Source organism: Diprion similis, chromosome 2, assembly GCF_021155765.1.
Source record: "Diprion similis isolate iyDipSimi1 chromosome 2, iyDipSimi1.1, whole genome shotgun sequence".
Taxonomy (NCBI): Eukaryota; Metazoa; Arthropoda; class Insecta; order Hymenoptera; family Diprionidae; genus Diprion; species Diprion similis.
Genome location: NC_060106.1, coordinates 607,211 through 679,299, shown reverse-complemented (window position 1 = coordinate 679,299; position 72,089 = coordinate 607,211). Strand labels below are relative to the sequence as shown.

General features: G+C 42.1%; 1 long non-coding RNA gene and 2 pseudogenes across 1 annotated transcript; 1 reads left to right on the top strand and 2 right to left on the bottom strand.

Annotated features, from left to right (window-relative positions):
* Positions 1–10,458: 10,458 nt before the first annotated feature.
* LOC124416170 lies at positions 10,459–13,426 on the bottom strand (annotated as a pseudogene).
* Positions 13,427–16,078: 2,652 nt separating this feature from the next.
* Positions 16,079–19,951, top strand: LOC124416168 (annotated as a pseudogene).
* Positions 19,952–24,394: 4,443 nt separating this feature from the next.
* On the bottom strand, positions 24,395–48,636 carry LOC124416413. Its single transcript, XR_006930767.1, has 3 exons — positions 48,627–48,636; positions 43,829–43,838; positions 24,395–24,718 (listed from the first exon to the last, which is right to left on the bottom strand). It is a non-coding gene; the product is annotated as an uncharacterized LOC124416413 (long non-coding RNA).
* Positions 48,637–72,089: the final 23,453 nt, after the last annotated feature.

Here is a 72,089-nt window from a genome sequence, read left to right as displayed (position 1 = left end):
TTCCACCAGTAAAACAGCACTAGGCGAAATAGGTAAACTTTTTGCTGAAAAAGGATACTTAAGAAACATTAAGCCAGTAAAAGAATATCGAATTGGACATACAATTATATTAGAAACATCGTAGAAAAGAATAATCTCATTAGTTACTTGAGAACATCAACAAGATATACCTGTAGAAAAGAACTTTTACGTTGCATTTGTAAATTTGAAACAAAACATAGAAGATTTAAAAATTGAAATAGCAACCATATCCCAAGGGAAAAGTGATATAAATAACCTTGTCTGGATTAAGATAAGGAACATCATTAGACAAGTATTTGCAGGAACACAAACTGTCATACAAATCTGCAAAAAGAAAATTATCATTCCAACTCCAGATATCGGACTCAGTATAATACAAGAAAATCACGAATGTCCGATCGTAGAACACAAAGGTATTACGAAAACATACAACAGAATTCGACAGCAATGTTTTTGGGATAACGTGAAAAAATAAATGAAAGATTTCATCAAGAATTGCATCAGCTATCAAAAGATAAAACTCACGTGCTTTAAAATCGAACAACCTATGGTTATATCAGAGACATCCGCAGCCGTATTTGACAAAGTAGCGCTAGATATAGTCGAACCCTTCGAGACATCTCAGAACGGTTATAAGTACGTGTTGACCATGCGAGACAATCTTTCCAAATTCAGTTTAGCATTACCGTTAGTATATGCAACTGCTGAAGATATCACAGATGAATTCGTAAAAAATTTTATATGTAAATACTGATCTTGGAAAACAATTTTAACAGACCAAGGAGCAGCATTCGTTGGTCAAGTAATGAGACGAGTTGCGAAAGCATTTAAAATCACGCAATTCAAAATAACAGCATTCCATCCTCAATCAAATGGTTCATTGGAAAAAAGTCATCAAGTACTCGTAGATTACCTGAAGCATTTCTTAACAAAGAAAGATTAGGATGAATGGTTGTCTCACGCGACATTTTCTTTTAATACGAGCAAGTATCTATATACAAGTATCTAATACGCCCGTATCCCTTTAGAATTCCCACCCTGTCAGAAGTCCTGACCTATGTTGACTATGTAAAGAACCTTATGCTTAAAACTATAATAATTTGGAAAACAGCGCGTTGAAATTTAGAAAAAGCTAGAACATGATCATAACATCATTATGATAAGAAAATGAATCCAGCCAATTTCAAAGTAGGACTAAAACATTCATCTGGTGAAAAATCAAAAGATAGGAAAATTAGACGTCAGTTACAAAGGACCGTATAGAATCACACAAATATTTCAAGAAACGAATGATATAGAAATAGAGTTGGAGAAAAATAAACGTAAAATTGTTCACTGCGATAGAGTGAGAATAGCTTACTAATATAATTCAATATTTTTATCGTTCGGATTGCTGCTGACGCATACAAATTTTTCAGATTATCATGGACGCGCCCTCACGCAGATTGATTGTGATCGGAACACTTCATACTTTCCGCGGAGCCATAGCTTTATAGCTTATGACTGTGGATCACTTCCGATGAATATAACGACACTATCATTAATCAATATTAAGAAATGCAATATGGCAATTTCAAATCCAACTCCAACAGACACGAGTATACAATTACTCCAAGTAGCCGAATTTCCAAGCGTTGAAGTTATCCAATGTAAAGTAGAAATCCATAGATCGGTATTCTTTTGCGAAATGCACTCACACATATCGGTAGTTTTAAATGGCGATATCGAATGTATAGACGAAATATAACGAGATGCATGCAGAGACCTACACTACGCACGCACATACCAAACTCGCAGACAGCTATTCACACAGATAAAACTGAATGCCACGACATCGAGACCCCTAATTTTAGCCGGAGACGTAGACAGCTCAGGGAATCGCAAAAAAGAACACTTTTCTGACCATTGCGGAAGCTGGAGTGACGTAGTAGCATATGGACAAATTTTTATTACATTATAAGATTATGAAGCTACAGTGGATCTACAGAAAAATGAAATACTTCTTAGGTCCGGAGTACGATATGAATACTCATCAGGAAATTGTATTGACGTAGAAGTCGGTAACATTTATTGGTATGTAGTTCAAGACAAATGTAATTTCGATAAATATTCAGTTTTATATCAACGCACAGCACCGAAAATTGAAGATAATTCAGTTGGAAAATATGGTCAAGAAATTTACTTTACTGAACTTAGTTTTTGTTATTTTGGGGTAATTTTTCCATATCTGGTCTCTCAAGTACATCAACCGATTTAGATTCCAAGTTGCTAAGAATGGTTTTTTTTACTCGGCAGCAGCTCTATATCGCTTTCGAAAGGGAAATCACGAAGTAAAGTGTATATGTATGATACCAGAGCATAAAAACAGGCACGGATATTAAACAATGAAGGTACGGTAGTTATATAATTATCATTACGCTGTATTAAACTCCCGATTTCTTTCAACGGATTTTGCTTACTTCGATTGCCAGAGGACCTTCACTCGAACAACACGACCCAAGGTAAGGTGGGAACAATAAAATAATCAATATACGATTATACGTAGTTATAATGGGAAAGGACTTCTCGACAAGTTCATTCCTACTAGTGGTGATCCTACGAGTTCGTTTCTCCCGATTTGCTACAAAAGGTTCGGTTCTACAAGTTGCGATCCGACAAGTTCATTTCTACAAGCGGTGGTCAAATAATTTAAATCAAATTAAATTAGATTAAATTGAATCAAAATATACAAAATTGACAATTAACTATGTGAGAAACGAACCTGTACTTGTAGAAACAAACGTGTACGATCGTTACTTGTGGAAACGAACTTATCGTATCGCAACTTATACTCTGTATCCTCTTTCTATCATGACCTCGTTGCCTCGGTTTCCATACCGCATCAGCAGAATGCTCCCTCTACTCCTAAACTGTAACTAGCCAGTCCATTACAGCCTTCCCTTATTGTATTCACTCTCAAGGCATCTTTCATCTGGCCTACATCTAAGTTCACCTCTCTTCCCTTATACCTCCCCCACGACCCAATTCAAGTTCATCTCATTTCCTCTTACCTTTCGTACGTTGCGCATAGTCCACGGGTTACGAACCTGGAAGAGGCCGTAATGACATCATCAAGGCTGGGTGTGGATGTGGTCATCGATAGCTGACTCGTAATGATCGCAATCATCTACCCCGTAACACAAAATAAAAATTGAAGAATGAAACAAAATTATCAACTTGAAATGGTTTTTACATAATGAATGAAGAGACGGGTCCATGTTTCCACCACCCTCCCCATCGTTAATCCTGGGTAATGCTAATCGGAAGAAAAATTACTGTACATAACATGATACTTTATCCTCGTTCATAGAATATATGTGTTTGTCGAGGTTCTAGTTATTTGAACATGAAAATATCATAAATTTAAAAGTTGAATCTGTCAAAGTACTTTCCAAAATATGTTTGGAACATTGTATCATAAATGTAATCATTAAAATCTCTATATTCGAAGAAGTTGAGAGTTTTGGCGGGCTGAAATCGATTTGGCAATACTGTGTGCGCCCCCTCAAATATCGTAGGCGCAATATTGAAGCAGTAAGTATCATTACCTGCACGACTTGCTTAATGTTCGCGACTCTTCAGATCGTATCCAACTCTCAATTGGTCGCTCTGGATGAATTTCACCCCATACATTTTTTGAACTCCTCGTAAGGTTCAGGAATAGACTTTTATAATTTTTTTTGCTCGAAATCAATTCTGCAGAAAAAAAAGAAAGTTCCATAGAGTTTTCTATAAAAATTTTTTTTTTGTATTTTACCTCAACTTTGCGATGTTTTACAATATGTAGAAAATCAATTCTCGTTAGAAAAATTGACAATGCTTTTTCTGTGACCTTTGAACAATACCTAGATGATTTTTTTTAGATTCTTAGAACTCGTTGAAGTATCACGTTTTGTGGAGCCGGGGTGAATTTCACCTAGAGTGACCGATGTGCGATTCTACTGTGGTGTAACCAATTAGGGTCAAGTATCTGATATCCATATCTCTTATACGCTTCGCTCTGTGAATAGTTCTTGTTTCGCTTCAAAAAACCTGGAGGAATCGAAGAAATACATATAGTCGAGTCACTATGACCTAAAGATCTACCTGAAATAAAAGTACTTCTGTTGGCACGCATTTTCAATTGATGAATGGGGGGCAGCACTGGTAATCTGAATTCAAAATGTTGATCAAATCCCGCTGTTGCTTATATCAGCCTTACGAACAATCGTAAAGTGTGAAGCATTATAAAAAAGAGAATGGAAAAGAAAATTAAAATACATCGCTTGGATCTTTCACGCTTGCAAGAAAATCATGAAATTCTCATCTTAAAATCTTGTGAGGCAGAGCATGTCGAAAAACTAAACAAAGTTTCAAGTGATGATACGTGGATTAAGCCTAATTCGGATACCACGTCAGGAAAAAAAACGTGCCTAAAACTCTACCCCTGTGGTGGTGTGAAGCAGCGTTTTTCAATGAAAATAATTTGAATTTTATTTCACGAGATTTTCAGTTGTGGAATGGTTCGCGACAAAATATTTTGACGGTTCTCTTTTTCTTTGCCGTTGGCATACTGAGGTTGGAACCAAAATTTAATTATAAAATAAATTGGACCAGTTTGTTCTTGACAATTTTTTGTTGAAATCAAAAATGGCCGAGTTATGCAAGAAAAACCATTTTGTATTAAATTCAAAATGGTGGACCCGAACATATCGGGATTTGCTTACGGTTTTGAATTTAGACTACCAGTGACCCTCGAACTGTAAAACAAAACGGAACGACAACGGAATTACTGCAAAGTGAAGTACATGTGACTGCGCTAATGAAATTATATTGCGCGTAGGTGCGTCATTAAAATGCTGTGCATAGAAAGAAAGAAACAGTTTCTTATAGTGTGACGAGAGGTGAATCTCGCACTTATTTGGGGGGGGAAGAGGAGGGAGACGAGAGACGGGGAAGAGTAACTTCACGTGCCGGCGTTGTGGAAAATCAAGTGTATCTTGTATTTAATATGTGACGAATCTTAAGAGCTAATTGACAAAAGGGGTCGGTCCCGCGTGGCGGCTGGTCACGCCCCAGCCGGTTAGCGTGTTTCTTAAATCTAAATCCTTAAAAACTAGTGAATTAGTGCTAATGAACGTGTGAGTGAAAGGGGTGGGTGTGTGTGTGAGTGTGTGGATGTGTATGGGGAGTGGGGGGGGCGTGTGTGAGGGGATCTGAGGGATATGCAGTGTGTGGATGCAGTGATTGGCAGTGGCGGTGCGGAGCGTGGTTGGTGCACGGTAAAATGGATCTAGATCAGCTGACCTTTTCGTAGCGCTGTTAGGCAGTCTCCAAGGCGTCCGGCGGCGTTGGTAGCTGGCACAAGAGTGTCTTCTCCGGCCGGCCCGGCGCGTCTTCGGGTGCGCCCGGGCCGGTTCGGTATTGTTCGGCCCCGCTCCGCGGGTTTGGGGCTTATTGTGACGTGCACGCGGGGTGCAACGTCACAATAGTTATTTCCAGTGGCTTGTAGTGTGACGTGGTATTTTATACCCCGTCACATGGTTTAAATATCGCTCTCCTTACTTTCAGAATGTCGTAAAAAATAACGAAAACACGTCTGAGGCCAATACTCCAAAAAGAACAACTAATTCATTTCTAAGTGAGACTTTATTATTAAGCTAATTCCTGTCTTCTTTTTTTATCTTTGTATCGCACTACGAGAACTATCTTCAACGACACCGCTTCGAGGGAACTGAATATCGCGAAGCAGAGGTCACGTACCGGGTCAACAGCCAACTATCGTCAACTGCAACAGATCTGATACCGCAAAGTCAACTTCAGATGGATGCCTACCTAGGTTGCGTACAGGGTCGTGCGTGAAGCACAACGAAGACCTCCGATCATTTAGACTTATCGGCCAGGAGTCGAACCATCGCTACAACGCCACTGCCGCATGGATGCATCGTAGACGGCGTACAGGGCTGTGCGTCAAAAACACAATCAAGCCTCCCGTCGCGGTACCTATCAGCCTGGAGCTGAACCGGCATAATACCTACTGTTCCGCCTACTATACCGCAGAATCGTAGCTGTCTATAAACCTACGATTATCGAAGGACTGCATCGTGAGTACAAGCCCGAGAAACAGAGGTGGACCACGCCGGACTGATGGTCTTAAGGATGGGAACCCTGCGTGTAAAAATCATCACCATCAGGAAGGCTCGGTGCAACAGTGCCGTAGGGCCCGCACCGAGTTGCAGTAGCGGAAGTACAGTCAGCGCAGGGAGTACTAGCACTGCATAAGTTGACGACGCACCAATCCCGAATTCTGCAAAGTATCGATACCGCAACAGTGTGAGTAGGATCATTCCTCTCGTCGTCGTTCCTAGATCTTCTCGCACACATCGATACCGCAATACCGTGAGGGGTAGACCTTCCCCTCTTACGAGTATCGCAAGCAGCTGACCATAGCCCTCCCACATATCGCTCGACGGATCGATATTTCCGTATATGTCATCGTGGGAGGAGAAGACACCCAGGAATGGACTATCGCCCATCTACACCTGTTGACCCGTACCACGTAACCCTCTGGCCCAATTATCGATCACCGAACACCGGAAAAGGATCACGTGACGAAATCTCGCCGAAAATCGACCGGGATCGTCGGGATCGCCGCTCGTCTCTTCACACTCTACGTCCAGCTATCGCTAATTACAGACGTGCTTTCGCTACACTCAGTGTTACTTTACTATCGCTAATTTCTGCTCACGTATTCTAACGATTCAGTGCTTTCTACTTTCCGCTTTTCGACTACCTGCTTCTCCGCCTATCTCTGTTCCCGTCTTCTATCTTCGTAAGTGAGGTTTTTCTTCTATCTATTTTGTGAAGCCACGAATTTACTTGCTTTATATCTTTTTCTCTCTTTTCTTACCTATTATCGGTATTCTCTCTTTTATCTCGCAGTTTGCTCTGCGTGAGCCACGTGGGCTCGTACCGTATTCTCTTCTTATCTCTCATCTTATTCTCTCCCTTATTATCGAATATTGCAAGTAATTTCGCGACTGGTTAGTTTACTATTATTTGTAGTGACTATTATCTATTTCCTTGATTTATCTTGTTTGAATGATTTTCCTGATATCGCTGAATAGCAGCGCCTTACTTATGCTTTCGTAGAATATCTCTGAATACCGTATCTTGTTCGAATCTCTGATTTGTTGTTCTCAGTAGTGATTGTTAAATCAATTAGCTTATAAAGTCTCTAATTTTGTCTCTTATTTCGTTTCCTGCTATCTAATATCTATTTTCTCTCTGTATCTCTTTTACAATTTCTCAAATATCAATTCTTTGATTTCTTAATATTTTGCTGATTTAAATATTATCGAATATTTTTCTGATTCAATTATTATCGAATATCTTGGAGGAATTATATCGTAAGCGTACCGCGTGCGCGATCTTATATCGCTGCGCGGTATAGCCGTTGTTCGCTTTTGACATTGGAGTATTGTGCTGTACCGAATAACACCTTTTTCACCGCTTTCTTTGCTAATACCGCTGTTACGTAGTTTGTCCGTAGATCTGTAGTTTGTAATATATCGCATTATAATATTTTGCTCTCTATAATACCTGTTTTTGACACCTCAAGATATCTATTTCTTGTTTATCGTAATGATAATATTTCGTCGTATCGCATACATCGCAAGCTAGAACCTACGTATTCCTCTAATTTCTCTTGTTATTGCTATTGTAATTTCTATCGTAATTTCTCTTGTAATTTCTATCGTAATTTTTCTTGTTATTTCTTTCATACCTGCTCTGTAATATTTCGCTATACTTGATTATTTGTAACTTCGCTTCAATTATCGAATTATCTAACTGACTTGTAATCCTTGCCTTCTCGATTATTTGCAATATCTTTTGTTTCTCGATTAACTATAATATCTTTTGCTTTTCGACTAACTATAATATCTCTTGCCCTCTTTTGCCAATTGCATTCTCGTATCTTCTATCTATTATCGTGCCTCATTATTGTTACACATTGCTGCGATTATTCTGTATTTCTATGTGATCATATTTTTCTCGCCATACTATGCTATTTGATTTGAATTGTAACCATTAGTTTAAGAACCTTAGATTGTGCATTGCATGCTAGCCTATTTCTCATCTGCTTTGTAAACTTGCTGATTGTTATACCGAGTAATAGTATCGCGATCACCTGCTTCATACCGCTAAATTACTTGAATAATTGTATTGCTACCGTGTTATCCTTGAATTTAACTTTCTCTCTGGCTGTACCTGAATTTCTCTGCTTGTCTTTTCAATACAATTGATACTATCACCATTTTCTTTGATATTGTGTTTTATCGAATTGGATACGACCCATCCCCTCTACCATTATCTTTACCTGCTGAGTGAGCTGTGCAAAACCCTCGTAAAATCTGATCTATTTCGTTTATATCGTATTCTCTAATTATCGTATCTCTGACGCTACTGCGTCTGGCGCCCAACACTTATCTCTTTTCCTAATTATCGTTTTATTTAGTGATCAGGTCAGTAACTGCGCCGTAGGGTAGCGTTATTATTCCTCCCTCAGAATCATCTCTATTCTCCCTTTTGAATGATGATCACGTTGCAGTAGATACTTGGCTATACTTTTCTCATGAAAATTAGAATTTTGTTAGAAGCCTAATACACGTAGAAGAAATTCTTCCACAGCTCGTAGAGTTGACAAAAAATTCATTAAAAAACCACATGTATAAGAGATTTCGAATAAATAATATTATTGATAGAGGGGAAAATATGAATTTGTGTAATCAAAATGAGAAAACAAAAATTGAAGATATCGAAGTATATTTTTATAAAGTGAGCTCTTCTGAAGGCATAGATTAATCGTTGACCATGAGAACCACACTTAAGTCATTCGAAATTCCAATTCAAAAGTGATTCAAGTTTTATTCTGAGCATGAAATCTTGTGAAAAAAAAAAACATTTGGCATTTCGGCACCCAGCGATCACCAGATCACCAACTTGTGGAGATGGGATAAGATTACAGTGTCCGAAAGGCAGAAAACGGAGTCTGACGGGGGGAAGTAGAATAGCAGGCCTATCTTTACCCGCTATCTCTTTACTGCGAAACAATTCCAACGATGAACGGATAGTTTGTCGGATCCCTCTTAATTCAGGTTCAATCGTTAGTAAGATACTTCAGTGTAAAAGCACAAATGAAATCGAGTCTTGATCAGAAATCTACGTAGTTATGTTCGGTAAATTTCACTTATATGACATTTAAAATTGTGTAAAAGAACATAGTTATGAATAGTTTTGTTAACGTTTACCGGTATATTTCAATACTGGAATTTTCAGAAATCTCTGCATCTGCAAGGACAGCATACTTCACATCCGTTGATCCATCGTCAGGATGATAATTAGCCAATAAACACTCTATCAGTTCATGGCAGTATTCTTCAGCTCTGTTCTTCGCCAAAATCTGAAATAAATTCTTTGGATGTACAATGTGAATTAATAGGACTATGATCTCAAAAAAATCAAAACGGGGAGAAATCGGAATATTTCTAAAATGACCCATCTACCATAGTACAGTACATTGCTTAATGAAGAGGCCATTTCGGCCTTTTCAGACCGAGCTACGCTATGCAAAAAGACTGTTGTCTCCTTATTGCGAACGATTTTTTATGTAACAAGAGTATGTCATGCGTTTTTTTGCAAAGCATGAAATCACGGTTAGGGTCGCATAATGTCTCTGGAACAACCACTTTCGAGTCCAAGGAGTAAAAAGTTGTATTTTCAGTACTCCGTGCGTGCGCATTTGCAGACTCACTCGACCGTCATAAAAACGGGTACTTTGTGTACGGAAAACACGCATAGAAAACCGCGTGAAACAGCCACGTTATATGAATATCTTTGAAATGGTATTTACAGTTTCGTGAGTTGTGAAATTGGATTGGATCAGTATTGATTGAATGTAATGATATAAACGTATTCTGATGCAAATGAACTGGATCACATAGGTCTGTGTTTAAAAAGGTTTTTTCAATTGATCCGGAATCGTCAAAGATTATTACACAGAAATACCCAAAGCTTAGTTTTTGTCACGAGACTGTTATTAATATTTGTAAAGTCTCATACAAAGAAAGTCTGTAAACCTAACATAACTGATTCCATGTATTTTCATCGCATGTATAGGTCATGACTAGGACTTTAACCCTTATAGTTTATAAGGCAGATTTTCAGATGATTCCGAGAAAATCGAGTCCTGAAAAGTCAGACATGTTCATATACTTTGTGTGTTCCAGCAGTAATAATACAAGGGGCATTCTGCGCACAGATTCCTGTTACCGGCACTTACCGACATCTTCCCTCGACTCAAACCCTTCTCCGCGATGACGTCACAGTCCGCTGTACCGACCGAAGATCAAAATGACGCTACCTATTGATCGACCGAAGGTTCAACCTTATCGCCAGTGTTATCAGCCGAAGGTCAAAGATATTAAATTGATACTTGCCTCCATATCCGTGAGTACATGCATAAATTATCCAAGCAGTGGCAGTCGATCAACACGGGCGTAAAGTGAGTGCGAGTACAACTTCCAATACACGGTCGTAGGAAAAATCCTTGTTGTAGTTGTAATGGTTAGCACACGTACACAATAGGAGAAGAACAGAGGCTATAACCCAGTTGATTGATACGTTCACCTCACGATTAGAAAATATTTCGATATTAGAGAATCAACTGCCCATCGGAATGGGATAGAAATTTGACATGCGGAAACTTTTCATAAAATACCTTCGTAAACTGCCCCTTCTTAGTCGTTATGTCATAAACCAAGAAGATTCGCAGAAAGTAGGAGCTGGCTCGATTGTAAGTCGGCATGTAGAAGGTAAGAAAGTCATCAAAGATCACTTTTTTAGTGTGAAAATAACCATTATGAGCATGTTTTTTCGGGTAAGAGATGTATTTTGGTGATATTCACTTACCCCAAATCCAAGCGCAAAGTCAACATTCTGTTAGAGTAACCATTGATAGCTAGAACAATGGGTGGTGTAAAAATCGAGGCGACGAGGAAAAAACCAAGTATTCGGATTCCATGTTTTGGCCAACGGTAAAGTGGATGCATGACAATTGGAGATATCCAAAAGAGTTGCATATCAGCAGCCAAGTACCAGATGTGGGGTAAACACTGCAATTTTCGACATCTCGTGAGCATGAAGTAATCAGATTTACCAGGATAATAAATATCGAACTGACGGCTAATACTATTTCTGATTTGTACCAACAACAAAGAAACTCCATGGAAATACCCAAAAACATTCAAGATACTCTAGGAAATCCACGATTTCATCAGTATCTCATAGACGCTTTATAGATGCGGGTGTTGTAAAGTTTATCAACGTTCTTACGTTTCATGAAACCTCTGAACCGAACAAAATCAACGGTACGTTTTGATTTAGCAAAGGCGTGGACCAATACTTACAATTTTTTGCGAATTCACCAAATTCTGAAGGTACAATGAATTGACCCACCAATTTTCTTGTCAACTTTCTATGCCTCTAACGAACAAAGTATTCCAGAGGGGGCCATTTCCAAAGCTATCTGCAAACAACGAAACGGACAACAGAACGATGCCTAAGGATGGCATGAGTCTACAAGTAAACTACAAATACTGACACAAGTGAAAAAGAGTTATGTCTCATCTGTCTCTTCTGATTATACGCAGAATGATACATTACACCCCGAATGGATTGTGGAACAAAAGCGTGCATTGCACATCCTTAGCGTAAGCAGAGGTCGATCATTTTGACTCAAAGTTTTCACAATACACCTGAGATAACGATAAAGGTAGAGTAGTGGCCAATTGATTTGTCTTCCCGATTTCATGGCTTTAAAACGCAGGTAAGCCTTGAGAAATCCGCTTATTACAAAGAAGGTCTCGACAGCAAATGGAGCGGGCTCAATGTACAAAGATGCCCATGAATTTAACCACTGAGGATCAATTGTGACAATATTATTGTCTCACTTGGAGTGACGGTAGATATGAATAATACTATCCTCTAGTGTTAAAAATCATTTCTGCTGAAATGTAAATCACATACTCCGAAGAGTATTCAACATTATAGCAGTGTCCTGTATTCGGCTGAAAGCATTTTTGTCGTATTACTTCGATGACAAAGCAGCCGTCGAATGTTGGAGCAAGTATGATCACTACTGCATATTAGGTGTACCGTTCAACTTACTTCGTTAAATTCAAGTCCATTCACAACTGGCCTGATAAACAGCAGAATACAACCATGAGCCAGTATAACCCAGCACATTCTCAGAACTCTAGATACCTTGGATCGATTGCAGCGTGTCCGGTTCTACTTTTGTGCTTAACACATCGAGTGCGTTGGTGTACAGCGAGAATTTCGCCAATGTATTCATTGACGTCGATGCCTCTGTCGGCTTGTATCTTCTCGCTAAGTCGCGAATGGTGCAACCGATCATGAATACGGCAACGGCCGAGAACAAAATTCTAAAAGCAATTCACTGGTTTCTTTAATGGGTTAAACGAGATTGTTCTCTGAAACCATATGTAATACCAACTTACAGTATAGAAAGTTCTCCAGCACTCAAGTCAACAGATTCCACTTGCGCACAGGACGCTTCACTAGCTGCTAATTCTAGGTCACTGAAGCCTTGTGTTTTCGCGATGGTGGCATTGATGATTTGCTCGACACGGGTCTCATTGCACGACAATGGAACACAAAGTGATGACAAAATGCAAAGTACTTCCACACTATTGAGCACAGCTGACGTAGGAGACATCGAACCCAGAGAAACCATGCAGTGCTTACCCCGGATACTGACGTGGTTATATTTCTCATTGACGCACTCGTCGTTCGTTCAGACGTCTCTAAAGTTTCCTTTCATAAGCCCTGATGGAAAACTCGACGATGCATCCAACACTATCATAGAGAACAGAATCACTACTAACTGCATAATTACACAGGGGTTTATACATTTTGTATGAGGCGAACTTTAGCATATGGAGTCACTCCTTTACTTCGGAGATAACAGAGCATTCTTCATGCTTGAAATTTGAAAAAGTTGTTTCTTGAAATGCCCCTGAAAATTATTAGTTTGCTTCTTACTTTGAAAAGCCCATTCTTGACCAGACTCGATGGCTTCTATCAATCCTTCGACTTCATCCGCACAGGAAGATTCAGTGGTATGGCGAATCGATTTCAAACCTTCTATCGATGGCCCTCGTGAAGATCTCATAATCCGTTTGACCCACATCCTGCTTTTGTCCGAACCATGGATGGATGTAACCGTATTCATAGACGCGAAGGTCAAACTTTGTGTCGACGTCACGAACAGTACGGCCACAAGTATGTTAAGATGCGAAAACATCTCGCCTTCGCAGTTGGTTGATTTCGAGAAGAATGATCGAACCCAGGATTTTCTCCAGACTGTACAGTCAATGATTGCAGAAAATAAAGCAACTGGACGGGAGAAACAACTTTGGGAAGAACCTGAATACAGTATAGTTGAAACATTAGAATGAATTCAACACGAAGAAACGCATTAATAGCGTGCGTGTGTTGCGTCAGCACCAACATCTCAGATGTAAATGTGACAGGTCAAACCGAAGGTCACTACACATTATCATATATCAAGTACCATCTGACTGAATTAATGCATCCGTTATTATATCGGCATACTGTTTCTTGATAATCTGGTCGTCTTCCGAGTTTTCATAATTCTTGTCAAGTTCGAATGATGTTGCTGTAAATTCAAGTTACTTTGAATTACAGTTGCAGCGTGTTAGTCCGTGAATAAGACATTGAAGGTCATATTACCTCGTAGTACTTGGTACCTGGTGGGTTCCGTCCTACTGGAGTTGAATCGCAGTTGCACCCAGATTTCGCGGTGTAGTTACGAAGTTTCGATACCGTTTTTTTTGATACTGTATTTTTGCCATCATTGCATGTTTCAAATAATATCAACATACCACCGAAAACTCACTGGAATAAAAGTTTGCTCTGTTCAATGAAAACAATACTTTAATTTTCAATTACTTTGTATCCATAACCCAAAATAAAAGTAAAAACAAAAGAGGGGCAAGACTTGAGCCCAGATCGCCAGTGTGCTAGTCACCGATCTGACGAACTGCAACACGCTCGCTTGCTCGCCTGCTGTCAAATGTCAGAGGTATGTTTGGTGCGAAAGGGTGGCTCCGGGATATTTTTTCCGAAACTAAGGCTTAATGAACAAAGTAGTGTCATACTACAAAGCTCATTTTCCGCTCACTGTAGCTTCGAGCGATCGCTCAAAAACCACTTCTTATATGCTTTACTCAATGAATTATTGTTTCACTCTGACGCATTTTGTACGGATTGTAGATTGTGCTTGATGAGGGCCGTGTGACTCGATGCCCTCACTTAACAGAGTCACGAGTGTTTGTACTCTTTGGTTTATCAATTCACATATTAATTTGGAATTGAAAGTATACGTTCACATCAGAAAATAGACGTCAAGTTGATTGAGTGGGTATACATTCCGGCCTTATCGTGTGAGATTTTCTTCGAATTTCGCACACATGTTATACATAGGGTTGAATATCTTGATGTGGAGTGAATCATACTTTTTAGAATAGGCTGAGTAGCCAGACGGCGTCGTACAATCTTAGATTGTAAAAATTCCAGGGGGAGGAGGGCGAACGTGAACTTGGTATTTTTTTTTCTATCAAACAGCGAATTTTTCCATCGGCATCCGAAAAGGCATCAAATTTCACGTCGAAATTAGAGTACTCATCTACGCATCACCTCAACTGGTGAGGAAATACGATCCGGTCAAGTTGATACAGAGTGAGGTACCAGTAAATCATGAATAAACATTCATGAATAATATACGATGGAAACAAACTAAGCGCCCTTCATCTAAGTTATAGATGTCACGTAGAAATCTATTCCTACAACTTTCGATATTAGAATACTTGCGTCCTCGAATATTTTCATGGAACGAATAATCCGCGAGTTACCGCTTTACCTGACCTTGATGGCTCCACTTACAAAAAATTGGATACCTGAGCATCTTATATTGGCCGAGAAAGAAGCTTGTATTTTTGAAACCGTTGGAAACTTTTGTATTGTGTAAAACGTAAATCAAAAAGCAAGCCCGTAGTGTTTGTTGATCCAAAAAATTTCTTCGGCACTAGGTATGAATTGAGTATGCAATTTTACTGTGAAAGCAGTGCGCGGGGGGCTTTGACATGTGATATCACGTGCTTGGTGACAGAAGATCGTAAGCGCTGAAAATACGATTCTACTGGCAAAATGTCGCAATTAATTTTTTTTTTTTGCATTTATTCCGGAGACGTCGAAAATACATAGATCCATCCAAATGAGCAAGCAAAAAACGTAAGTACAAACTGTCGTATGTTACGACACGATCTTTTATCTTTCTTACTATCATTCTCTTAATCATACTTATTGATAACAGAGAGACAAATCAACCGAGAATTGTGCATTTTTATCCTCACAGTTTGTAATGAATAATTTTTATTCATCTATAGATTTTCACCACTCCTGAATAGAAAACAGAGTTGAAAAAAAACACACTCGACCTTTCGTCTTCAGCAAACTCATCGGAACGACAGAAATTCTTTCTCTCTCCATTGAATCGCGTGAAAAACATTCTAAATGCGAGGATCTGATGAAATTTCCGAATTTGAGACGTAAAAACGGAAGGTCATACGTACGCATGTGCAACGAATCAAATTTCCGACCAAAGAATCTTCCACACAATGTGATAAAATTGCATAATTTTACGTGATCACCTACTCTAGGCATCGTTCATCGAGACGACGTCCGGAATTTGGAATTGAATACGAATGGAAAAAAAAGACTTTTCAATGTTATTTCTATGAAACTGTATTCAGGTTCTTCCCAAAGTTGTTTCTCCCGTCCAGTTGCTTTATTTTCTGCAATCATTGACTGTACAGTCTGGAGAAAATCCTGGGTTCGATCATTCTTCTCGAAATCAACCAACTGCGAAGGCGAGATGTTTTCGCATCTTAACATACTTGTGGCCGTACTGTTCGTGACGTCGACACAAAGTTTGACCTTCGCGTCTATGAATACGGTTACATCCATCCATGGTTCGGACAAAAGCAGGATGTGGGTCAAACGGATTATGAGATCTTCACGAGGGCCATCGATAGAAGGTTTGAAATCGATTCGCCATACCACTGAATCTTCCTGTGCGGATGAAGTCGAAGGATTGATAGAAGCCATCGAGTCTGGTCAAGAATGGGCTTTTCAAAGTAAGAAGCAAACTAATAATTTTCAGGGGCATTTCAAGAAACAACTTTTTCAAATTTCAAGCATGAAGAATGCTCTGTTATCTCCGAAGTAAAGGAGTGACTCCATATGCTAAAGTTCGCCTCATACAAAATGTATAAACCCCTGTGTAATTATGCAGTTAGTAGTGATTCTGTTCTCTATGATAGTGTTGGATGCATCGTCGAGTTTTCCATCAGGGCTTATGAAAGGAAACTTTAGAGACGTCTGAACGAACGACGAGTGCGTCAATGAGAAATATAACCACGTCAGTATCCGGGGTAAGCACTGCATGGTTTCTCTGGGTTCGATGTCTCCTACGTCAGCTGTGCTCAATAGTGTGGAAGTACTTTGCATTTTGTCATCACTTTGTGTTCCATTGTCGTGCAATGAGACCCGTGTCGAGCAAATCATCAATGCCACCATCGCGAAAACACAAGGCTTCAGTGACCTAGAATTAGCAGCTAGTGAAGCGTCCTGTGCGCAAGTGGAATCTGTTGACTTGAGTGCTGGAGAACTTTCTATACTGTAAGTTGGTATTACATATGGTTTCAGAGAACAATCTCGTTTAACCCATTAAAGAAACCAGTGAATTGCTTTTAGAATTTTGTTCTCGGCCGTTGCCGTATTCATGATCGGTTGCACCATTCGCGACTTAGCGAGAAGATACAAGCCGACAGAGGCATCGACGTCAATGAATACATTGGCGAAATTCTCGCTGTACACCAACGCACTCGATGTGTTAAGCACAAAAGTAGAACCGGACACGCTGCAATCGATCCAAGGTATCTAGAGTTCTGAGAATGTGCTGGGTTATACTGGCTCATGGTTGTATTCTGCTGTTTATCAGGCCAGTTGTGAATGGACTTGAATTTAACGAAGTAAGTTGAACGGTACACCTAATATGCAGTAGTGATCATACTTGCTCCAACATTCGACGGCTGCTTTGTCATCGAAGTAATACGACAAAAATGCTTTCAGCCGAATACAGGACACTGCTATAATGTTGAATACTCTTCGGAGTATGTGATTTACATTTCAGCAGAAATGATTTTTAACACTAGAGGATAGTATTATTCATATCTACCGTCACTCCAAGTGAGACAATAATATTGTCACAATTGATCCTCAGTGGTTAAATTCATGGGCATCTTTGTACATTGAGCCCGCTCCATTTGCTGTCGAGACCTTCTTTGTAATAAGCGGATTTCTCAAGGCTTACCTGCGTTTTAAAGCCATGAAATCGGGAAGACAAATCAATTGGCCACTACTCTACCTTTATCGTTATCTCAGGTGTATTGTGAAAACTTTGAGTCAAAATGATCGACCTCTGCTTACGCTAAGGATGTGCAATGCACGCTTTTGTTCCACAATCCATTCGGGGTGTAATGTATCATTCTGCGTATAATCAGAAGAGACAGATGAGACATAACTCTTTTTCACTTGTGTCAGTATTTGTAGTTTACTTGTAGACTCATGCCATCCTTAGGCATCGTTCTGTTGTCCGTTTCGTTGTTTGCAGATAGCTTTGGAAATGGCCCCCTCTGGAATACTTTGTTCGTTAGAGGCATAGAAAGTTGACAAGAAAATTGGTGGGTCAATTCATTGTACCTTCAGAATTTGGTGAATTCGCAAAAAATTGTAAGTATTGGTCCACGCCTTTGCTAAATCAAAACGTACCGTTGATTTTGTTCGGTTCAGAGGTTTCATGAAACGTAAGAACGTTGATAAACTTTACAACACCCGCATCTATAAAGCGTCTATGAGATACTGATGAAATCGTGGATTTCCTAGAGTATCTTGAATGTTTTTGGGTATTTCCATGGAGTTTCTTTGTTGTTGGTACAAATCAGAAATAGTATTAGCCGTCAGTTCGATATTTATTATCCTGGTAAATCTGATTACTTCATGCTCACGAGATGTCGAAAATTGCAGTGTTTACCCCACATCTGGTACTTGGCTGCTGATATGCAACTCTTTTGGATATCTCCAATTGTCATGCATCCACTTTACCGTTGGCCAAAACATGGAATCCGAATACTTGGTTTTTTCCTCGTCGCCTCGATTTTTACACCACCCATTGTTCTAGCTATCAATGGTTACTCTAACAGAATGTTGACTTTGCGCTTGGATTTGGGGTAAGTGAATATCACCAAAATACATCTCTTACCCGAAAAAACATGCTCATAATGGTTATTTTCACACTAAAAAAGTGATCTTTGATGACTTTCTTACCTTCTACATGCCGACTTACAATCGAGCCAGCTCCTACTTTCTGCGAATCTTCTTGGTTTATGACATAACGACTAAGAAGGGGCAGTTTACGAAGGTATTTTATGAAAAGTTTCCGCATGTCAAATTTCTATCCCATTCCGATGGGCAGTTGATTCTCTAATATCGAAATATTTTCTAATCGCGAGGTGAACGTATCAATCAACTGGGTTATAGCCTCTGTTCTTCTCCTATTGTGTACGTGTGCTAACCATTACAACTACAACAAGGATTTTTCCTACGACCGTGTATTGGAAGTTGTACTCGCACTCACTTTACGCCCGTGTTGATCGACTGCCACTGCTTGGATAATTTATGCATGTACTCACGGATATGGAGGCAAGTATCAATTTAATATCTTTGACCTTCGGCTGATAACACTGGCGATAAGGTTGAACCTTCGGTCGATCAATAGGTAGCGTCATTTTGATCTTCGGTCGGTACAGCGGACTGTGACGTCATCGCGGAGAAGGGTTTGAGTCGAGGGAAGATGTCGGTAAGTGCCGGTAACAGGAATCTGTGCACACAATGCCCATTGTATCACTACTACCACCCATAGCAGGAAGTCCGTAGCTTTGCAGATAATTACTGTGTTTCATAAGCGTGATTTCTGTCCATGTCTGGTACCACATATCGGTCAGTAAAATAGAAGTCAAGGAAGGACAGACAAGCTCAGTTTATACAAAGAAGGAATACGAGTTAAGGCCAAAGTTCAGTGCGCTTTGTAGCTATGGGAAAAATCGATCCCAAAAGGTTCATATTTTTTTTTTCTCTTCAATTTTTCTCCTGATCGTGGAGGACTTTCTCTGACGACCAGAAATTTATAACAAGTTTCGAAAGTCTATTTTCCGACTGACTGAAGATATTGTTACAAAAAGTGAAATCACCCGCTCTACCCCCCTTTTATAATGATCCAGTAGCCAGCATCTGGGAACCCTCAGATGTTATTAAAAGAATAAAATTGCTGTGTAAACAGGTATTATTGTAAAACGCAGTCTTGTTTTGGACTTTGACTGAAGCACACGCATATTTTTCATCAAAAACCTTCTCCTCAAGATTCTCTCGCGTTTGTGACGCCTTTGATTTTTAGCCATTGGACTCACGAACTCTTATACCTCACGAAATACCCCAACGTTTCAGTGGTGCCAGAAGTGGGATCTTCGAGTTTGACGGCTTAGAATCAGCGCGTCTAGGAGTTCTTACAGCTCCAGAGGCCGCCGGTCCCGTGACTGCGGAGACCCCCGCCGTAACATCTCAGGCAACCACTGTCTCCGCCGCAGACCTGCTAAAAATCTTACATGATCAACAAGAAGCGGCTGCTTAACAACAGCAGCAGCTGTTGAGTTTGTTGCAGGAACAACGAGAACAACGCCGGTTAGATCGTTGAGACCCAAGAACGATCGCGCTGGTTTGACCGTAAGGCCCAGGAATGATTGGAGTACAAGTAGCACGAGCTATTCCAGATCACGGTGACGGCTCTACAGGCAGTGAGGGAGCCTGCTGCTTCCCCACGAGATTCCCTCGTTCCCACTCCTAGATTCACTCAAAACTCAATTTCCGCTGTTATCCTAAGGTCTGTTCCTTTTACTAGAGTGATGGGAGACTCTCCGATTCATAAGCCTAAAATAATGCAGGAGGTCGTCTTTCCCGAACCCCAGGCTCAAATTTCTCATTACCATTTGAATAACCAAAGAAATCTGGAGGTTCCCTCTGAACCTCTCGAAAAAGTGTTGTTTTCTTTAAAACCGCCAATTTTCAACGGGAAAATGGGCGGAATATGAAATACAATTCCTGACAATTGCCAGTCATAATAAATGGAATTCAGCCATGAAGGCTGCCAGCCTTGCCTCTGGCCTCCGAACTCCAGCTTTAAATGTGCTCACAACCTTGTCTGGAGAAGAAATCTCGAATTATGAAAAGCTCAGCTCCGCACTTGAATTGAGATACGAAAATGACCACCCAACTAAACTATGCATCACCCAATTGCAAACGAGGAAACAGGGACGTGACGAAGACCTTGCCTCACTTGGACAGGACATAGAGCGACTGTCACGTATAGCGTTACCGAATCACGAAGAGTCTCGCAATTTCTTGGCTGTGCAGGCTTCCGTGAACGCGATGAATGACCCCAAAATTGAAACGGCTGTCGGCTCTCCAGGGTTGTTTTCCCTTCGGGAAGCTTCAGCCAAGGCTCTAGAAGTAGAAACCTTGCGAAAACAATATTTCGGTTCGGGAAAACTCCGTCAAGTAGAAGTATCGAAAGATACCTGGGAAAGACTACTTCTTCGAGAACTAAATCAAATAATCAAAAGAGGTACTCTAAAAATAAAAATAATCGTGCCCCCCCCCCCGTGGAAACAGAATGACAGGCGAGAAACAGTTCAAAAAAATAGTAGCGATAGGCCCACTTTGTCCTGCGCGTTTCGCAAAAGAATGGGACACGATTTAAATCATTGTTTCACCCTTAACAAAGTTTGTAGAGAGACCCTTTTCCAAAGCTCGAATTCCAACACCCAGAGTTGGCGTAATAGAGATACAAATAAGAGTGAAAACGATCCTTAGCCATATACGTCAACCGGAATAACTGGTACAAAAAACTAGGTACGGATGATTTGTCAGGGCGAAAATCATCGCAGATTGTCGACGGCGAGAGCCCTGTTAATGAGCAATTTTTAATTAGAGGTCTAAGACAGTCTGGTCTTTATGCGCGTGGTACCGTGAATGGTGTCGATATTATGGTCTGGGTTGGCTGATGACTAAACCACTCCAAAAATATAACGCTTGGCTCGGATTAGTTCTCCCGGATGGTGAATTATTTGAATTTTGATGTCGTTTTCTCTCTTGGTTGAATCGACTTTGATAATAAAATGGTCACTTACCTTTAGTTGTTGATTGTTGTTTTGGGCTGTGTGGGCGGCTCTGCGTGTTCAGCCGGTGGTGAGATTGGTTAAAGTTACTGATTGTTTAGCTTATATTATGCGTTAAAGGTAATTAATTGTTTAACTCGCGATGTAAGTTTAACACATGAATATTTGTTTATTCAATTTAGGGTTTAAGAAAGAATGCTTACAATAATTTTTATTATTTATTGAATTAAATAAAAGACCTTTTAGGATTTCTGACAGCTTTTCTGAACAGATTTTCTGACCTGATTGACCTATTCAAAACTGAGAGAATGATTTTTGTTGAAGACTGTTAATAGGCGACTAAGTGTAATTTCAATGACAACTTTGTAACGAAAGAGAGTTTAGAAAACTGAGCAATGAGATTTGCGAATGAGAATTGCATATGAGCAATGAGCAATGAGCGTTTTGAAAAAACTGAGAGCGAAAAACGTGAGGCGACCCTTTTTAAAGGTTCACGTACTGGTGTAAACTACTTCCTGATTGGTTCCCAGCATCTTTGAGAGAGCTGCCCAATAAGGAAGTCTTGATAATATTTTGAGTTTTCCATTCGCTCTTAACTACCCCCGCCCTTTGGATATGGTGTAGCATGCAAAACTATCTTGACTAATCCCGCCTCTTCCATGAGTGCGGGTGGGAATTGCCGTGCTTGTTTTGGTACATTGGTAAAAATATCCTATTGTATGTTGGGGACGACCCTGTTCAAACAGACACTTCAAAAATGGCTATATGGATTTTAAACCGTTGCATGTGCTTGCCAGATTCTGCATACCTAGAAATATCGAGAAGCGATTTCCGGTCATTTGGTTACTCTTAGAGAGTTTGTATATTAGGGTGGTCCTTAATATGGGTCAAAAAAAATTAATTGATCCCGCCGCCCTCCGAAGCGGTTCACAAATAATGAAAAAAAAATCCACGAAAAGTCCGAGCGATGTCCGTTGAGAGGAAGACGTGCCTGTAAGCATGAACTTGAATTTATAGATCAATTTTTCTTTGTGATTGGAGGAATTTTTATTTTTTCAATGTCGTTCATGTGTCAATTTTTTTCAACTTTTCGAAGCCATCGTATACTGGTATTCAATATACAGATCAAATAATAAGGTCCTTATACTGGATTTGATGAGCGTTCAGTTCTGCCATCTCATTCTTCAGGAACAATAGTTCGATTTAGCTGCTATCGAACGGTTTTAATCACATCAAAGTCAAACCTTAAATTTGCATCTTGTCAGAAAAATCTATCAAGTCCAAAAAATATAAATTCACGATGAACCATTCACATCGAACTTTCGGATTGGCCAGAATTGTTTTTTTTTTATCTCGTTAGAAATATTCCGTGCGTGTTGAGATACAAATATATTATTATTTCACTGAGATCAGACATCCAGTGCTGTGAATAAAGAATGTATTTTTGGCGTCTTAGGCGATGGGGCATCGAGCGTTGCACAGGAGAATAAAGAGGTAGTACAGACTTCTAACCTAACTTTATTTGAGATCTAAGTTCAACCGGAGACGATCGGCTCGGTACGGGGAGATCTGACTCACTGTCCGGTTTTCGAAATATTCCGGTTGTATGTTGTAGTAGGAGTGGGAATTTTTGGTTCGAGGGTAGGAGACAGAAGTGTGTAAAGATGCTTGGTTTGCGCTTTTCTGATTGGTGGGAAATGTAACGAATTTTGGGATTGGAGGACAAATGAAACGGTAAAGTAATGAGAGTTGGGAAGGATCAGGTAAACGTTAACTATAGGCGAACCAATCGCGGCCGCGGTGTCCAGGCTGGTTACCATCCACATCTGCTGACCAACTGCATATCATAAAGAACAGGAAAAACCCACACTGGGGAAATCCTGAATTTGCTATTGTAAAAAGGCATTTATTGGTTGATTAGAAGGTCCCGAGTGGAGGTATTGTCTTGCCAGATGTGTGCCGGCTTTAGCTGCCGGACAGCGCAGTACGGACTGACCTGGCTAGAGTCATAAACTAGCTCGGCGTGTCCGTACTTGGAACGTTATTACTTTACTTATTTTAATATAAATGTAACATTATGACTAATTAATAATATCGCGAAACTGAAATAAAATGAGGGAGAGTGGGAGACGCAGTCCCCACATATTTAAAAATTACTTTCGCAAAAATGCATAAGGACATTTTGAACTTAGCAGGATTTCAAACTTGGCGAACTTGTACGTTTCATTAAAAACAAAGAAATCATTCATTCCCACAAGTCATCGAATTGGTCGGAACAAACATAATATTTAAAAAATGTACACATAAGAAATCGATACTAGTTCGTTTAGTACGAATTTATTTATTTAAACCACAAAAATATCGCAAACGATTGCATATTACAATAATTTTACTTATATCGATCCGATTAAAAGTTTTACATCATCATAATTGAAAAAAATCAATAACGACACCAATTCTGAAAAAATTAGGACTTTTACTAAAATTACGGAAGTTTCATGCTTACAGGCACGTCTTCCTCTCAACGGACATCGCTCGGACTTTTCGTGGATTTTTTTTTCATTATTGGGAACCACTTTGGAGGGCGGCGGGATCAATTTTTTTTTTACCCATATTAAAGGCCACGATATTGTATATACTAGTCTGTTTAGGTAAGGATTATCCCGTAACATTATTTAATCAGTAAGATTATTGTCAGCTGAGGGTGGTTATTTCCCAGAGCCCGTAAAAAGGTGATAAAGAGAGCCGTATGCATACAATGCATACGGAGACTCAAAAAGAAAATATAAATGAATTTATTCGTAAACTGAAAGGTAATCAAAGTAAAACTAATGAGTGGGAGCAGAGGGCATCGAGGATGTGACATCGACTGCCTCTGGGTAATAGATGCCGGTGCGGAAGTGACCGACGTTAGATCGGATATCTTTAAATCCGATGACCAGACTGTTCCCTCTTTGTCCCTGCGAACAGCCACTGGAGAGACAACCCCGGTTTTGAGTCAGGTTGTTGTACAAATTAACCTGTTCGGTTGTATCGACTCTCCACATAAGGTTTTCATAGCAGATATCGAGGATGAAGGAATTTTGGGAATAGACTTTCTTACAGCTCATAACTGTGTTATCTCGACTAAGAGAAATTCTTCAGCTTCAAACAATCGTGAAATAGCTCCGTGTACAAATGGGAATGGAATTTATTGATCTCCTCCTAGAATTCAAGAATTACCACTTTCTCAACACGAATTGCCAGATCAGTTTCCGTCACATTTACAGAATCTTGTCGAAAGGTCATCGACTGCGTTAGACTCGGCCCAGGTAGAATCGTTTAGATCTCTTTTGTTAGAGTTTTCAGATTCGTTCACCAAAACCAGTGGTGATGAAGGCCGTTGTACTTCCGTGAAACACAGGATTGTCGTTGGACAGAATCCCCCGATAAAGCAGGCTCCTCGGAGACTTGCTCTCAACGCCTGGGAGGAGGTGAAGAAGCTGGTGGAAGACATGCTGGCGAACGACGTTATTGAACCTTCATCCAGCCCCTGGGCTTCTCCGATTGTCCTAGTCAACAAGAAAGATGAATCGAAACGATTTTGTATTGACTACCAAAAGCTGAATGATATTACGAAGAAAGACTCGTATCCTTGACCGAGGATTAACGAAACTCTCAATCTGATTGCTGGCGCCAATTGGTTTAGCACCATAGACCTACAAAGTGGGTACTGGCAGGTCGAGATAGACTCTTCCGACAAAGAAAAGACAGCTTTTGTCACTGGTTTAGGAGGACTATGGCAGTTCAAGGTAATGCCATCTGGCTTGAGTAACGCCCCGGCTACCTTCGAACGGATAATGGACGCTATCCTCCATGGACTCATCGGGGAAATTTGCCTCGTCTATCTAGACGACATAATCGTCTTCGACAGGGACTTCACAGAAGAAATGCATAATCTTGAAGAAGTTTTCGCCAGGCTGAAGCACGCAGGCCTGAAGATGAGTCCGAAAAAGTGCCATTCGTTCCAGCGAGAAGTCAGCTTCCTTGGACACATCGGCTCAGCTGACAGAGTGAAGACTGACCCGTCATAAATCGAAAAAGTTTTTCCTGGCCAACGCCTGTCAACAAAGAACAGGTACAGAGCCATTTGGGACTCTGCACCTATTATAGAAGATTTGTAAAAGGATTCGCCTCCATAGCGAAACCTCTTCATCATCTGACGGAACTAAATACTCCCTTCCATTGGACTCTCGAGTGCGAGGAGGCCTTCAAGAAGCTGAAAACTTGTCTAACCTCTTCACCTACATTAGCTTACCCTGAAGCCAATCTTCCTTCTATTTTAGATACTGACGTTTCACTTTCAGGGATAGGCGGGTTTCTGTCACAAGTTCAGGGAAGTCTAGAAAGGGTAATTTGTTATTTAAGCCGGGTTCTTAGCAAGGCTGAGAGGAACTACTGCGTTACCCGTCGAGAACCTTTAGCCGTCATTAAAACAGTAGTCCATTTCCACCATTACTTGTACGCTAGGCGATTTTTCGTTAGAACAGATCACGCTTCATTAAAATGGTTGCTTTCGTTCAAGTCGCCCGAAGGCCAGGTAGCTCGTTGGTTAGAGAGACTCGGTCAGTATGGTTTCGACATTAAACATCGAGCTGGACGCCCTTTTAAGAAGACCCTGTGAAGACATACCAGATTGCAAACAGTTTGGAAGGCTGGAGAAATACCGAAACCCTGCTTGTTTAATTCGAGGCATTACACTCGAAGGAGACCTGGAGGACTAGAGAATATCTCAGCAAGAGGATACGACTCCAGCCCGAGTAAAGTCCTGGAAAGAAGCAGAGACTCGTCTGGTATGGCAGGAAATATCCTCAGCTGGACCGGACCTAAAAGTTTATTAGGCTCAGTAGGACTCCATCGCTTTAGTAGATGGAATTTTATACCAAAAATGGGAATCCGCAGACTTGAGTGAAATCAAGTGGCAACTTCTGGTTCCCAGGATTAGAGTCCCAGAGGTTCTTGCACTCAATCACGATTCTCCTGCAGATGGACATTTCGCCTCAAAGAAGTGACTCGGCAGGATACGCGACCGTTACTTTTGGCCGCGCTGCCGGACAGACGTCGAAGAATGGTGCAGAAAATGTCAAATCTGCACGGCGAAGAAAGGGCCCCAAGCTAGAGGACAGAGCTCTCTTCAAATATACAACGTGGACGCTCCTTTCGAGAGGGTGGCGGTGGACATCCTCAGTCCCCTTCCTACCATCTACGAAGGGGATAAATACGCTCTGGTTATTGCCGATTACTTTACCAAGTGGCCAGAAGTGGTCCCAATAAGTGATCAAGAAGCCTCCACTGTAGCTCAGGCGTTCGTTAGAGAATTCATCTGCAGGCTCGGAGTTCCACTAGAACTTTACACCGATTGGGGCCGAAATTTTGAGTCAAGCTTAATGAAGGAAGTTACTCAAATTTTAGGGGTTAGAAAAACTCGTACTACCCCCCTCCATCTTCAGTCTAACGGCATGATAGAACGTCTGAATAGGACTTTGCTCCAATATTTGTCGCCCTTCGTAGAACAGAACCAGCGAGATTGGGACACCTAGATCCCCTTTTTCCTCCTGTCTTATAGATCTGCGATTTACGAGACGACGAAACAGACGCCCGCTTGTATGCTTACGGGGAAGAATCTCCGACTTCCCGCGGATTTAGAGAAAGGCCCTGTTTTGTGCAATCACCACCTCAGACAGATTATGCCTCCGACTTACAGCGACGTCTGGAAGAAATTCACAACTTTGCAAGAAATAGAATTTCTATAGCTTCAGATAGCTTAAAGCTTGCTACGATATGCGAGCCAGGGATTTAAAGTTCAATCCCGGAGATTCCGTCTAGTTATTTCAACCAAGGAGGCAGAAAGGACGATGCCCAAAATCACAACGAATCTTGGAAGGCCCTTACCAGGTGGTCAACCGGATAAACGATGCTGTTTATAGGATCCGGAAAGGCCCTCATTGTAAGGCAAGGGTCGTGCACCTCGACCGCCTTGCTCCATTTGAAGAGGACCTGGAACTTCTTTCGAGGTTCAATCTGTCAGAGTTTAGCTGTGAAAATTACGATCACCATAACCACCTTCCAGTCTGTCATCGACTGGCGGAGAGACCTCCTCTTCGGCGTCAAGTTACGGAAGGAACGCCCTCTGACCATCATCATCGAGGGCAACATCGGATGTAGGAAATCCACCTTCACCAGGAGATTTTTGACGGATCCCCAGGTTTTGACGGGATTAAACTCTTAGATTTGATGTATTAAGTGCCTGATCGATACAGTTATCAGTTTCAACACCACGTTCAAATGGTTATGTGCCAAAGACACCTACAGGTAACCTCTTTGCCTGTCAAAATTATGGAGCAATCGATTTTTTAGTGGCGATTGTTTTATCCAGGGTGTCTAGCTGTCAGGGAAATCTGGAAAACCGAGAATTGTCAGGGAATTTGAATGTGTCTGGAAAAACCGGGAAAAGTCAGGGAATTCGAGCACGTGTCTGGAATTTTTTCATTTTTTCATCCCATTTTTACCGCTACACAATTGTGATAATAGCGGAAATTACGCTCTACGTAATAATTACGCCGAAGTAAAGGTTTGAATTTTGCCGCTCGTGCTTGCCGCCAGTGGCGCTATCTGACAGCTAGGTACACGGGAGCTAGTGTTATGGCTGCTCATTGGCATGACAACAAAGCCGGTATTTTCGTGATCAGTCTCGAGCCGAAATGTCGTGGGTAACATTTAAAGTGTAATGAATTAAGTGAATTCGTACTTCAGCGACATAAAAAATACCAATAATTGCTCAGTTACGGTATGTGTTTTATGTATTCAAGTTACTTTATGAACTTTACAGAAAGAACAACTTTCTTTCACTCTTTTTTACAGAAAGATTATAAGGTTATGTTTCTCAAACTCGTTCATATACAATAATTAATTTTTTTTTACTTTATTTAGGTTTTTTTTCTCAAAATTCATCATGGCTGCTTCGAAAATGAGGAAAACTGCTTTTTCGAGAAAATGGTGTGATGATGATGCATTTTCATGGGTACGAGAAGTCTAAACAGATAAGTTTTCGGCTTTCTGTTCCTTGTGCAAGGCCAAATTCTCACTAAGTAATATGGGCAAGACTGCGTTTAATAGTCACATGAATGGAAAGAAGCATCGCGAGATTATGAATTACAAGAACTCGAGCTTTTCGCTGTTACTGCATCATAATACCAAGCTGTCTGATTGTGAGTTAACGAACACAGCCGTAGACACTGTGACAGCTACTACGACGAGTATAACAAGTTCCACGAGCTCCACAAACAGAATTCCTTGTGCTGAAATCACAACGAATTTGAATAAGAGTGCTACAGTAATCCCCGTAGATTTGAATACTTCAAGTGTGTGTTCCAAAAGTTGCAGCGTCCACTGTGGTATGCTTTCGTCATTTGAAGAGAATGCTATGCCAAAGCTGAAAGGGATACAAAACTTCATTGCACGAGATAAAATTACAAGAGCCGAGATCATGTGCTGCTTAGACGCTGTGATGCATCACGAATCTTTACGAGATGTAGGGAATAGCACGGCCCTAATGAAGATTATATTTCCAGATAGTGCAATAGCAAAGGGAATGCAACTAAGCAAAGCAAAAGCTGCATATACAATCACGTATGGTATATCGAGATATTTTAAGGGCCAGCTTGCAGCATTAATTGAAAACTCTGACACTCTTGTCATCGCATTTGACGAAAGCCTTAATAAGGTGTGCCAGCAGCAACAAATGGACATCGTAGTCCGATTTTGGAATAAAACAAAAAGTGAAGTATCTACAAGGTATTTCACCTCCGCATTTCTCGGATACACTACAGCCAACGATTTATTAGAAGCTTTTAAGAGTAACGTGCCTACACAAATGCTGAAAAAGACGATACAAATATAGATGGATGGACCCAACGTAAATTTTAAGTTCCTAAGAAATTTGCGGGAGTATTTATCTGAGGACCCCAACAACAATAAGTTGCTCGATTTAGGTAGTTGTGGGTTGCACACTTTGCACTGTGCTTTTAAAGCTGGAATTAAGGTAACAGAATGGGAAATCATTGAATTTTTGCGAGCCATTTATAACTTATTCAAAAATGTCCCAGCACGTAAAGCTGAGTACACGAATGCATCAGGCTCCAAAGAATTTCCGTTGAAATTTTGTGCAATTCGCTGGTTAGAAAATGTACCAGTTGTCGATAAAGCAAGTGCTATCTTACCCAATCTTTGCAAATATAAAGATAAAGTTGTCAAAGAAAAAAAAAATCCCAAATGCGCCAGTTATCAAATAGTCTCAAACGCATTAACTGATGAATTATTGTCTGCCAAACTGGCATTTTTTCGGACTCTTGCAAGTGAAGTAGAATCTTTTCTTACTCACTTTCAGTCTGATAATCCACTTGCTCCTTTCCTTTATGATAGAATTGTAGGACTCATGAGGACTGTCGTGGCAAGGTTTGTCAAGCCAGACATCTTGAAGGAGATGCAGCTGGACAAAATTGATCTCGATAACAAAGATCATGTTTTACATGCTAAGTATATTCATCTTGGATATGCGACCGAAGCTGCACTGCGACAACGAAAGCAAGTCTCTGATCTTCAAATACTACAATTTCGAGAACAATGCCGAAAATGTATTAAGACTTTTGTAAACAAAACAATGGACCGATCGCCGATTAAATATCCTTTAGTAAAAGCTATTTCTTGTATGGATCCAGCGATAGCAATTCAAAATGAAGTAGCTGATAAGCGCTTGCAATCTGCTTTACGAACTTACGTAGAACATGGAATAATTTCTGGTACGGTAGCAGATAAAATCGATCGAGAGTATGAAAAAATTCGAGACAATCCTGCATTCAAAGTAGAAGTTGAGAATTTTACTCTGTCTAAACCTCGTTTAGATCATTTCTGGGTAAATTTTATTAAAAACTGTGGAATGTCTGATTATAGTAATCTGTTACGTTTTGTAGAGCTTGTCATGACCCTTTCACACGGCAATGCGGCAGTTGAGAGAGGATTTTCAATAAATAAAGAATGTCTAGTCGAAAACCAAAAACAAAATTCTTTGATTGCACAAAGAATTATATACGATGGAATAAGTGCAACAAAAGGTCTCGAAAATTTCGAAATTCCTAAAGAATTGATTCACTCTGCCCGTAACGCTCATGCGTGGTATAAAGAAGCTTTAGCAGAAGAACAGCGAGAGAATAAAAAAGAAGAAGAGCTGAAAAAAGAGCGAAGACGAGCAGCTCCTCTTAAAAAAGAACTGGAAGCGAAAAAAAAAGCTGCTCGATAATGCAGTAAAAGAAACTGCCATAATTGATGACCAATTAAAAGTTTTGGAGTATCCCTAGAGATGCTATTTTTTGAAAGGAACAGAGATTTGATAACTGTGATGTTACTTTAGTTTTTATGCTATGAAGGATAAATATTATATAAAATTATATAAAGTTCAAGTTCCTGTTGAAAAGTTCATTAGATTTAGGTCAAAGTTTTTATTTGGATATGTACAGTGGAAATACTAATAGTCGGTATGTACCACTTGTGCACGTAAGACAAATCCGTACATAAAATAGGTTTAAGACTTGGTTAATTGATGTTAAAGGTTTATGTTTGGAAAATTTATGAAACCTAAACAAGTGCAAAATAAAAAGACTTCATATTATCCAATCGATGTTACCATTATTTTGAGAAATAATAGCAAACCCAAACGATTTTTATAGTTGAGAAAAAAAATGTCTTATGTCGAAATGTTTATTATTAGGTCAGCCAATCGAGTTCAAGCCGAATTAAATTGAAAGAAAAAATTGAGTATTTTAATTTGAGATGACAACATTTGACTTTGATCATCCTGAATTTGCAATCAAAATTGCGTGCGTTAGATGAATGAGGTTGAAATGAGACCTGGAAAAGTCACTATTTTCCGTCTGGAAAACCGGGAAATGTCAGGGAATTTGATATTGTATTCACGCTAGACACCCTGTTATCGAAACTCGTCCAAGGTTAGGAAATCCCCATGATTTCGAGTCTCGTTTGCTCCGAGAAAGTTCTGCTCTTCTTATTCGAACTCTTGAACTTGCGGTGGATTTGATAGTTTATTTGCGAGTTTCTCTCGGAACCTCTTTCGCCCGGGTTTGTTCGCGTTCGCGTGAGGAAGAATCAGGGATTAGCTTAGAGTTTCTAAAATCTATTTCTGAGGTTCATGACAAATGGCAGATTAGAGGGAAATTTTCTTCCTTACCTGCCCCCGTTATGATCATAGACGCCGAAGCCTCCGCTGATTAAGTTTATAAAAATTTCCATAATTCTTTGCTTTCTGGAACCAACGCTCTTATCTAACAATAAGTAAAGCGTTTACAAATCTAAATCCACCAAATTAAATCACGGAACGCAACATAGATTGAACGAGTTTCAACCACACTTTGTTTATTATATAACCTTTTTTATATTTAAACGAAACAGAAACGAAAATTTTTATATAAACACTTTAAATTAAGCCGGGAAATCGTAGGTGGAGGGTGAGGATGTTTTTCATTGCCTCCTTCACTTCACGACAGTTGGCACAGCCAACCGTCGATAGATCCCTGAAAAGGAGATCCATGTGACAGCTCTGGCAGGGGGGCCCTTCATCCCTGACCGTCAAGTGGAGAGTGAGTCCTCTCAAGACGGTCACAGAACTGTGGCTAAAACAAAAGTGTGTATTAATGAGTTGTTCTACATTGACTTAGTTGAGAGAACACCAGAGAGAGAAAAATTTCTTTACAGGGCCGAACACCAGTCAAACCAAAAGCCGGCTTCCCCTGCCAAGAAGTTTCCATGGAACATGCCGCATCTGAGGTTGTTCCAGGCTGCTTCCAACATCTGAGTGGCTTCGTCCGAAGTGGTTATTAGGTTGCCGGTTAGGTTCATCCTGGCCACCAGCACCCCGGTGTTTAAAAGGGTGTGTCTGTCGGTCTGCATCTCTAGGTTCTAGTGGTGATAGTAATGGCTGTTGTATTAACACTGTTATGTTGTGGATTTGTTTTCTTCAGTTGGTCTATAGTTTTTGTTTCTTTCTAGAAGCTTTTCTTCGCAAGTCGAGCGTTGAGAGGACTAGGCTTCGCTTTAATATAGCCACGATTATTTTTCGGGTCAGCAAGCGATCTGCCGTTTTCATGTGTTATCAACCTTTATGTCAGTTTTCATGAGCTTTTACAGGTCTCCTGACATAACCTTTTCCCGTCATCCCTTTTCCCATTCCTGAGGATGACTGATGGTTGGCGGATGCAGCCTTCTTCTGGATTTCGATCAGATAAGGCCGTTCCTTTTACCTATTATTATGCGAATACTTATTTGAATCAGATTAAATATTCACTTTCTCAGATTCGTCAAACGAAGCACGACTATTTGGCCACGGCTCACGTCTGTCCTCCCAATTTAGGGTGCGCAGTTTCCAGAGAAATCTCGGAAGCGGCTCCCGACCATCCCTTCCTCCATTACGAAAGATGTCAGACGTTCCTGGAACCTTCCTTGGCTTTTCCTGTTTTGGACTTCCTCCGCTCGGGTCCATCCTGCATAGCCTGAGGTATCCTGGCATCTCCGGATTCTTTCATGAAGAGGATTTCATAACACTTATACACTTTACACCAACTTTATAACACATATTACAGAATAATGTGAAAATCTGAATTTTTGGGACTTTTGCTCGGCTATCTGCTCAAGGCTTTCTATGGTTTACCTTGGGACTGTAGGCAAATGCCAGATAGTTGAGAAGGAAGTTTTCAAATTTTTAGAGCCGTAGCTCCGACTCACCTTAGAGCGTCGGCTATTAGATCACCTTTTGCTATTATTTCGAGTTTTCCGAGTCGGGACGACTCTTTCCTTCGGAGGGGGGGGGGGGGAGGGGGATAGTGTTACGAAGGGTGAAATTACCCGCTCTACCCCCCTTTTGTAATGATCTAGTAGCCAACATCTCGGAACCCTCAGATGTTATAAAAAGAATAAGGTTGCTGTGTGAACAGATATTATTGTAAAACGCAGTCTTGTTCCGTACTTTAATTGAAGCACACGCACATTTCTCATTAAAAACCTTTTCCTCAACATTTTCTCGCGTTTGTGTCGCCTTTGATTTCTAGCCATTAGACTTACGAACTCTAATACCTTGCGAAACACCCCAACGTTTCAATATCATCGAACCATACCTTTTCGGAAAGTAGGTTTTCATGCATGCGAAAGAACCAGAAGCCCGGGACAATAATCACGGGTCACGGCGCTCAGTGGAACGGAATTCCGAAAAAAAGGAGTAAACCTCGAATAAACTTGGATTCTAACAAAGTCTTTTATTCAGGGGTTTTCGAGATCACTGATTATGAATCCTAAGTCCAAAATCTAGATTCGCGGCAGCGAATCGCCGCCAAGTTATATATATACTTTACTATAAACAGAATGAAGCTTCCAATATGTGGAACACATTTCATGGAATAATGCCAGAATTCGAAGATAAGAAGTATATAGGGGTTTCCGAAGTTACTGATTGCGAATATGAAGTCGAACATACTCTCAAAAAAATTAAGGACCCAACATAGCTGACATATCTGATAAGAGGATGACAGATGTCAAAGATAATAGGCATACAGGCATTTTTGACGTCATTGATCACGAATTCAAGGTCGACGTTTACCAAAATTGTATTGATCAAAGAAAATGTCGAATGTGATGCGGCTTCAAATGTGGAAACTAAGTAATATTAATCTTGTGTATTATTCAAAATCCATTCGTCAATATTTTAAAAAAAAATTTTGTATATGTATTGCAACGTGATTATTATTCAAAAGGGAAAATAGAGATAATTCTGAGGGAGGGATGATCACGCTACCCTACGGCGCAGTTACTGACCTGATCACTAAATAAAACGATGATTAGGAAAAGAGATGAGTGTTGGGCGCCAGACGCAGTAGCGTCAGAGATACGATAATTAGAGAATACGATATAAACGAAATAGATCAGATTTCACGAGGGTTTTGCACAGCTCACTCAGCAGGTAAAGATAATGGTAGAGGGGATGGGGGTCGTATCCAATTCGATAAAACACAATATCAAAGAAAATGGTGATAGTATCAATTGTATTAAAAAGACAAGCGGAGAAATTCAGGTACAGCCAGAGAGAAAGTTAAATTCAAGAATAACACGGTAGCGATACAATTATTCAAGTAATTAGGGGTATGAAGCAGGTGATCGCGATACTATTACTCGGTATAACAATCAGCAAGTTTACAAAGCAGATAAGAAATAGGCTAGCATGCAATGCACAATCTAAGGTTCTTAAACTAATTGTTACAATTCAAATCAAATAGCATAGTATGGCGAGAAAAATATGATCACATAGAAATACAAAATAATCGCAGCAATGTGTAACAATAACGAGGCACGATAATAGATAGAAGATACGAGAATACAATTGGCAAAAGAAGGCAAGAGATATTATAGTTAGTCGAAAAGTAAAAGATATTATAGTTAATCAAGAAACAAGAGATATTACAATTAATCGAGAACAAGAGATATTGCAATTAATCGACAAGGCAAGGATTACAAGTCAGTGAGATAATTCGATACTTGAAGCGAAGTCAGAAATAATCACGTATAGCGAAATGATATAAAACAGGTATGATAGAAATTACAAGAAAAATTAGAGAAATACGTAGGTTCTAGCTTGCGATATATGCGATACGACGAAATGTTATAATTACGATAAACAAGAAATAGATATCTTGACGTGTCAAGAACAGGTATTATAGAGAGAAAAATATTAGGATGCGATATATTACAAACTAGAGATCTACAGACAAACTACGTAACAGCGGTATTAGTAAAGAAAGCGGTGAAAAAGGTGTTATTCGGTACAGCACAATACTCCAATGTCAAAAGAGAACAACGGCTATACCGCGCAGCGATATAAGATCGCGCACGCGGTACGCTTACGATATAATTCCTCCAAGATATTCGATAATAATTAAATCCGAAAGATATTCGATGATATTCAAATCAGTAAAATAACAAGAAATCAAAGAAACGATATTTGAGAAATTGTAAAAGAGATACAGAGAGAAAATGGATATTAGATCGCGAGAAACGAAATAAGAGACAAAATTAGAGACTTTATAAGCTAATTGATTTAACAATCACTACTGAGAACAATGAATCGGAGATTCAAATGAGATACGGTATTCAGAGATATTTTCTACGAAATCATAAAAGTAAGGCGCTGCTATTCAGCGATATCAGGAAAATCATTCAAACAAGATAAATCAAGGAAATAGATAATAGTCACTACAAATAATAGAAACTAACCAGTCGCGAAATTACTTGCAATATTCGATAACAAGGAAGAGAATAAGATAAGAGATAAGAAGAGAATTCGATACGAGCCCACGTGGCTCACGCAGAGCAAACTGCGAGATAAAAGAGAGAAAATCGATAATAGGTAAGAAAAGAGAGAAAAAGATATAAAGCAAGTAAATTCGTGGCTTCACAAAATAGATAGAAGAAAAACCTCACTCACGAAGATAGAAGATATAGCAGAGATAGGCGATAGTTGAAAGCAGGTAGATGAGAGAAGAACACCGAGTTGAAATGTATAGGCGAAAGTAGAAAAAAGCGAACAGGTAGAGCGGTAACGAAAGCACGTCTGCCAGTAACAATAGCTGGACGTAGAGTGTGCAGAGACGAGCGGCGATCCTGACGATTTCGGTCGGTTTTCGGCGAGATTTCGTCACGTGATCCTTTTCCGGTGTTCGGTGATCGATAATTGGGCCAGAGGGTCACGTGGTACGGGTCAACAGGTGTAGATGGGCCATCAAAAATAAACCTAATACGAGGAGCTGTACGTGACTTTTTCTAGGAGGGGTGGAACTCGTCAGTTAAAGCAATTTGATACTTAACGTTATAATCATCAAAAAGAAATTCTCAAGCACTGTAGGTAGGTGTTGAGTAAAATGAAACAATTCTTTGGTTACGTTTTAAATTTGAAAAAGGTTCATGTGTGTGAAGTTGGCCCAGCACTTTTTGAAAATTGTAATTTTAAATATTGTGCCAAGTTGTGCTAAACGTGTGCAAACTTGTGCCGTTTACGCGCCTTTCTTAACTTCAACGGTTTTCGAAAAAATTGCAAAAATCGAAAATGTGATAAGCCCAGCACTTTTGGAAAATCGGCAAAATAAAAATTGTGCTAGATTGTGCTCGATTTGTGCTACCTTGTGCCGTATTCGGTTTTTTTCAAAAATCTGTACTTGGCGGTAAAAAAAAAATGACAAAAAAAATTTAAAAAAAATTAACGCGTTGGGATGAGTTGTGCTAGGTGAGTCCGTGAACTTTTCCCACTCACAAAAATCCCTTCGACCTACTCTTGCACCAGTGAAGATGAATTTTTTTTCCGGCTGACTTTCAAATTTCCGAAATTTTCTAAATTTCGAAAATCCGCAAATTGTGTTAAGTTGTGCTAGGCGAGTACGTGAACTTTTCCCTCTCACTAAAATCCCTCCGACCTACCCTTGCACTAGTAAAGATGAATTTTTCTTCCAGCTGACTTTCAAATTTCCAAAATTTTCGAAATTTAGAAAATCCGCGAATTGTGCTGAGTTGTGCTAGGCGAGTACGTGAAGTTTTTCCTCTCACAAAAATAGCTTCGACCTACCCTCGCACTAGTGAAGATGAATTTTTCTTCCAGCTGACTTTCAAATTTCCAAAATTTTCGAAATTTAGAAAATCCGCAAATTGTGCTGAGTTGTGCTAGGCGAGTATGTGAACTTTTTCCACTCACAAAAATAGCTCTGAGCCACCCTTGCACTAGTAAAAATGAGTTTTTCTCCAAGGTGACAATCGAGTTTTCGAAATTTTCAAAGTTATTCGTTTTCTCCAAGTTGTTCCGAGCTTGCGCCAACTTGTGCCATAGCCCGTTCTTCTAAAAACTCGCACAAGACTCGAATAACTCCGAATATTTGTTCGAAATAGACGAGAAAAACGAATTCTGATGTTCAACTCTAATATAAACTCTAAATAAAAACTTTTCACTCGTTTTCTGATAAATTTTATTCCTTTCTGGAATGACTTCTATAATGTTTTTTCTGAAAAGTGAAAATATCAAACGTGTACGTAATTCAAAGGGCAGTTTGCCGAAACAACCAAAGTGCCAGATTTTAAATTGTTTAGGAAAAACAAAAACTTCGTGATAGACAAACACAAATGTTGACAGCCAGTAGATTTTGGAAACTTGATTACTGACAGCCTTGACCAGCGAAAATATCAACTGGTGCATTTGAAAAAAAAATTTGCAAAAGTGGCCTCACACCGAAACTCTGTAAACTCATTCCAATTTTCATTTCTTTATTTCAGAGGGAGCTCACCCTGAATACGGTTATAAAAACATTTTTCACAGCAATATAATCTACTACTATGTCTCTTGCGTATTGTTCATAATAATGAACATGCTCAAAATTGGTAGTTTATACGGTATTCTGAAAGGCTTTTCATCAGGACCCTTACATTCGTACATCAGACAACTTCTTTTTTTGGATGAATGTTTACTAGTCAGCCGGAATAAAAATTCATTCTTAAGAGTACAAGGGTAGGTCAAAGCTATTTTTGTGAGAGGAAAAACTTCACGTACTTGCCTAGCACAACTCAGCACAATTCGAGGATTTTCTAAATTTCGAAAATTTTGGAAATTTGAAAGTCAGCCGGAATAAAAATTCATCTTCACTGGTGCAAGGGTAGGTCGGAGGGATTTTAGTGAGAGGGAAAAGTTGACGTACTCGCCTAGCACAACTCAGCACAAGTCGCGGATTTTCGAAATTTTGAAAATTTCGGAAATTTGAAAGTCAGCCGGAAAAAAAATTCATCTTCACCGGTGCAAGGGTAGGTCGAAGGGATTTTTGTGAGTGGGAAAAGTTCACGGACTCACCTAGCACAACTCATCCCAACTTGTTAATTTTTTTTCAATTTTTTTTTCATTTTTTTTTTACCGCCAAGTACAGATTTTTGAAAAAACCGAATACGGCACAAGGTAGCACAAATCGAGCACAATCTAGCACAATTTTTATTTTGCCGATTTTCCAAAAGTGAGGGGGTTATCACATTTTCGATTTTTGCAATTTTTTCGAAAACCGTTGAAGTTAAGAAAGGCGCGTAAACGGCACAAGTTTGCACACGTTTAGCACAACTTGGCACAATATTTAAAATTACAATTTTCAAAAAGTGCTGGGCCAACTTCACACACATAAAAGGTTCGCCTAGGCGGTACGTCGGGGCGTAACAATAGCAAGAAGATAACCCGAGAATTTCTTTGCACGTATTGATAATTGAACATACAGATCACTTTGTCACAAGCTATAATCTTCCTTGTCATGTCAAAATATTTTTTCTGGAATAGTAGCTATTACAAGTGCTCGTGATAGGTTTTTACCTTCCCGTTTCTCCGGATTCGAAGAAAAAAGGAAGTTATTGTAATCACCCCGAAAATGAAAAGTGGAGTTTTCACTAGGTCTCCCCGTTTCAGGATCTAGAGAATCACCTTCAGCCACTTTCGGATGGACGTGTCTGTACTGTCTGTGTGTGTGTGTGTGCGCGCCCGCGTATGTAGGGGAGAGTGGGGCACGACGGCCTTCCTGGGGCACAACGGCGCCCCTCAAAAATTTGACCAAAACATTTTTTTTTTTGTTTTCTGACAAATTATCGTAAATTTTATGTATCTACTTCTTTTTAGGCCAATGTGAAGTATCAAGGGCATAATGGACCACCCAAAAAGATTGGGTCAAAGATTTAAAAGAATTTTTTGTTCATTCTTGTAAATTTAGAGTATTTATCCACTGAGACTATTTCAGGCCAATTTACCATATCCTGGGAAAAATGGACATTTATAAAAAAATTGTTATTAATGTGTTTTTCTTACCAATTTTTAGAGGCAGCCATCGTGCACCAGAAAAAATATTGTTTTTCAGTTTATTGGTAAATTTTTGTGAATTTGTTCATAGTAGAACAAAAATAAATTAATTCGATGGTAAAAAGCTACAGAAAGTATACTATACCCGGCTCAGGGGGGCCGTCGTGCCCTACCCTCCCCTATGTATGTACGTACGTATGCAAGTGATCATGTTACGAACGGCCCTTTTTCCACAATATTTGATGATATTTCCCAGGCATGCAGTCAACGCATTCCTGCACACGCTCGCTTTTCCGAAAGTAGAGCGGAAAAGAGAATGACGCAAAGCAGCAACGATACACGGAGAGAAAGGAATTCTTAAACCAACAAAATAAATTTTTTTGGGGTCCATTCACTTCAATCAAGTATTCCTCACTTGTTGTAAGTACGGCGACTTCAATTCAACAACTTCGATTTAGTTATTTTGTCAAAATGATTTAGTCAAGCGTATTCTTTGATTTAACAAAAGCCTTTCTTGTCGCAATCAAGTAAAGTGTTAATTCGAGTAAGCCTTTAGATGCGTTTCCAGAATTCAGTCAACTAAATATCATTTCATTTAAAGTTCATGTATTATTCATTCAAGTCGCAGATTGGTTAACGGAAACAATTATGTACGTCAAATCAATTAATCACATGAGTCCAGCTAACACAAAATTCACATCGATTGTATGCAGTACTTTGTTGATCTAACCGTTGTTTGTTTGGCGTAACTGGTTGAATCAGTAGTCCTAATTCCTTTACGAAGTAAAAGGAACAACACATGCTTTGAAACCGCCTTGGTGATGATCATTTCTACCTACGATGTTCTACGAATTGCAATATTTCGTACAATTTTCTACAAAAAAATTGTTTCCGCACAAAATTGTAAATATGCATAGCTTCTCATAGAAACTTGTAAATTTTCATGAAAATTTGTATTTTTTTAGTAAACAATCGACAAGATACTATACAGTTTTTGAAGAAATTTAACGATTCCATATGAAAAATTATACATATTCACAACTTTGGACGAAATAATATGAAATGTCACAATTTCTGTAAAACTACGTAGTACTGAAAATTTTCACTACGGATGTAAGGAATACATTCATCGTGAAAAAATACACGTCAGTTTATATATAATCAACGAATACGAATTTTGTTTTGTAATGAACAATAAATTTTGTTTAATATCACTGTCATCAATAAACAACAAATCAACAACCTATACTACCTTGAAAGATAATTTTTTCTATCTTTCCTAAATTGATTCTAAAATATTTGCATTATTTTTCATTCCTTCGAGATATCAATAATACCCTGGTGCAAAAAGAATAGATAACTCTTTGAGGCACAGATTTCTAGCTTCGAAGCCACATTTATATACCTAGTAATTATTAATAAGCAAAATTGTATATTATAATGTATAAGACTGGACGCTGCCACGCGCGATATTATTTTTATTCACTACATTGAGTCTGTTCACTAGAACTCGGTTATCTTTCTTTCGAGCCTACGCCCTAGGCATGAAAATTTGAATGAAATACGGCGCCATGAACTTGGTCTGGGTTCAGACTCCGGCACAGCCAATCACGTGCGACGGAAGCATTGCCATATGAAATGTGCGGGGTTTGGTCCGGACTGCGTAATAACGGTAACGAACACGTTGGTGTCGGCGAGCAAGATCCTGCAAGCACATGGCGTAGCACCGAAGCCGGCAGCATAGCGTCATTTGAGAATTCAAGACTGGGTAATTATAAACTAAAAAAAGTGTCGTTGGAGGTATGGCTGACGAAGCAGCTCAAAATCTTTTAAAATCGTGGGATTTAGACGTGCTAATTGACGATTTCAAAGGTAAGTTTATCTTCATTTTATACACTGTAAATATTTTGCGTGAGACCGCAGTTTCAAAGTTACGTAGCCATTCTAGTCAAGGCGTCGTTCATGAGTCAATTTTTTTTAAATATTCTTATTTAATATTCACAAATTTGTTCTTCACACAGTAGATCAGTAAACAAAGTTTATGAAAGCGCAAGGGGGGGGGGGGGAGGGGGGTTATTCATTTGTAGCACAGTAATTTACCAGAACTTGACGAGCACGTGGGGAATGTGAAAAAACTCGTGTATAATTTTTCACAAAAGTCTACGTGCCTATGTGAACTAGCACTTACACATTATTCTAAACTAGTCATAAAAATAGTAACTTCAAAGTATTGATGTAAAGCATTTCCTTCTTTTCAAATATTCAACCTCAACGTCAAATATTATTTTCTAATGCTTACACAGACAATCTAATAGACTCAACAGCATTAGAATGCTTAACGGAGGCCCTCATCAAAGAATTAATTCCGAAAATTGGATTGAGAATAAAGTTCTCGAAAAAATGGAACGAACACTTTCAGGACAAAGGTAGCCCAAATGTGCCGAGGAATGGTGACGACGGAGAGCAGAGTTTAGTATGCGTGCGATATTAATTTTTACACATGTGAAACAACATATTGGTCTCTGTATGTATATGTTTGCCGGACTAATTAGTCCTGAAATCCCTGAGCCACTTGTCATGTGGTTTTCTTAATTCTATAACATACACCGTATCTATTTTCAAAAACCTGCTAGTTAGTTACAGGGGAACATACGCAAGTCAGAGTCGCAGGTTGATACTGCAGCACTGTAGCACTACGAGGCAGGGCAGCAGGATGGTCGAGCTCAATCTGTGAGCAACTGTTAGGCTGCCCCAACCTCAAACTATTCAAATAAAAAAAAATTGATTATTAGAAGGTGATCAAAATTGAGAAAAATGTTAAGTTGTAAAATTAAATGACTTTCGTTCAGGTAATATGACAGTAAGACTTATTTGTTCATTGAATGCAGCGATTAGACAATGTTTTCTGTAGACCTTCTTAATAATCAGCTAGTCCCAGTTCCAAATTCTTATTGTGCTGATGATGGCCGAGGCTGTATTAAGTTGAAGAAAAATACATTGATTATTGGCAAGATTCTAAAATAGCTTTTTTTCTAAAAAGAACTGGTCGATTCGCTATTAAGCATAGTTCTTTACGTCATTCTTCAACGGCAATCAGTACATTCTGTCATAGTTTGAGATAATTTTGATACCTACAATGAATCCCACTGAAAAGCCATCAATGAATTGTATTGCCGAAATTCATTAACTTTCTTAAAGGGGTTGCAGTATGTTATTCCTATATTTTGATGCCAAAATGGTATCTTCATTGGCATTGAATAAATTCGAAATCTGACTAGCATAATAATAATTCATTTATTTACTTCTTTATTGGGAAAATTACATTTTTCACATTTTTTAACATCCCCTAGTAATCAGGTTATTTTATTTGGATAGTTTGCGATTGGGGTGGACTAACGATTTTTTAGATGTACAGCTACGACACACCGGATACTCATCAATTCCTGCATCGAATTGGCCTGCTTCCACAAAATTATTATACAGATTCTGGCTTGACTGAGACTACTCTCTGAACCTCGACACTTTTATTTTCCTTTTTTTTTTTGTACATAATTGTTGTTTATTGTTAAAGGGTTTTATCTAGAATAAAAATAACATGATCCGTGGCATCTAAGAATTTTCTATCAATACCATGTCAGAATTGTAATATCATATTTAGAAAAATACAGGGGCGAATAGATTCGACGTCAATAATAAAACTTAGAACTAAAATGTACAAAGAAAAGACCAATCTGTTGTCAGATATAGTTAATATTACAATTAAGAAAATCATATGCTTACTGGTTACAACTTTTTTCACTTCAGATTAAAGAAGACGTCTCTACTGAAGTACAAAATATTGATACCACTAGCAGCACGGAAGATGAATCGAGCTCCTCATTCGACGTTGCTTCTCACACGTTAAAAAGACAGAATTGTTTCATTGTACAATCTAAATTCAACAAAAAATGTAAAAATACCGGCACCAGCTTGAATGTGAAAGAACTATTGAAGAGTACAACAGCTGGAAGATGTACCTTGAAATACTCCCGCAATCAACTCTTGCCTATGACAGCACAAAAAATACTTGTGGATTTAATTATAACGGAAGATCTGCAAAATTTCAATGGGCATAGGTATGGTCGATACATTATGTTATAATCTCATTGAAAATTTAGCGATATTCATATTAATTTAAATTTGATTGCACTATTTTTTTTTTTATCTCCAGGTGTCCAATGCAAGTGGACTTTAACGACATTGCAGACCAAATCACGAAAATATATCCAAAAGAAAATAAAAATACTTACTACATCCTTGCAGTAAGAAAGTGTTCTTCCAGAGTAAAAACGTATGTTCCTTCCAAAGGGCAGCTGCCAGATAAATACTGGAACAAATTACGAACCTATCGGAGGCTTTCAGGATCCAACATATCTTACGAATCCTGTACTTCTGATAGTACTACGAGTGATGTTCTCTCTGGTTAGTACCACAAATGTAGTTCACTTGAAAAAAAATCTGTGACGTCATAATTCATTTTGTTAAATACAGGGCTGCTATGAAGATGTATATGTGTATATCGCAGTAAATTTGTTTTGGATTTCACTATAATACAACCTCTAATTTTATATTTGCACCAAAAAGTTTGATTTACAATTTTCAACTATCGATGATTTGCAGTGTCTTTCGTAATTAAGTGGTAACAATTGAATGCGAGGAGTGCTTGCAGGTCTACGTTTCAAAGTGTTTCTACAATCTAGATTGCTCAACGTATCCTTCTTATTCATATACTCATTCATTATTGTTATTAGATGAAATAAAGAATAGTGAGCTTTAGCTTGAGCACAACGGTGAACCATGGGAGTTAGTTATACAGCATTGGAAAACCACAGCACCTCTTCGACTGGAAAACACGAGTCATATCGGAACGGTTCATAGTTATTTGGAGAAGTGGCCCGTCTTGAAGCAGAGTAATGGATACTTACTTCTTGAACTAGACTACAAGTACCTTCACGCACGTGAAAATAATGCTGTATTTTTGCACTGGGACAAATTCTTTACTCATATACAAAACTCTCGCCCTTTACCTAACGAAAACAACGCGAAATCTCTGTTTAGACTGTTGGAATTGGAAACATTGACTGTTGGTAAGAAAATACTAGACACTTCTCATCTTTTCATATTATAGTCGTTTATAGACTTATAACCATATGCTTATTCTTAGATTGCAAGGTCGTCGTTCAGATAATGCTTCTCTCTTACTTGGTTGCTCTCCGAGGTAGACTTCGTTTTGCAAAGAAACAATCAGGTTCCTCTGATACCCAATCTCAGAGAAGTCGAAAAAAGGAGCAGTGGAAATTTTCAATCATTGAATATCAGAAAAGTATGATCCTGCATGTTAAGGTGAGTAGTTTGATAGGAATGATAATTTTCATATCATTAGCTTATAACCAATGTTTCAAAATTTGGAAACTTGCAGGTGGCAGGCGATTTACCGACAGCACAGCGAAAACGAATTGATGAAGTTGCGGAACTGGGGCTAACAGTGCAACCTTACGTAATTGTTGTGGGACCTACTCTGACTTCGATTGAAACTTTTTATGTCTCACTGGACCGTACACTATATAAGGTATCGACAGCATTAAAAGCTTTCGATTTATGCTTTAAATGTTTCCACGCTGGTAATGCACTGTATCCACCGGAGAGCGAGCACTTGTGGTACCTCATTCAGTACGGTTTATACAAAATTAGCACCAAGTGGGATAAGCGAATATCGTACATTGCCAACCTTGTGAGCTCGATGCCCGATTTCAAAAACTGAAAATTCAAATGCGATTAGCTGTTCCATAGACAATTTCAGAAATATCAACGAAAAAGTATTATTGCCCGTTTTGTCAACACGGTTACCCGACTTCTAATCACCGCATGGCACATATGAAGTTGAAGCATAGTGTAAAATGGTATTAAAAATTTCAATGCTAACAACCAAATTGTTGGAGGACCTTCAGTAATTCATCTTCATATATGAAGCACTTAGCCTTGAAACATCCATTACCCATACAGTCCTTGATCATACCAAAACACAGAGCACTTGAAAATGTGACTGATGTTTTTTTCGTAATGTAGACTCATGTGATTCATCTGGCACTTCTCCTGTAAAAGTAGATGTCTGTAATTCTGACAATCTTGAATGCAATATAACTGTTGAAGAGTTTCAGCAATTGGTGAGCGATGGCTGTGTTTCTTTTACAGCTAAACTGTATGCCAATAATACAATTAACCGAAGTGTTGTGCAGGACATTATTGCAAGTGTTGATGAATTATTTTCTTCATCTTGCATTGAATTAATTAGACGAAAATATAATTCCATTCACTCTAGTACCAAAAACAATGACGTGAACGACATGCTAGATATCTTGAGCAGCGCCTTTAATAATCTTAAAACCGAGTACCAGAGAATGAAATTCTTTGACAGTTGCACTACCTTAATAAAACCGATTCCGTTTGTCGTTGGCACCTCTATGGAACCGAAGACAATTAATCGATCTAAAGACCTTGGCATCGTTGATTTAACTGGCCAGTTGATAGTCCAGGCAATGGGTAGGTTCTGACTTGCAAAAGGTCAAGGAGAGTTCTAATTTGGCAGATTTGTAAAGTTCGGTGTCCTCATTAATATTTCGAGTTTGCGACCTTGAGCGACCGCCGCTCGCGCCGCCATATTGGAAAAATGGTACCAAAAACCAGTTTTTCGAGAATATCTTTTCTCCAGTGCCACCTAGGTCAAAAATAGTTATTAGAAAAATCATAAAGCATGCAATTTTCTGCAACTTTTGTATGAAGTATTTTTTAATCAGATGAACAGTTCACGAGTTACAGCGGAGTCAAACTCAGCACATTCCTACAATTCGTAAAATCGCTACATTTTTTCTCGAACTTTCAGTTGGTACCATTTTTCCAATATGACGGCGCGAGCGGCGGTCGCTCAAGGTCGCAAACTCGGAATATTAATAAGGACACCAAACTTTACAAATCTGCCAAATTAGAACTCTCCTCGACCTTTTGCAGTGAAAGCCCCCTTTTATGTCTCCAGTGACTGGACTATGATACGGATGGGTGAAGTTCTAACAAAGTTTCTCGAATTGCCAAATGTTTTTAATTACATCGTTTCCTATATAAACGAGTTGAAAGAAGATGAATGTTATTCTTTTGTACACACCAAGCAGTGGATAGAAATCGAGCAGAAATTTAAAATTCACAATAACGTCGTTTTACCTTCGACAATATATTTTGATGATTTTGAAGTGAACAATCCACTGGGATCCCACAAATGCATTAATAAACTTGGTGCTGTTTACTTTACTCTGGGCTGTATACCTCCCCAGTACAGCTCATTGCTTGAGAACATATTTTTAGCACAACTACACAACTCACAAGATCATAATACATTTGGCAATAAAGACATTTTCAGAAAATTAATACTGGAAATTATTAACCTTGAGAAAAACGGTATCATTATTAATACGGGCACTGTAAAAAAGCAGGTATATTTCGTCTTGACCAAAATATTAGGTGACAATCTTGGGCTTCATTCGATTTTAAGCTTTACAGGAAGTTTCAATGCCTATTTGTGTGCAGATTTTGTCGAGTTGATAAGCTCACACTTTCAAGTCAAACATCTGAAGATATAAGTATGTTACGAACAAAAGTTAATTATGCTGATGATTTGTTGCGCTGTGAATATGGTATCAAAGGTAGATGCATTTTCAATGATATTCCAAGTTATGATCTAATAGATAATCCTACATGTGATAGTGCTCATGATATACTAGAGGGAGGTTTTCGGTATACCATGGGTAAAATTTGTCAGGTACTAATAAATGTAGACAAATTATTTTCTCTTGATCAGCTGAATGAAAGAGTCAGATTTTTTAAGTATGGCAGTGCTATGGTAGGGAACAGTCCACCAACAATTACACATGATTTTTGAAGAAAACAAGTTATCGTGTTCTCAGCATCCGAAATCTTGTGCTTCGTCTACAACTTCGGTTTAATCATTGGCGATCTTGTTCCTAATGATAATGAAGTCTGGCAGTTATTTATTGTCGTTAGAAAAATTCTGTCGGTGGTTATGGCTGTATCATTCCGTAAGGAAACAACTGATTTACTTCACACTTTAGTTAAACAACATCATTCTTTATATCTGCAGCTATTCAGAGAGCCGTTAAAACCCAAGCACCATTTTATGTTACATCACTCAACTTGTATTGAAAAATGTGGGCCTTTATGTGACATGTCGACTATTCGTTTCGAAGGCAACCATCGCGATTTAAAAAAGAACGCCAAAGTAGTGACATCACGAATAAATATAGCGTATACCCGCGCTTTCAAAAATAAATTAAAATTAAACTACAGATTTATGGCAAAAAAAGGTTTCGAAAACCGGATCTCTATGGGTAGTGCTTACGAAGTCGATTTAACTAATTTGGACGACTATAACTTTTTCAAAAATAGCTTACCTGTTCATTTCAATTTCACTCAAAACTATCTCTGTGTACCATGGGTAAGTGTAGGTGGAACAACTTACAAAGCAGGCAATATATTGGTGTGGGGTACGGAAAATGAATTATTAAAATTTGGAGCTATCAAATACATCCTAGTTGACGAAGCACTTGAAGTACATTTCATATTCTTATGTATACACAATGTGTGTTTTGTCGAACACATTCATGCCTTTGAAGTTGAAATGACAAATAAGTGGAACTACGTGTTGCAAAAAAATTTGTACACATATCTTACGTACAACATTCATATTATGTCAGACGGAAAGTGGTATGTACCATGCGATTAATGCATTGGGAATTATGTCCAAAAACTCCAACATAAACTGATTACAAAAATATTTGACGGAGCTATTTCATTGATCTCGAAATTGTCTATGGAACGAAAATTAAACTTTAGAATAAGTGATCACACTCAAAGGACAACAACGCACCCCATAATTTTATACGAACCAATATTTGATACTACAGTGTTTACTTATTTTCAATTTATCATGTTTACTCAGTAGTTGTGTTCTATTTTTGAAGTTTACGCCACATTATGTTTTTTTACTCAATCCTTGTTCGCTTATATATTTTTAAGCGCATTGTTGATCACTGCTATATCAATATTTTGCCAATAACACTATATTATAGAGCTATTACGTGATTTGCAGGACATTTTAGCATGTATTTAAAAAAAAATCGTATTCTATATTTCTCTACTCTATTACTCGTTGATAAGATTTTATTATTGTTACGCTGTGCTGACCTATGTATCAAGTTTGGTAGACGAAACCATATGTGAAAGATGCTGAACAATTATCGACGTCCTAACTTCTACCATAATCTAACTCCGATGCACAGTTTCTGATAAAGTTTTACCTGTACGTACTGAACGAATTGATTTGATATTATACTCAGTTCTTGAGGTTATAACTATATGATTGTATTGATGGTGATAGTTTCTGGATGAATGATCCTATTTTGTTACTCTTTGTGCAATGTGTAGATGTAAGTACAGATTCTGTGAGATAACTACTGTAGTAGGTTTAGTAGACAATACCGTATGTCAAAGATTAGTAAACTAGTCAAAGTACTAGCTCTTAGCTTAACGTATCTTTCGTTTACGTATATAATTTATTACAAATATACCTGCGACTCGCTAACCAAATTATTTTATTTCAAGCCTCTCTTATCTCTGTGTACCATGCCTATACATCATATTCTAATTTTAATATAATTACCTTGTATGTTTCTGACATGCCGTAAATAAAGTTGATAAATTTCTTAAAATTCACACGTGTTCCTTCATTGGACGAAACCTCAAAAATGCTACCTATATATGACAAACTTCAGGCTACACTATATGAAGAGACATAGTTTCCGCCGGACAAAATACGAATTTCATTCAACCAAATTATTATCATATCTACCTGGGTATGGTGTGGAAACGACGTTATGAATACTCAATCCTACAAAAGTTTGAGTCAGCTGAATTATCAATGATATTATTCAAAGAATAGGTTTAGTGGGCCTCAATATCTCTAATGTTCATTCAATACAGAAGATTTTTGTAACAACATCTTTTATTGCCTATTTTACCCATTGAACTCTCAACTCAACAAAAACATGAATTCAAAGAAGCTCAATTTGTTTTGATACAACAATTTCATATAATTGAAACAAAATGATCGAGGTCCGTTCAACCAAATTTTTAGTCATTTCAATCACACATTTTCTTGATACAAAATTCACGTTATTGCAAGGAACCCGAGCCGTGTTATCTTGACTAAAGTTATAGTCGACATGATCATTCGAAGGGTTGATTCAATTCTATATTACGTTGGCATAAGTATTTCATCTGACAAAACTATTTTGTTGAATTAAGTGAGCATTGTGTTCGCCGTATTTGACTATAGCATTTAGTTGAATCAAACGAATATCAGTTGATTCAAACAATCCTTTCCCTCCGTGTGGAACCAAGTCTGCTTATGTTGCACCTTGCCTCATCAGCCGATAATTTTGTAATCAGGGCAAACCGAGGTTTCCTTATCGAAATTACGGTGAATGCTATCAGTCCTTTTGCCGCTTTTGGTGAGTGCCGTGGGCCCACTACCCCACTGCCCACTACCCGAGTCCCGTCCAAGGCAGCACCCAATCGCTGGAACAGCAGTACCGACGTGACGGCGAAGTAAGACCAGGGACGTGAAAGGAGCTGAAGGTCCTCAACGAGAACAGCTGATACATCTTACCCGGTCTCCTGGCAAGGCACCGATCGTCGCCGCGTCGTACACGGACACCAAGCGGTAGGTCAAACCAAAGCTGACCCGGAGCGGATAGGGGTGACGCTCGGACTCACTCCTTTGTCGATTATCTTGTTCTAATAGCACATTCTTTACCTTCTAATTTTCCCATGAGAATTTTAACTGTCAATATTTAGAATAGTATACTAATAAGTGTTTTTCATCAATTGTACTAGATTTAGATTCCACTTTATTGTTCAAATCGTAATAAACCGTTTGTCGTTTCACCCAAGATATCTCGCTAGTTGAACTTAATCATCCACAGAATCGCAGGTGTCCTTAGGACTTTATTCAAGCTAATCCCACCAGGATAGTCTCTAACGGCTTGGAGATTATTCTCATTTTATTAAGTTGACAACAACCGGAGCCTTCAGCCTTGGTTGCACATAACAATCAATTTTCTTGGCTGACGATATCCTAAGAACGAGTGACTGGATTTCAATGATTTTAGTCTCAATCGCCGCGGCTTTTCCAAACTCAGAACTGATTAGATTTTGGCTTTTATCGGTTCTTTTCTCTTTGAACTTGGAACCTGCAATGTGAGAACGGGAAGTTAGAGGGCTGGCTCAAGGCCATTCCAAAGCCGCTTGTTTATTCTTGTTAAGTGAATAGCGTGTCAGACCAAAAAGTGCAGGCATGTGGCTTTAGAATCTGATGCACGTGTCAAAAAAGTAGACGATTCGTCACAAAATCTTCCAAATGCTTGGAGTCTTTTGTATCCAATGAGCCCTTGCTCATCTTTGAGAAAAATTATCGACGCTACACTGAGAAAAAAGATATGTTGAGTCAAGTGAATATTGTTTCATTCAACCAAATACGGAAGTCACGGGCGGCGAAACAAGTTTTTGCTTGAGACAACAATATTATTTAGTTTAATGAGCTATTTGAACCAACTAAATCTTCGGTCACATTAATTCACGACTTAGTCATTTCAAACAAGTATTTTTTCGGCTCGATTGCTCAGTGCTATCGCTTTAACTGAATATTTGGTTGCTGTAAATCGAGACTCAGTCACTTCATGCAACTATTTCTCCGGCTCAATGGTTCGGTGCTATTGCTTTGACTGAATATTTGGTTGCTGTGAATCACGACTAAGTCACTTCAAACAACTATTTCTCCTGCTCAATGGTTCGGTGCTATCGCTTTGACTGAATATTTGATTGCTGTGAATCACGACTCAGTCAATTCAAACAACTATTTCTGTGGCTCGATTGTTTGGTGCTATCCATTCGACTGAATTTTAGGTTGCTGCGGATCACGAATCGGTCATTTCAAACTCTTTTCCCATCTCGATTGATCGGTGCTATTGCTTACTGAATATTAGTTCGCTGTAAATTACGACTTGATCCTTTCGAACAAATATTTCTTTGGCTCAATTGATTGAATTGAGTTCTAATCGACGATTAAAAAAAGTATGTTAGGTAGATAAAATATTACGTTACTAATGCTATAATGTCGTAAGCACCAAAATCACGATTTTAATGCCAGAAGGTAGTATAATTATTTTCCAAATTCACTTAGTAATCCATAAATACGTGTAAATCAATTGAAATTGGTTATTTCGCAAACCAAACGAAGAAGGTCGTATGTGCCAAATACATATGACCTTCTGTTGCTAATTTTCTTATTTTTCCAAAGTTGAAGCCAGAAGGTTGTATGAACCAAAGTTGTTATTTTTTCAGTTTCTTTAGTTCCCATCACTTCGAATTGGTTTTCTTCATAATTAATGTGATTTGAAAGATTTTGGTCGATTCGACCTTTTGGCTTTCTTTTGTAATAAAGAAGGAAAACTAAAGCTAGAAGGTCGTATACTCCAAAATTTTCAACCTTTCAAATTTCAATGGATCTATGTATATTTATGACTCTTCAGGCGAATCCAAAGAAAAAAAAAAATTATACGACCTTCTTCTGGTTTTAGGAAGACCAGAAGGTCTCGTAATCGCGCTTACGACGTTCTGGCATTAGTAACGTTATGGTCATTTCAAACATTTGATAAAGTTGAATCAAGATTTAATTAAGGAGTCTATCCAACTGACGAGCAAAGAAAACGGTTCAAAGAATTTTTTTAATAAGCTTTAACTGTAAATATTGTTATAGGCTTTGTTAGGCTTGAGGGGGGACAACAGTAAAATTTTGATAATATCGAATTTTTTTCATTTTTTGAAACGACTAAACAAGATGTGTTCAAAAATTTCTCCCAACAAAATTTGGATTATGGTGGTAGCATGTGTCCTGAAAAAAAATTTCAACCTGCGATAAAAGTGTATGTAAAAATGTCCAGCATACTGCTGCCAAAAGTTTCTTGCACATACACTTTAATCGCAGAAGGTTGAAATTTTTTTTCAGGACACATGCTACCACCATAATTTAAATTTTGTTGGGAGAAATTTTTGATCGCATCTTTTTTGGTCGTTTCAAAAATGAAAAAAACTCGATATTTTCAAAATTTTACTGTTGTCCCCCCTTAAGCCTAACAAAGCCTATAACAATATTTGCAGTCAAAATTCATTGAAAAAATTCTTTAAAATCCTTTTTTTGCTCTTCAGTTGGGTAAACCCCTTAACTGATAAGAGGAGACATAAGAAACATCTAAATATCGAAAATTAAAGATGTATTCAGCTTCAGTATATATTTATACATATATGTATATTTGTGTGTTCCTAATATCCGTAATTAATACAACGATTAATAATAAGTATATTAGATAATAAAGAAAATACTATCGTCATGTGAAATTGACTTCAGTCACAAGATATGTATAGCGCTCCACCCGCTAGAGCCAGTGTTGCCAACTCTGAATTACCAATGGTCACCGAACGTACTTTCGAAAAGACACCTTTTCAACACAAAAGTCACTAGATCCGCTTGTGAACCGCATAATGGTAGAATGTTGTTTTATCGGTTGTTAAGGGTGAGACAATGAGAATAATCTTCGACACGCTGTAGTTGGTGGACACTTTTATTCGTTGACGAAAGGCGACTTGTTCCGCTCGTGGTCGGATCGAATCTGATTTCTAAACGCGCGCCTTAGGCTCATCAACCTCTCATCTACCGCAGCGCCATCTGTTTAGGGGACTTATTCTGATTCAGGCCAACGCGCCACTAGCGCCCTCTCCTATTCTCTCTCGCTCGCTCTTTCGCTCGCCCGCCAATCGGCCCCGACTTGGTCTCGCGACCTCGTCGTGCCGTTTTGGGTGACCTGCATGGACTTGAGAAAAATGAATTTCCCGGGAGGTCTATAGCCCTTAAGGAGAGACTCCCTAAGGCTGAATTGGCGTTACATACACGACGACACGTATCACGTGCTCGAATATGTTCGTGGGCGAGCGTCGAACCGCGAGAGAAACGTTAACCAGTGCGGTCGTGTGAATCGGCAACAATATTCAAATCCACCTCAATGGTGTTTATTTCGCCGTCTCCCGAGGAATCAAACAAGTCGCCTTTCGTGTTTACAATCGTTGGTGTTTCAATCTTCACAATACATTTTTGCCATAACTATATCATGTGGCATTTTGATAATTCGCTTACAATATTTTACATTTAATTGCGTTACATTTCGACTTATGAACTGAACACAATAATTTGGTATCGTAACTAAATTCATCATGATGTAAACTGAAAGTAATTGAATTAAAGAATCAAGCAACTCAAGAATAATATAAACATAACGTGCTCGGAATTTCTGTCGTCGAGTCTTCTTAATAACGTAATACATTTTTCTCCTCTCCCCCCTTTTTTTTTTTTTTTTTTTACATACATCTTTTGGTTTCCAACATCGGTTGTTATTTGATTTCACAGAAAATTCGAAATACATATTATTTTGTATACGTGCGATATTTTGGAATCTGTAGGAAGTCTTACTTTTTTCAAGCAAATAATAAAATCATTTATGTATTTGAAAACAGGGATTATCCGGTACAGTAATGTTCATCGATGCATGCACTGTGGCTAACTTTATTTTTTCAATTTTGTTTCTTTTCTACTCGTATTTTATGTGCCTATGGCCGGTGAAGCAGTCGACAGCGAGGGGTAACGCACTCGAGAATCATGATTTTTTCAAGTTAAAATAATCTAAACTCAGCTCTTATGGGCTAAGTAACACTTAACGCTTTGTCGTGTACTTCCTTTGTATTTAACCTACCCCCTAAGCACGAGAAAGAGAAATCATTCATGTACAGATAAAATCATTCTAAATCGATCGCTAAGTAAAAAATCACGACAAATCACTGTACAACGCAGCGCAATGTCGAATAACGTCAAATAAGCGACGGCTAAGGAAAAATCGCGCTCGGTAGCGCTGAGCCTTACCGCGTGTTGCAAGACTCGTAAAGCGTCGGGAAACATCAGAACGATTCGGGGCCGTCTGGCCCCTACTCAGCTGATCTGTTCTCGAGCGCGGTTGGTGTCGTGTGATTAAGTCGGATAGAGTGGTGAAAGTAATCTCCATAGTCAGTGCTTTTCATTAGATATTCTCTACTAAGGTAAGCTTCCTACTTGACAATAAATAATCAGCTCGGTGATCAATACACTCTTTGAGTAGGTCCACTTTTTCCCGCGTCGCCTCCCATGTATTTCTTGAATTTTGAATGGTTTTCTCAAGAACAAAGAGATTCGAAAGTTTTTAGACATTGTTACTACGAAGCAAGTAATCAACAATACACACAAAATCTCGAAATTTACGCGAGACAATGTAACCTTATTCATTAGAGTTCTGATGAGCTATCTAATAACTGGAAAAATAAGTTTGTCAACAGTAATTAGATTCAGAAAGACATGAAAAAAAAACTTCTCAATTTAACAACAATTATTTAAGGGGGTTTCCTGGTTGATTTCGGCGTTGACGTATATATCTCTAAATATCGAAATACACGGATCTCAAACAGGAAAAAAGGCTTAACAGCGCTATTCTATACGTAATTCTGAAGAAAAAGACCACAGCACATTTTCATTTTATGCAGAAATAAAAAAAATGGCACGAAAACTATGAATTTACTACTGCAATTTCATGGTTTTCGTGCTATTTTTTTATTTCTGCATCATTTGAAAATGCATTAGAGTCTTTTTGTTCAGAATTTCGTATAGAATGGCGCTGTTAAGTCCTTTTTCATTTTTGAGATACGTGAACTTCAATATTTGAAGACGTATAGGTCACGTTGAAATCAATCAGGGCACCCCCTGAATAAAAAAATGAAAACAGAATGAAAAATTGACTTTTCATTACAGTTTCAGTTAGCCCCTCAATAGTTCTACACTCGGTTCTACAAAAAAAAGTCTCAATATTATGTTCAAATTATTTTCCAGGATCATCTGAAATATTTGTACAAAAACAAACCTGTAAATTATGATGGAAATCCCATCAAAATTTACAGTGTATAACATCAATAGCGCCTCTTGATATAAAAGTATCGATATTTGCAATGTAAAACTATGAAAAGTGCACGCCACGTTTCACACAATGAACTGTAGGACTATTGAACTTATGCTAAGTGATTGACGAATTTTTGGAGTGCGAAACTGTCAACAGTGAACGAACCGACCCACGAATTTTTACAGTGTGAAACTGTAATTTTTGATTCAAACTCACATCAAATTTTTCAGAAGACAATACCAAATTTCAATGGAATTCAATTTCAATTTCAACACTCACTTGTAGAAAAATTTTATGGCTTAAATCAGTGAATACCAGTTGAATCTCACAGTTCTTTTTTCAAGGTACTCCGTATGTTTCACGTTGTGAATATAGCAATATTTTATATCCAATTTGTAACTTCTACAGTTTACTTTTTCGCGGTGGTCATTATGATTTTTTTACAGTTTACATCTGCATTTCTACCGGTTCAAATAGTGAAAAAATACGTCCGGTCCATTATTGTTTACTAAAGGTTCAGTAACGTGATTGGTTTACAGTGTGAAATTGCATATTTTCATCTATTCCCTAGTGATTTTCAAGTATCAATCATTAATTTTTACCAATAATTTTTTTGCGTGTTATGTTGATGAAAACAACAGCGTGCAGAATGTTATTAACATTTATAATATTCCAATAGTTTTGGCGAGAGTTCTGTCTAGCTTTTCAAGAGTTTCACAAAAAACTCAACGAAAAATGGATTTGTATTTTTTTTTTCAACAAACTGACATGTTGTCAATGTAAGCATTGATTTCATACACAATAAAAAGAAATGGAAAATATCAACCACGTACTAATTTTTGCCCTGGTATTTTGTATTATAGGTCCTCCAGCATTAAACTTGAAAAATGTCGACAGAAAACCAAGCGGAAATCCGTCATTAGGTTTCTGGAATAAAGTAGAGAAGAAATTAGGGCTTCAAATACCTGTTTTAATAAAAAATATATGCAAATACGACGGCTTGAACGAAGGGTTCGGGGCCTAGTGACGAGGTGGCTACAGCGGGTTGATTTCAGGAATCGGTTAACGGGTGAACAGGTGTTCGGCCCGACTGTTGATTGCCTCGTCACACTCCCCTCCTCCTTCGGGAAGCGTGATTTTACGCTATACAGACGGGTGTTGGGTGGTGATTTGAGGCTTACGGTTTGGGGGTGCTGATGAACGTTATGTTGCCGGTCCGGTCCAAACGGATGACCTGCACCACCCCGTGCCGGTGATGACACCATTTCCGGGTCCCGACCGGGATCTCTACCTCCCCGCCGTCGGGCAGCTGATGGCAGGCTGTCGGCCTTGATGGGACGGGTTGGCCGGTCGAGTACCCAGAATTGGTAGCCGGCTGTGTCCGCTGGTGGACGGCGGTGCGGATGGGGGTGGTTCTTGCTGGTCGAGGGGTGGTCAGGATTCGGAGCGTCCCTCGGTACCGGCTCATCAGCGGCGCCTTGATGACCTCTAACTCTGGTGTCGGTGCTGTAGCTGGTGGTCTCGGTCGGTCGGCCAACGTCCGGGTGTTCGGAACGATGGCCGGCCTCCTCGGGCCATCTACCTCGGCCGTCGGTGGTCTGACGGCCGGGATGTATAGCACTGGCCTTGTTGCTTTACGTTCCATGTTGTTTTTTTTTTTTTTTTTTTTTTTACAAGTTGTATCTCGGTCGATCCCCAGATATAACTGATTATCTCAGGCCTCGGTAAGTGCTTATATAGTAAATTGTTTACTGTTGCGTGTCATTTGTTTCAGGGACATACAGTTTCAGGTCCCGCACATGGATGTTTCTTATGATTTTTCTGTTTGTTGCTTGCAGATCGACGATAACGGGTGATACAATTTTGTGTACCCGGTACGGCCCGTCATACCTCGGTTCAAGTTTGGCGTTTCTATTTGCGGCTTTGCTGGACAGTATGTGTGTTTTCCTCCACACATACTGTCCGGTCTGCGGACGCCAATCGCGGTGCCTCAGGTTGTAATACCGCTGTTGTGTTTGAAACGCACGGGCCAGGTTGATGCGGACGAGCTCGAAGGCTTCCCGGAGCCGTTTATGTCGGCACTCTAGGGGAAGTCCATCCTTGCTCTTCTGTACCCCCCCGGGGATGGGGAGTTCGCGTCCATAGTTCAGATAGGCAGGCGAGTACCCAGTCGTATCATGTTTAGACGTATTATAGGCGAAGGCGAACTCAGATAAGTGTTCGTCCCAGGTCTTTTGTGTTTTTTTAATGTACTGCCTGACCATAGTCTTTATCACCCGGTTGACGCGCTCTACTGGATTACACTGCGGCGTGTACGGGGGGATACGGCGGTGGCTGGTGCCGAACTGTTGCAGCATCCCCTGGAATTCGTTGCTAACGAATTGCTTCCCGTTATCACTGGTGACGGTATTCGGACATCCGTGTCGGAGTATAGCCAATTCCCGTACGGCACGGGTTACGGCGGCGGCGGTTGCCGTACGGAGTGGCCGCAGTTCGACCCATTTTGTGAAGCGGTCTTGGAGGACAAGCAGGGAAGAGTGCCCCGCTTTCGACCGTGGTAATGGGCCGACAAGGTCCACGGATATGTGCTCCCATGGAGTCGAAACCGGTGTTGCGTGCATCTGCCCGGCTGTGGCTTGTTGCATTGCCTTGTGTTTCTGACAACTGGTGCACGTTCACACGTACTGGGTAGCCTCTCTCAGCATGCTCGGCCAGTAATAATTTCGGGCGAGCCTACTGAGGGTTTTGGCGACACCTAGATGTCCCGCGGTTGGTTCATCGTGGCTTTCTCGCAGTACGTGCGGCCGTAGCTCCTTGGGAACGCATCTCTTCCATTCTTCCTCTGGGCTGGTGTCGTTATAGTCTAGTGTGTGGAGGATGTGCCGGTATAGCTTGCCGTCTCTTATGCAATAATCTGCATTAGCGTCAGGGTTATTCCTGGTGGTCCGGTATAGTTCCTTGTACCATTTACATTGTACTGGTCGGCGCAGGGCGGGGAGGCTGTTTCTTGATAGCGCGTCAGCTACGAGGTTTTCCTCCCCTTTGCGGTAGTTCACCTTAAACTCGTATTGTTGGAGTTCGAGTGCCCATCGTGCGAGTCGGCCGGAAGGGGTATCTAATTTCTGTAACCACTTGAGAGACTGGTGGTCGGTAAGAACGGTGAATTTGTACCCTTCCAGGTATGCGCGCAGCTTTCGTATTCCCCAGACCACGGCGAGGCATTCTTTTTCAGTTACGGAATAATTCCTCTCGGCGTTGTTGAGAGTCCGACTTGCATAAGCTATAACGCGCTCTTCTTCACCCTCCTGTTGCGTCAGGACTGCGCCCAGCCCGGTGGCGCTGGCGTCGGTCTGAAGGGTGAAGGGTTTGTTGAAGTCAGGGCAAGCCAAGATCGGTGTCGTCATGAGGTGGACCTTCAATTGCTGGAAGGCCTCTTCCTGGGGTGTTTCCCAGCGCCACTTGGTCCGCTTTTTGAGCAGCTCGTTTAGCGGGCTGGTGACGGTAGCTACGTTTGGTATGAAGCGGCGATACCATGAGATGAGTCCCAGGAATCGGCGGAGTTCCCGGGTGCTAGTCGGTGGATTCATCTCTTTTATCGCCTCGAGTTTTTCGGGGTCGGTACGGATCCCGCGCTCATCGATTACGTGGCCAAGGTACCGCAGGCGGGGAACGCAGAAATGGCATTTCTCTGGATTCATCCGGAGGTTTGCGTTCCGTAATCGGCGAAACACTTCGCGGAGGTGTTGCAGGTGGTCCTCGAATGTTTGACTTATAATGATAATGTCGTCGAGGTAGGCGAAAGCGTGTGGCTCCATCTCAGGTCCAATGACTCGGTCGAGGAGTCGTTGGAAAGTAGCGGGGGCGGAATGGAGCCCAAAAGGCATTACGGTGAATTGAAGCAGTCCCCTCCCCGGTACGGTAAAGGCGGTAACTTTCTTGCTCTGATCTGTTAGAGGGACCTGCCAGTACCCGTTTTTGAGGTCAATGGTTGTTAGGTACCGGGCTCCTCTTAGTTTGTCGAGGGTGGCGTTTACCTGTGGCAGGGGATATGCATCTCGTTCCGTGATCTCATTGACCTTCCGGTAGTCGATGCAGAATCTTGGTTTCCCGTCCTTTTTCTTGGCGATTACCACTGGAGAGCTCCAAGGGCTGTCGGAGGGTTCGATTATTCCCTCCGAAAGCATTTTCTGAACCTCGGTATCGATGATCTCTTGCATCGCCGGGTTTCTAGGGCGGTACCTTTGTTTTATCGGCTGGTCGGTTTTTAGTCGGATATGGTGTGTAGCCAAGGGAGTCGGACCATTGACGGAGTCGAATCTGGGAAGTTCCCTGTCCAGAAATTGTTGGAGCTGTTTCTGCTCGTGTAGTGCCGCGGTGGCTAGACCCTCTGGGTGTCTGGTGTCCCGTACGGTGAACACGGTTGGGTCACATCCCTCAGGATGGAGTACGTGCCCATTCAGGTAGATTCGGAGGTCAAGCCGTCTTCGAAGGTCGGTACCGATCAAGACGTCATAGTCGAGGGTGGGTAGAACCGGAAAACGGTGATATAGTGTTCTGCCCGCCACGCGGATGTGGCCCTCGATACTTTCTTTCATGATGGCGGTGGTCCCGTCGGCCAATGTGGCATGGGATGGGTCATCGTGTCGGACCCATCCTGCCTCTAGACACTTCAGGGCCATCCTCTCATTAACATATGAGACGGCGGCTCCGGTATCCAGCAGAGCGGTAGTTGTGTACCCAGCGATTTTTGTCTCTAGACTGAATCTCTCGTGGTTTGCCGGCCGGATCGGTCTGGGTGGTATCGTCCGGCCGGTACCTAGTTTTCCGGATGGGGGCATTCGCAATTACAAGAATATACCCCATCTTTGCCGCAGTACGAACAGAATAGCTTCGGAGGTCGGTTGCACTGGATGCGCGCGTGCCCCCTTTGCTTGCACCGCCAGCAACACTCTTTGCGATTGTACTTGCTCGTGGGCGGCCCTACGGCCGGTTTCGTCACCACGAGAGCCTCGCTCCTGCATGGTGGAGGTCTCGCCCGTGCCTCCTCTCGGCATATCTCCTCGTATTCGTCGGTCCTTTGGACGAGCTGGTCAAAAGTGGACACTGAGTCACGGAGCATATATTTCCGGTATGCAGGGCGAAGACCGTAGTACGCGGTCTCTAGCTGTTCTTCGTGAGGCATGCCGCCTCTACGCCGCATGAGTGTTTGCAAGTTCGTAACAAAATCTCTTGCCGGTTCGTGTTCGCCCTGGACACGGTCTCTAATTTGTTTGTCTAGGGCTCTTCTCTCCCCGGCCGGTAGGTATTATCGTTTGAGGCATGTCTCGAAGTCTTCCCAGGTTGCCCAGGTGCCTTTGGTGTTACGGTACCATAGCAATGCCTCTCCTTTTAATAATACCGGTAGACCGCGCAGCATTTGCTGGTCGGTAAGCTGGTACGACTCTCGCAGCTCTTCAGTCCGTTCCAGGAAGGCGAAGACTTCCTTCCCATCACAGTGGCATCCCCACTTTCGGATTTGGTCCATTATCCTGACTTCGTCGGGTCTTGGGCGGTCAACCCCTGGTGCTTGCGGTGCGACCACCGGGCTCGCAGTGTCGGCCATGTTGTTCACTACGGTTTCGGGAACGTTTGGTCTGGTTGTCTCGGTTGGGTTAACTGGTCCTTTTGGTTCGGTCGGCTCGGTGGGTTCGGTAATTACACCTGGATTACTTTTAATAAATGTAACCAGGCGTTTTCGAAGTTCATCCAGCGTTCCGGTACAGTCGATTTCAATTTGATTGAGTAGCCCTTCCACCTCCTCTCTCCTAAGGTTGTATATCCATGAGTGGCCGGGCATCTTCGTGCAGGATTGCGGAGCAGGAAAATATATTAACGGTCTAACCTAACTTATGCTAACAGACTAATACTAAAAGAAATAATGGAGCTCGGAAATACCGGCGGTAAAGAAAATATATCACTCGTCCTGGGAATTAATTATGTATATATGGAAACCAAGTTGACGGCTGTTTCAATAATCACGGTCCCTGTTCGGGCGCCATTTTGTAACGGTGTTACCGGTCCTAGTCGGTCGGATTACCCTTTGGTGGTGGTTGCACCCCCCCCCCAGCCGGGTGCTCGGAGTCGACCAGGGTCAGTTTTTAGGAGGGAGTAGGATAAGTAAATAATTGGACACGTTATTAAATTGATAATTGTAGTTTTATTCAAGCGTCACTTCGGATCGCTAGGAAAAACAGAAATACAAAAAGCGTATGCCGCAATCAACTTGGTTTTTAACAAATAATTATAACTAACATATATATATGTACTGTAACGGGCTTTTTGCTTCACCCGGGGGGAAAGCGGGGTCGGCACAGAGGCTCGTTTACAAAAATGGCGTTGACCAACACGGCAATGGAAAGATGGAAAAAGAATAAAGATTGACGGCACTGCAGAACAGGTGTTGGGCGCCAGGCTCGAGAGAGCCGTAAGAGAATACACTCTTACCAGAATCAAAGTTTACCGTCCAATAGCATTCGTTCGCCGACTCGAACGGCGAACCTAACTCACACCACCAAATCTCAAACGAAACTATAGCAGGGGCAAGCACACACAAAAACAACCGACTAGCTAGCGGTGAGGGGAACGTGGGCGCGGAGGTGAAATAGTATATGTGATAATCGAATGATTATAGATGTAATTACCAGCGTTTATTAACAACTAATGCCGTTACGGCAAGGCAGAAGGCAACAAAATAGTTATTTACACGGCAAGCGGTCTTATCGGTGGCGGTACGCTTCGATACAATTCAAAATAAATAAAAAAATAAAACACAATAGCATACAATATAACACAGCAACAAAATTAAACAAATCAATAGAACACGGCAAAATCAAGCAGTATAAGCTAGAAGCGACGAGCGGCAAGCGACCAAGATAAGCGAATAATAAGCGGCATAAAATCAGTAGCAATTCAATAGCTCGTGCGACTACGGATTCGTGGTGAAGCAAGTTCGTTAACAATTTCCAATCTCAAACCAAGGCAGAACAATTCTAGAAACAAGCTTGCTAATAATCTAACGGTTTCACAAACACGAGGTAATCCTCCTTCACTTTTTCTATATTATCGGCACGGTCGCCTGTCGCCGCTTGACGGTGGTAGTTACGCTCGGCAACGACGGCACGGGCGCACACACTCACTCACAGATTCTCTCTCTCTCTCACACTCACGTACTCGGTACGCGGCCGGGAAGCGACACGGTACACGATCTATTACAAATTATGCGTTACAATAAAGCGGCAAAAAATTACCGAATGAACAACCAGAGCATGTAATACTAGTTATAAAATAAGAATAGCAACCAAGAATAATAATTTAATCAATTAGAGAAGCTTAGCTACCACGAGGCTCGCGGGCTTTCACACAAAATGGCCGACCGAAGCCGGCCGGCAACCTGTTGCAAAAAGGAAAAATGGCCTGAGGCCGTTGAGAATCTACAGCCAGCGAGATTCGGGATAGCGACAGCCTACCTTTTACGGCAAACAACGTCCGGTTCTTCACGAAACAAAAACGGCAACGGTTCCTCCTCGGCAGAGACGCAGACAACAGCCAACAAAACTGACTCGACTTCAATATTTCGATATACTTGTAGAACGATTATACACTACGGTGCGTTACGAGGTTTTCACAGTGCAGCGCAAGGGAGAGTGAGGTGGCCGCCGGCCCTCGGCGATCGCGATCCCGCGGTGGCGCTACGGGAGGGGATGATAGGTAGATTGGCGAGAGACCGGCGGGAGCCTAGGCAGCCGGTCTGTTCGCCGCGCTGTGCTGCGTGTTGCGAGGGTGGTCTGGCGAAGGCGGAAATGTCCGGTCGGCATCGGCGAGCCCAGGGGGAGACTGAGTCCGGTTATTTGTGGGTGCCGGGTGGCAAGGCCGGTCTTGTCGGAGGCTCAGGTGGAGGCAACTCGACCCCTGGGCGGTAGCGGCAGCATGTCCTTGACGGCATCGAGGTCCGAGCAAGCAACAGCGCGACTACTGGGTCCGGGGCTTCGAACTCCGCGCCGGTCGTCCTGTGGTCCCTCCGCGTTTCCCGCGACGGCAGCGCAGGGTGGTCGTTGGATGGCGTCGGCATTGGCGGCGGCAGTGGCGGTCACCTCAGAGAATGGGTTGGGGGAGTAACAAAAAGCATTAGCAACAATACATAAATCTTAAAGCTAACTCTGGTTGTTCATTTGCGGCACGGCAGGACTCTCCCTTGCTCTTTAAGAGCGCTCGACGCGGCCGCCTGGGAGTGGAGGTGCGGGTCGGTGACGGGCTGATAGACCCGCCACGTCACAACACCCCCCCCCAGACGGAACGTACGGGGCTCAGAAGGAGCCTCGTAGGCTTCCGCAACCCGAACCTCCACTGGCTTGGATAAAGAGCCCGCGAGTCTGGTGGCGGTTAAGAACGAGAAAGGTAACGAGGGAGAGGCCCACTCGGGCTCGGCAGTATGCGGTATGTTGAGTTCATTCGGTTCACATTCATACATCCACACTCAGTTTCGGCACAGGCCCAATATAGGTCGGCAGTTACATACAGATAGCGGCAATACAGGCAGTGAGGGGCGTAGCTCCTCACGCAAAACAATATACAAACGACTAGAGAAGGGGTCCCCGCTCCCCACCTGGGGCTGGCGTGACGGTGCTTACTCCGATCGCGAACTGGGTCTCAGAGGGAGCGACTAGGCGACTCGCGTCATGACTAGAAAGTGTTCCGCAACCCAAACGGCACGGCAGAAACTCGCGTCACTCAGAAGGAGGATGCCTATCGGCACAATCCTACAGTCAAACGGGGAACAACCCCGGACAAGACGGGGCTCGTCTAGCGGCACAATGCAAAGGCTTACGCGAAAACGGCAATTACAAGAAAAGAAAACAAGAGAGAGAGAAAGCAGAAAAGAGATGAGAAAAGAAAAGTAAAGAAGTGAAACGGCAACGGCAAGGTGAGCGAATAGCTACACGCAAAAAAAAAGAACAAAACACGAAGAGAAAAAAAAAATGACGGCAGGGCGGCGCTTAGCCCGCGTGGCCCCCCCGGCGCTCCGTGGCCTCAGTGAGGACGCGGCGCACAATCCGTGCGATGGCGTCCTCACCGAGAGCCAGAGGGGCTGCGGGAGAGGCACCCTGAGGGTGTAGTCGGGGGCGGCGGTGTTCCTCCCCCCACGGAAGGTGGGGGCCCGTCTCCCCACGACGCCAAGCGTTTTGACAAAACGGGCACTCCCTCAGGGTGTGTTCCCGCAGCCCGCATCGGAAACAGAACTTCCGGGTGAGCGGGCGGGGGCATTGACCGAAGTCATGTCCCGCCCGCTCACAATTATAGCACCTGCCCACCGGCGGGCGGAGGCGCTCCAGCCGCGGGGCCGGGCGGGCTCCAGGCGGGTGGTGCGCGCGTGCGGGGGCGACCGCGGCGCGAGGCGGGCCCAGGGCGGCCACGGGAGCCGGCGCCTGCCTTGACGGCAGCCCCAAGTATACGGCGGGGGACCGTATCAGTGAGCCCGGGGGCGCCCGCAGGTCCGGCAACGGCACCGGCAGGGCGGTAGGCCGCGAGGGACCGCAAGGCGTAGGGAGGCGCAGGAGGCGCGGATCCGGGGGGATCGCCTGGATCCAAGCCATAGCCTCGGCCACCTCCTCCGCGTCGGTCCGGGTCGCGGGTGGAACCATCGTCGGTGGCGGCTGCCGGGGTTCGGGGGTCACCACCTCCTCCGGGTCCGGGCCGTAGAGCGGCTCGAAGCCCCAGTCCCCGGTTCCGGGGGTCGCCTCTTCTTCTTCCCGTGGGTCCTCCCGAGGAAAGCCCGGGGGATGGTCGGACGGGACGGCACGGCATGGTTGTCGGCCCCTTCGCCCCCGGCGGTAGGAGTGCGACATCCTGAGGGGAAGGAGGCAGGGTAACCAAGGCAGGGTCAGTTTCGGGCTCGGTCGGTACGACACTTACTCCATTCTCGACATTCACTCTCGGCAGGTTCGGCTCTACATCCTCGACTACGTCGGCGGCAGTTTCTTTAATCAACGCGGCATGGTACGGTTTCAGATCATCCAAGTGGACTTTCCCTAAGATTCGCCCGCGGGCATCAGCTAAATCGTAGACAAGAGGTGAACGTACGCGCACTATGGTATACGGGCCGCTATACTTCGGGCTCAGTTTGGCGGCAATGAAGTTCGCGGCCGAGGACAGCACCCGCTGTCGCCGCATTACTTCGTCGCCTTCTCTGAAGGCCTCATTTCGTCGGCCCCGGTCATAGTACCTTGCGCGTCTGTCGGACGCCTCTTCTAGATTTCTGGCTACCCAGTCTCGTAGCTCCGGCAGACGCTGTATTCGCGTGTGCCAATCGGCAGTCGGCAACGGCAAAATCTCCGGAGGACCTTCGACGGCCCTGCGTTCCGATTTTGCGGGTCGGAGCTCTCTGCCAAAATTTAGGAAGGCTGGCGTAACGCGAGTGCTGCTATGCACGGAGGTATTCACGGCAAAGCGAAACTCGGCAAGGTGTAAGTCCCAATTTTGGTGGTCTTTTTCTACGAAGGAGACGATCATGGTTTTGATGGTCCTATTCGCGCGCTCTACAGGGTTCGCCTGTGCATGATACGGCGGGATGGTAGTTTGGAATATTCCGAGCTCTTTGCAGGCGGCAGTGACAAGTTTGTTTGAGAACTCCGTCCCGTTGTCGGTCAGCAGGACCTCTGGGGTTCCCCATCGAAATATGACGAGCTCCTCGAGGGCCTTGACGACCGCGCTCGCTGTTGCCCGCCGGAGCGGACAACACTCGACCCATTTCGAAAAGAGATCTTGCAACACGAGAATGTAGGTATAACCCTGGTGGCTTTTGGGAAACGGTCCCATGATATCTGCGGCAACCACCAGCCAGGGCTGTTCTACTATTCTCCTACCCATGAGTCCGCGAGGACCGGTCTGTTCGACTTTACACTCCTGGCAGACCTGACAGGCCCGGACATATTCGGCAACATCTTTATACATCCCCGGCCAATGATACAACTGGGCGAGGCGAGCGTGCGTCTTCGCGACCCCCAAGTGGCCCGCGGTCGGCACGGCATGAGCCTCGGCAAGTACGGCAGCGCGAAGTTCGGACGGCAATACCAATTTCCAGGCGTCTAAATCAGGCAATAACGGATCTGTATGCGGGTCAACTTTGTGAAAATATAAGCGACCCTCTTCCACCTTCCAGTCGGCAAATTGAGTCGGGCGAGTCGCAACTAATTCTATTCGTCTTCGGTACCAGGGGTCGGCAGTTTCCAGAATCGCGGCAACTGGGTCTGTGTCGTCCTCAAACATGCGTGATAACGCGTCCGGCACGTGGTGTAAGGCACCCTTTCGATGGATCGGTTTGAAATCATACTCCAGGAGCTCCAGGGCCCAGCGGGCTAGTCGACCCGTCGGATTCTGTAAGCTCCGTAGCCATTGAAGGCTACTGTGATCCGTGATGACGGTGAAATGGTCGCCTTCCAGGTACGGACGGAACTTCCGTATCGCCCAGATGATCGCAAGGCATTCACGCTCGGTGACCGAATAGTTTCGTTCCGCGTCTGATAATACGCGGCTCGCATAAGCTATTACATGTTCGGCATCGTCGATGGTTTGGGTGAGGACGGCACCGATTCCGGTATTACTCGCATCGGTTTGTAGTACGAACGGCACGGCAAAATCAGGGCACGCTAAGGTAGGCGCCGTGGTGAGGGCCGATTTTAAATCTTCGAACGCGGCTTCTTGTTCGCCTCCCCACTTCCACGAACGACTCTTTTTAAGGAGACGCGTGAGTGGTTCGGCTCTTTCGGCAAAGTTGTTGATAAACCGCCTGTACCACGAAGCCATTCCCAAAAAGCGACGCACCTGTTTGACCGTGCGGGGTGCGGGGTATTCTACGATCGCGGAAATCTTATCTGGATCGGCACGGAGGCCGTCCTTATCGACCAAAAAACCTAAATACTGGACTTGAGAACAACAAAACTCGCACTTGTCCCTATTGATTGTCAGGCCGGCACTTTTGATTTTATGTAGCACGCGTTTTACCCAATTTAGGTGGTCGGCAAAGGTGCGGTTAACAATTATCACGTCATCAAGGTAGACAAACACATGCGGTTCCATTTCCGCTCCGATTAACTTATCCATTAATCGTTGGAAGGTGGCAGGCGCCCCTGACAATCCATATGGCATTCGCCTAAATTGAAACAAACCCCGACCCGGCACGGTAAATGCCGTGATCTCGCGGCTTGCCTCCTCCAACGGGATCTGGAAATACGCTTGGCTAAGATCGATTTTCGTGATATAACGCGCCTCATTTAATTTATCTAAAATGTCCGTCATGTACGGCAGCGGGTACGCGTCCTTCTTGGCGACCTGATTCACCTTGCGGAAGTCTAAACAAAATCGATACTTTCCATTCGGTTTCTTAATCATGACGATCGGACTGGACCAATCGCTATGCGATGGCTCGATTACTCCCGCAGCTAGCATCGCGTCGACTTCTTCGTACATCGCGGCTTTGACCTTAGGTGACACCGGGTAATAGCGCTGCTTTATGGGCTCGTGGCCCTGGACATCAATACGATGGACGGAAAGATCGGTGACTCCTGGTTGTGAGATCGGAGGCGGCACATTTTCGGCAAGGAATAACGCGAGTTGTTCTGATTCGCTGACGGTTAGTTCGGATAGTCCCGCGCTTGGAGAAGGCAACGCGAGATCCGACACGGCATCGACGCGAATCGGCAACGGTACGGGATATCCCTCGGTAAATGTTGCACCCCCTGGCACCTCAGAGCGACTCGGCATGGCTGAGGAGACGGGAGGCCTCACTCCGGCACGTCGTCGTCTGGTTCTTCGCCCTCGTGGGCCTGGAGAAACTTCTTCTAGAGGTTCGGGCGGCGGGAGGTCCGGCCGGGGTAGAAAGGTACCCCTCGAGCCATTCTCCAGACGCCACGTTCCTCTAACAAAATCCACTGTAAAGCCGAAGGCTTTTGCAAAATCGATTCCTACGATACATTCGTACTCGAACGACGAGGCAAATCTGACCGTTAGGTCGCGGCACAGTGCGCCAAAGCGGACGCTGAGCACGAGTTCTCCCTCCGTCTCCTCGATCGTGCCATTCGGCAACAGGACTTGGGGTCGGCCACACCCAGAGGTTAAGGCTAACGCATCCGCGAAGCGGCAATAAGCTAACCTCCCTACATACGTGCGGCAACTCCCCGGGTCGAAGAGAGCGTGGACGGACTTCCCGTCGATGCTTACGGTTAAATAATAACGGGTGTCATTATGGCCGGCAGTGACTGGACTACAAAATTCCGGCACAATAACACGCGGTTCGGCGGCACTGGGGACAGCTTCAGGGACTAATACGGGGACAGGGACAGGAACAGGTACAGGTTCGTTGACTAATTCAGGTTCAGATGCGGGTGCAGGTTCAGGTTCAGTTTCAGGGGCAGGTTCGGGTGCAGGTTCGGTTTCAGAGGCAGGTTCGGGTTCAGGTTCGGTTTCAGGTTCAGCGGCAGGTTCAGGTTCGGTTTCAAATTCAGCGGCAGGTTCAGGTTCGGTTTCAGATTCAGCGGCAGGTTCAGTTTCGTAGGCAGTTTCAGGTCCAGAGACAGGCGCAGGGTCGGCAACAGGTTCAGATTCAGGGAGCTGGTTCGTTATAAATCGGGAATTAGCGGCAGCTCGCCCCCCTAATTCCCCGCGGCGTTTCCCGAGTTCGATTGCCGGCAAAACGGGCAATTCTCAGTACTAACCCCCGAGTACCCGCAAGCATGACAATACCGTCGCCGTGGCCTGACGGTGCACTCCCTTTGAAAGTGGCCGGTCGCACCACAATTCCAGCAGGTCCCCCGGTACCCCGTTCGCGGAGTCGTTCTGGAGGGAGCGGCCCCCGGGGCCGAGGGGACCTGAGGAACCATGCTCCCGGCCGATCTCTCGCCGGTCGAGCTGCCAGCCCTGACGACGGTGTCCTGGGTCGGCACGGCAGGCACGCTCGCGGCGGCCAGTTGCACAGACGGTGCCACCCCCGAGGTCCTACCTTTCTTCCGGGCGGCAGACGCAGGAGCGCCTGTCCCCGTCGCGGTCGAATTAACGGTGGTCTCCACTTCCGCGGCCGCGGCCATTCGCGATCGGCTATTGCGAACCGGAGCCCGGTAGGCGAACTCCGGCAAAACGGATTCTTCCGGTCGCGGCGGCAGAGTATAAAATCTTCGTAAGGCCCTGGTGGCTTCGGCGGATTCGGCGGCACGCTCAAGTTCGTCAAAGGTTCTAAAGGTACCCCGGGGAATGGCTGCCTGGAAGTCGGGATGCAAGTTCGTGTAGGTGAGTTCGAGCTGTTCGGCATACGGGTACGGGGGCTGTATATGACCGAGCATTAGGCGGAAATTTAGGATGAAATCGGCGACTGGTTCCTCGGGACCCTGGAATCGACGCCTAATCTCATCTCGTAGGCGGTGCTGGAAATTTACTCCCCCGAAACGACGACGGAAGTCTTCTACGAACTCGGCCCACGCTAGCCATCGGTGTTCTGAAAGGCGGTACCATTTACGCGCGGTGTCGGTTAGTAAAAACGGCATGGCCTCCAGAAGGTCTTCGTCGGTTAAGCCAGTTCCGCGCCGGCACTCGGCAACGCGAACCAGAAACTCTTCGGCACTCGCATCTCTTTCCCCGGCATAGGTCACCCCCCATTTGCGCACGACGTCTTGTAAATTTCGGGTACGCTCCGTGAGCGCACGCGAATACGAACGCGGGGGTAGTCCAGTCGGTTGCGACCCGGGCGGCAAAACGGCATGGTGCGGATAGCCATACTCCGGCAGGGGTGCTGGAGGTGGAAGCAAGTGGTGTACGTATGCGTACGGATCCGGAACGCGGTCGGTAATCGGTGCGGCAGGCCCGTAGGCTGTGACAGGTGAAGCAGGGTGGGAGCAGTATGCCAAAAATGGGTTGTCCGCCGCGAGTCGGCGGGTTCCTTCCGGGATGACCCCGGAGATTCCCCCGCGCCTCAACGGCGAGCTACTCGTCGGTTCGGCACTGGGTCCCTCCCCCCTGGTAGATGGCAAGATTTCGACAGAAGGTCCAAAATTTACTCGCGTCGGCAATGATCTAGAAGGCGGCATCTCAGGCAGGGTAGTCGATGGTCGTGTCGGCAAGCTGGTTGAGCTACTAATCGGCATGGGACCAGTTCCAGACTGGGTGGTCATCGCCGATTGTCTTTCGGCAAGCCACGTGTCGAACAGGGACGGGGGCGGCGGCAGCCTTCGGCGAGGCACCCGCGGTGGTGGTCCCTCCGATGGCGCCCACGTCCGCCACCATCCTCTTATGAACCCGTAAGCAGATGCGGCCCGTATTTGTCTTACTAAAATTGTTCCCTCCCGCGAAAGACCATAATAATTTAAAAACGCGTTCACCTCTTCCGATACCAAAGTTTCGGCCCAGATTCGCACCTGAGCGACAGTTTCTAACGCTGGCACGCCAGGCGGCAAGTCACAATTTTCTTCCGACATTTTACAGAACACCCGGTATCGCAAGCAAATTCGAAATTATCGGCAGACCGCGTATGTAGAGCTCGAACAAAAGAAAGTCGCACACACGCTTAGCAAACACACAGGTACTAATATTCGGCTAAGCAACAGGCTGATCGGCACGGCACGGTACGGCAAGGGCGTACCGGCCGCAGTCGCCGAGCGTAAACAAACTCGGCTCGCTCCGCGCGCTGGAGCGAGACCGCAATTCACAGGTACAGAAAGGCACAAGTACAGAATAGATAACACAGAAATAAATAGCGGTTGAAACAAATAGCAGAGAAATAAATAACAATGAAATAAATAACGGAGAAATAAATAACGGAAAAATAAAATCTAGCGTAACCGTCCGATTCGAATCCGGGAAATTCTTCTCGCCAGACTAAAAATTCTATGTACAATTTAATTATTTATAAATTCAATCGGCAAGCTGGTTTTCCCCAAAATTCACCTATTTCACCTCGTGGGCCCCACGTTGGGCGCCAAATTTGTAACGGGCTTTTTGCTTCACCCGGGGGGAAAGCGGGGTCGGCACAGAGGCTCGTTTACAAAAATGGCGTTGACCAACACGGCAATGGAAAGATGGAAAAAGAATAAAGATTGACGGCACTGCAGAACAGGTGTTGGGCGCCAGGCTCGAGAGAGCCGTAAGAGAATACACTCTTACCAGAATCAAAGTTTACCGTCCAATAGCATTCGTTCGCCGACTCGAACGGCGAACCTAACTCACACCACCAAATCTCAAACGAAACTATAGCAGGGGCAAGCACACACAAAAACAGCCGACTAGCTAGCGGTGAGGGGAACGTGGGCGCGGAGGTGAAATAGTATATGTGATAATCGAATGATTATAGATGTAATTACCAGCGTTTATTAACAACTAATGCCGTTACGGCAAGGCAGAAGGCAACAAAATAGTTATTTACACGGCAAGCGGTCTTAT